At 38.4% G+C, this 72,089-nt stretch overlaps 3 protein-coding genes across 3 annotated transcripts; 1 reads left to right on the plus strand and 2 right to left on the minus strand.

Annotated features, from left to right (window-relative positions):
• Positions 1–41,268: 41,268 nt before the first annotated feature.
• On the minus strand, positions 41,269–44,336 carry LOC107832636 (SNF1-related protein kinase regulatory subunit gamma-like PV42a). The gene is made up of 3 exons (XM_016660496.2): positions 43,813–44,336; positions 42,356–42,710; positions 41,269–41,822 (listed from the first exon to the last, which is right to left on the minus strand). Exons 1-3 carry the CDS (start codon positions 44,238–44,240, stop codon positions 41,484–41,486), a joined length of 1,122 nt encoding a protein of 373 aa, XP_016515982.1. The 5' UTR covers positions 44,241–44,336; the 3' UTR covers positions 41,269–41,483.
• Positions 44,337–44,783: 447 nt separating this feature from the next.
• On the minus strand, positions 44,784–48,777 carry LOC107832638 (uncharacterized). The gene is made up of 5 exons (XM_016660499.2): positions 48,418–48,777; positions 48,223–48,319; positions 47,595–47,694; positions 46,679–46,767; positions 44,784–45,731 (listed from the first exon to the last, which is right to left on the minus strand). The coding sequence occupies exons 1-5, from the start codon at positions 48,575–48,577 to the stop codon at positions 45,557–45,559; spliced, it is 621 nt and encodes a 206-aa protein (XP_016515985.1). The 5' UTR covers positions 48,578–48,777; the 3' UTR covers positions 44,784–45,556.
• Positions 48,778–63,230: 14,453 nt separating this feature from the next.
• LOC107832637 (uncharacterized) lies at positions 63,231–66,846 on the plus strand. Its single transcript, XM_016660497.2, has 5 exons — positions 63,231–63,613; positions 64,330–64,462; positions 65,526–65,716; positions 66,050–66,223; positions 66,449–66,846. Exons 1-5 carry the CDS (start codon positions 63,413–63,415, stop codon positions 66,533–66,535), a joined length of 786 nt encoding a protein of 261 aa, XP_016515983.1. The 5' UTR covers positions 63,231–63,412; the 3' UTR covers positions 66,536–66,846.
• The last annotated feature ends 5,243 nt before the right edge of the window (positions 66,847–72,089 follow it).

Raw genomic sequence — 72,089 nt, forward strand, 5'->3', positions numbered from 1 at the left:
GGACAATCGAAATGGGATTTATTTATTTATTTTAGAGTCGCCACTTGGGAGATTTATGGTGTCCCAAGTCACCGATTGAATCCCGAATCGAGGAAAATATTCGACTTTCCAAATGAAGTCTGCGAACAAGAAATTCTAAGTAAGGAATTCTGTTGACCCGAGGGAAGGTGTTAGGCACCCCCGAATCCCGTGGTTCTAGCACGGTCGCTTAAACTATTGTAATGGCTAGATATCTGATTCTAATACATATTATAATTTATGTGCTTTTATCAACTTTAAACCGCTTTTATTATTATTTTTAATAGAATTGCAACGTTATGAAAATGCGTTCCGAACCACGTCGCAATCAATGCACCCGTGGTTGTTGACACATTTTGACTCCGTTGAGATTTGGATTTGGGTCGCATAAATGCGCACCCGAGTTTAGGGATGTAATATTATTAAAATCGTGTCTAAAGAGTCTAACGCTTTATTACTTTGGGGAAGGCCGTGAAATTTGCTAAAATGGCCCATCCCGAAGTCTAAGTATTCAATTAAACATTTATCGAGGGCCCCGCAATTTGTGCGTTTTATTGGGCGAGGCTCATCTCATTTATTTTAAAAGGATAACCCTAAAGTGCCTACATTTTTTTTTCCTATTAAATTTGTCTCTAAAAAATAAAAGAGAAAAAATCCTAATTAATTACATACTTAAAAAATAACATATTAAATGCTAGGTTAAGACAAATGTTAACGAAAAGGAATATTACTAAAATTGTAATTATAAATACAATATGGAATTGTCAAATAATATATATTTAAAAGAAGCTAATTATTCCATAACCAGATTAAACTCGCATTGATAGATGACTTGAACTGTTGAAATTAATTATTTACAACTACTGAAAATTAGAATCAATCTTAATTACTAATGCATATTTCTAAAATTTATTAAATTTAACATTAACTCGCCTTGTTTGAACTCAAATCATGTCATAATGCCTAATTCGCGAAATTAATTTAAATTCATGCTTTAACTAAATTTAGCTACATGTTTTCGATTAACTTAATGTTGACAATATTAAAACCTTCATAACTAGTGAACTTAATCAGTTTTGCCAAGCCGATTTAGTAAAGACCGACTTATGTTATTTTGCTCTTATTCCAATTATTAAATAGTTTGACAGTAATGAGCATGCTTAAATATATACTACCTAATAATCAAGTTAAAGCAAAGTATTATTTAATACATCACTACCAGATGCCTAGTTATGCAGAGCGACAGAAATTTACAGAATAATAATACATGAAATAGCCTAAATACAATTAGTAAAAGAAACAAAGAAAAAGCTAAATTAAAACTTTAAAATTCCATTCTTCATATGTATTCATACTTTCACATTTCAGCTTACAAAATGCCAAAATTACAGTTGTGTACCTGGTATTGCCAATACAAGAAGAAGAAAGTCAGCAAAGTAGTATGTAACACAGCAACAACAACAAATAACCAGCAATATCCAACAAACGGAACACCCAGTGACAGATTTGAAAACCGAATAAAATTCAGCAATAACCAGTGAAGTAGTAGCAAATAACCAATTAAACTCGAGAAACAAACCACATGAAAATCCAGAAACACCAATAATAATCAACGGGCAATAACAAAGTGAACTTTTTATTTATTTATTGAAAGACCAGTTAATGTTTAACCCTTAATTCTCTCTTAATGTTCAGAAAATTCTTTCTTTTAAACTCTCTTCAAATTCGAATCCCTAAAAATCTTTTAATATTTTTCGAATTTTTTCTCTCTATTTTCAGCTCATTCTCCTCCTCCCTTAATTCTGTCCAAGTCTGCTCTATTTATATCTCATAACAGACCCCTTAATCAATTAATCAAATAATAAAACCCTCCACTTTCTCTTACCAAACTCACTACTACATAAAAAATGCAATTATTACTTATTTAATCAACTTTTCTTAAGCCCCGTAATCCTACTATGTCTTGTTCCCCATGATTGATTAAATAAATGCATTATTCCCCACCATTATGTCTTGTCCCCCATTATTGATTAAACAAATGCATTATTCCCCACCATTATATCTTGTCCCCCACTACATATTATTTTATACATTATTTTAATATTATTAGTTTATTGGACAAAGCACTCAAAATAAATAATTGTTCAGATTTTCAATTCCAAAAATACCCCTATGAAATTACTGAAATTACCAGTCTACCCCTGAAAATACTGCAATTTACCATTCTACCCCATCAGGTATAACCAATTCAACTAATCAATTCTAACCAAAATACAGCAGCTATAACCAATTCCTAATCAAATTCAATCAACAAATTCAAACTAAATGTTGAATAACAAAGAAACAACTCGAATTATTTTGACTGAACAATATCCTTAAACAACAAACCTACTTCCAGATTCAACAACAATAACAAACAAGCATGTTCAAATTACTGAGTTTAAATTCAAATTAAGCTTAAACAGAACAAATAAACAGATTCAAATCACTAAACTAAATAACCAATTGAACCTCAAACTAAATATAACAATATTACAGTCAAGACGAAGGATTCAAGTTATCAAACTAACATACTTCTATATTAAAACTAAATCCTTTTAAATGAATAAAAACAAACTGAAGAAATAATTAATTGAACTTCAACTTAAATCTAACAACATTATAATTAAATTAACAATTTCTATATTAAAAATAAACAAGAACAAATGAAACAAACTGAAAAAATAATCAAGAAACGATAAACACGAACAAAAACAAGAATCAAACATTTACTGATTTTAGATCCGAGAATATCAAAATAAAATACGGACATAAATAAAACTTAAACCCACTAACCGGATCAGAACGACGATGAACTCGACCGAAAACAAATCTGCCCGGAAACAATTATCGCACCAAAATAACTTGATGCCGAAGACGACCACGAACGGACGATCGAAGAAGATGGTCATTTGGTGTCGTTTGAAGACGAAGTAGCAGAAGGCAGCAGCAACGACGGGAGGGCGGTTACTGCATCGCCGAGCTGGAGCTCAATGGAGGAGGGCAGCTATGGAGGCGGTGAAGCAGCATCAGCTGCTACTGCTGAACATGGAGCTATACGGGAGGGCAGCAGCAGGGCTGGAGTGACAGTGGAGCTGGAGGTCGACTGGGCAGTGTCGACGATAGATGCTGGTGGTCGTTGAAGAAGATGGTCGTTTGGTGTCGTTCATGGTTGGAGTCGAAGAGGTGGGAGGCGGGGTCACTGATTGGTTGTTTGAGAAGGTGAAGCAGCATCGATGGCTGCTTGTCGTGACAGTGGAGTTGGACTATTGGTCAACGGGATCGGAGAAGACAACGATGGAGATGAAACTGGTTGTTTGGACGAGTTGCTGGACGTGACAGTGGAGCTGGTGGACTTGTTGGTCGATGGTCAAGTGGTCGTGGTCGACGAGGGTGGTGAAGGGGTGGTTGTGATGGTCGTCGATGGTCTAGTTCACGTCGTTACTGGTGGAGATGAGGAGGTGGGAGGCGGGCAGCCATGGAAGGGCAGCCATGAGAGCTTGGTTGGAGAGGAGAAGAAGAGGGGGGATGGTTAGGGTTTTTAGGTTAGGGAAATGAAAAAAATGAAAAAATGAAGAAAGGGGTTGGGTCTTTGGGGTTATGGACTGGGTCGACCTGGTTTGAAATGGACCGGGTCATAGGGGAAGGTTGGGTATCTTTGGGCTTGTGGTTTAAAATTGAAGAAAAGGCTCAATCCGGTCTTCTTATATTTTTGTTCTTTTCTTTTTATTCAATTTCCTAAATAATAAAGCTAAAATGCTAAGATTAAATTATAAAACCCAAAATTATCTGGAAATACTAACTAACTCTTAATAACAATTAACACACAATTAAATAGCGATTAACGATAAAATCACACAATTTGGACATTAAATGCTAAAAATACAACATACATTATTTTTATGATTTTTCATTTTGTAAAACAAACTTAATTAAATATCAAATGCAAATACGACATATTTTTATATTTTTGTTATTAATTTAACACACTAACATGCACAGGCAAAAATACAAATAATTAAAAAAAAATATCACGAAAATTCAAAAATTGCACATAAAAGAAAAATTGTTTTATTTTGAATTTTTGGGAGTAATTCTCATATAGGGAAAAAATCACGTGCTCACAGCTGCCCCTCTTTGTCCGAAAACACGAAGAGTTTTCGTGCAAAGATAAAGTGAGCGGATACAAGCGATTTTTTGCCCGTTTGAGTACTCCGTGTGAAGCATCTTTTGAAAGGATTTGACCGAACCTTTGCTTCGAAGGTTTCCTACATATCCCCGGCTAAAAGCTAATCAGGCCAATGTAGTTCGGGAAGTTTTGGTAGCTGGGACTACCATGGGACTGTAATTTTGCTGCTACTGTTGTTACATGTTGCTGCTACTGCTTACCGACCTCCTTATTACACCATGCTGAAAGAAAACAAGAAGCTAGACTAAACTATAGTCTATGAATTACAAAATCTTATCTATCTTCCACGCGCTCTGGTTGTTTTGCTTTCTTGTCGGCTTGTGTTTCCTCTGGTGCCTTTCTTTCGAAAATTGCCAGGGAAGACACTGGCCTTTTGCTTTTCTGAACACAAGTTTTATTATTCCGCTCTGTCTGCTGGGGATACTGCTTTCTACATTAAAGCTTGTTATGCTGGGGATTTTTTGTTGTAATCCTTCTCATTGATGACTTCTGTTTGATCTTGAAATGTATCCCTCTGTTCTGCAGGCGGGTGCCTGACTCCAACTTGACTTTTGAAAGATGACACAACCTCCATTTTCCAGGCGGGCTCCTCACTTCTTCAATTTATAATTTTAACAACCTCCATTCTACAGGCGGGCTCCTGACTTCTTCAATTTATAATTTAAACAACCTTCATTCTACAGGCGGGCTCCTGACTTCAACCACTTAAAAATATAACAACCTCTGTTTTACAGGCGGGCTCCTGACTTCTCCAACTTTCTCAAGATAATTCAGCCTCCATTCTCCAGGCGAGCTCCTGACTTCAACAACTTTCACAAAATAATTCAGCCTTCATTCTCCAGGCGGGCTCCTGACTTCAACAATTTAAAATAAACAACCTCCATTCTACAGGCGGGCTCCTGACTTCAACAATTTTGAAAAATATAACAACCTCCGTTCTACAGGCGGGCTCCTGACTTCAACAATTTAACATTTGACAACCTCCATTCTACAAGCGAGCTCCTGACTTCAACCACTTAAAAATATAACAACCTCCGTTTTACAGGCGGGCTCCTGACTTCTCCAACTTTCTCAAAATAATGCGAGCTCCTGACTTCAACCACTTAAAAATATAACAACCTCCGTTTTACAGGCGGGCTCCTGACTTCTCCAACTTTCTCAAAATAATTCAGCCTCCATTCTCCAGGCGGGCTCCTGATTTTAACAACTTTCTCAAAATAATTCAGCCTCCATTCTCCAGGCGGGCTCCTGACTTCAACAATTTAAAATAAACAACCTCCGTTCTACAGGCGGGCTCCTGACTTCAACAATTTAAAATAAACAACCTATGTTCTACAGGCGGGCTCCTGACTTCAATAATTTAAAATAAACAACCTCCGTTCTATAGGCGGGCTCCTGACTTCAACAATTTTGAAAAATATAACAACCTCCGTTCTACAGGCGAGCTCCTGACTTCTCCAACTTTGAAAAAGAAATCAGCCTCCATTCTCCAGGCGGGCTCCTGACTTTAACAAACTTCTTCCTTCAAAACTGGTGTTTTATTCCTCTGAAAACTGCTGGGGATAACACCGATATTTTATTTCACCAATATGTCATTTTCCTTCTTCAAAGACTATTTCCTTTAAAGCTGGTGCTTTCACTTCCCTGAAACCTGCCGGGAATAAAACTGCTAGGGAATTATCTTCCTCCTTTTAACAATGGTGGGGATGATATGGATTCAAAGGTTATTGCTTTTACAATTTTGGGTTATCTTGCTTCTTCCAAGATTACTTTCTTTAAAGACTTGTATCTCCCTTCTTTTATACTGCTGGGGATTTTATTTCCTTCAAAACTTGTTTTTATCTTCTCTCTTTCCAAATGGCTATCTGACTTTAAGAAAATTTTCGAGGCAAGAGAAAATTTTCTGCCCCAATTTGATAATCTTCTTTGTGGCCATGTCTTCCCGCTGTCAATAATATTTCATTTCCCTGCTTTAAAAAGAGAAATTTGTTAGTATAAAACATGGTGAGTGGTCGTGACACTTCTGCTGCGGATGGTTTTCCCTTTTCCTTTCCCTGCTTTGCTATAAAACTTGTTGGGGGATGATATTATTTGCTGAGGATGATACTCCTGCTGGGGATGGTTTTTCTTTTCTCTTCCTTCCCCGCTCTGTGTTGTTCGACCTTTGCGAAACTTGGTCGAGAATCTGTCGGAGTTGTTCCTGTATCTCGCAAATCTGCTGGGATTCTCATAACCTTTTAACTGTTGCTTTTCCGTTTTTCTCCAACTTCCCCTGGAAATTTGGTCCTTTTGGGATCTAGACCCATTCATCATTTGGTCTTGCGACCAACTTCTTTTGGCTTTGTCGCCTTATCTTTGGCCTGTCCTATTCGCATTTTACTTTGCACCATTTTGGCAACTAGTAGTAAGCTCTGAAAATCCTTTTTCAAAAACAAACTACTGGGGAAGTAAAGTCTTTAAACCAAGAAATGAGAAAATGATGATTTCAAAAAATAGAAAAAGAAAAAGCCTTTCTGAGCAAATGCTGGGGAAAAGAAAGAAAAGAACTTATCTGAGATATAACCGATCCCATAGATCATGTCGTGCATTCTGGATTGGTCAACCCAGTCTATTCGTATCAATCAATCTTTCGGATGGCCCCATTTTGCTGGGGATAAACAGGCATTCAACTCTTCGCCAAATGCGGATCCTTTCCGCCAATCTTGTCTTGTCGCCTCATAGTGCCCTTCGAGGGGTTTTCACTGATAAGACTCTCTCGTTTCTCTCAACTCCCGTCGCCTTATGGTGTCTGTGAAGGTTTTCACCGATAAGACTCTCTCATTTTATTTCTCTCAACTTCTGTCGCCTTATGGTGCATGTGAAGGTTTTCACCGATAAGACTCTCTCATTTTATTTTATTTTTTCAGCTGGGGATTGGAGTGCTGCTGATATGACTCTCTCTGTCGGGGATTCTTTCGGCTATCAATTTATTTCCAACTTATGATCTTCTTCTTTGCTGGGGATCGGGGGGGTTATCCTCGACTTCCGTTTGCATGACTTTGCACTTCTCGGATACTGATCGGGAGGTTTTTTTTTGGACATCAATATGGGTTTTCGTGTCTGGCTAAAAGAAAAGGCTATCAAAAATTCAAAAATAATTTTGATGGGTGAAACATTACAACTCTTGGAATCAAACCTCTTTTGAAACTTTAAAACATAACTTCTGCCCCAGTTTTCTTGCTTTGTGGATTTTTATTTTTTTGTTACACTATGACCGAGCCGTGAGGCGCCTACGTATCCTTCTTTGAGGAATCAGGTCAAACGTAGTTCCCACTTCCTTTGTTTTTCTTGTGACTTTTCTTTTGTCTTTATTATCATCATTTTTCTCTTTTTCTTTTTCTTTTATTTTAATTACTGATTCCAAATGAGGGATATGAAAGAATGAATAAGGCTCAAAAAGGAAAGCAAATGATAAAGTGTTTGGATATAAGAAAGAATTGCCTCCGTCATTTCATTCTCCGATAAATGCCAACCACAAACAACAACAATTACAATCAAAAGAAATCACACATAATATCTCTTAACTGCGTCGGAATTGATGGCCATGTCGACGCATTTCCCGTCGATATCTGTTAAATATAAAGCGCCATTGGACAATACTCTGATTATAATGAACGGTCCAAGCCAATTCGGGGCGAACTTGCCTTTTGCTTCGGCCTGATGTGGCAGGATTCGTTTCAACACCTGCTGCCCCACCTCAAATTTTCTGGGGCGTACCTTCTTGTTGTAGGCTCTCGCCATACTCTTTTGATATAACTGGCCATGACACACAACTGCCAATCTTTTTTCATCAATCAAGTTTAACGGTTCCAAACGGGTTTTGACCCACTCGTCATCATCAATCTCAGCCTCAGCGACAATCCAAAGGGATGGAATTTCAACTTCTGCCGGTATTACTGCTTCAGTTCCATATACCAACAAATAAGGGGTTGCCCCTACTGAAGTCCGGACAGTGGTGCGATAACCCAACAATGCAAATAGTAATTTTTCATGCCATTGTCTGGACCCTTCTACCATCTTCCTCAGTATCTTCTTGATGTTCTTGTTGGCTGCTTCAACTGCTCCATTCGCCTTGGGACGATATGGTGTGGAATTACGGTGTGTAATCTTAAACTGTTGACATACCTCTTTCATCAAATTGTTGTTAAGATTAGCACCATTATCCGTGATGATCACTTTTGGGACCCCAAATCTACAGATGATATGGGAGTGAACAAAATCCACCACTGCCTTCTTGGTTACCGACTTGAAAGTTTTAGCTTCAACCCACTTAGTGAAATAGTCGATGGTCACCAGAATGAACCTATGACCGTTGGTAGCTGCCGGCTCAATAGGTCCAATGACATCCATGCCCCATGCAACAAATGGCCATGACGCTGACATTGTATGCAATTCTGTCGGCGGAGAATGAATCAAATCTCCGTGTATCTGACATTGATGGCATTTCCGCACGAAACTAATACAATCACGCTCCATAGTGAGCCAATAATACCCTGCTCGAAGAATCTTCTTCGCCAATACATATCCACTCATATGTGGCCCACAAACTCCAGCATGTATCTCCGTCATAACTGTCGTGGCTTGATTGGCATCTATACATCTCAGCAATCCCAAATCTGGAGTTCTTTGTTACAACACTCCTCCACTAAGGAAGAATCCATTTGACAATCGCCGAATGACTCTTTTTTGATCTCTAGTGGCCTGCTCCGGGTATATCCCCATCCTGAGGTACTCCTTGACGTCATGAAACCATGGCTCGCCATCCACTTCTTCTTTTATCATGTTGCAATAGGCATGCTAATCACGAACCTGGATGTGCAACGGGTCAACATAAATTTTGTTTGGGTGGTGCAACATCGATGCTAAAGTGGCCAATGCATCGGCAACCTCATTGTGAACTCTAGGGATGAGTCTGAACTCCATTGACCGAAATCGCTTGCTCAGATCATGCAAACATTGTCGATATGGTATGAGTTTCAAATCCCGTGTTTCCCATTCACCCTGAATCTGATGCACCAGGAGGTCCGAGTCTCCCAAGACCAAAACGTCCTGGACATCCATGTCTGCAGCTAATCGCAGACCCAAAATGCATGCCTCATACTCAGCCATGTTGTTGGTACAATAGAAATGCAGTTGGGCTGTAACAGGATAATGACGTCCTGTTTCGGAAATAAGTACCGCTCCTATTCCAACACCCTTCGCATTTGCGGCTCCATCAAAGAAAAGCTTCCAACCTGGTTCCTCAGGTAATTCCAACTCATTTATATTCATTACTTCCTCATCAGGAAAATACGTCCTCAATGGCTCGTATTCTTCATCAACAGGATTCTCAGCCATGTGATCTGCCAGTGCTTGGGCCTTTATGGATGTCCTCGTCACATAGACGATGTCAAACTCCGTTAGTAATATTTTCCATTTCGCTAACCTCCCTGTGGGCATAGGCTTCTGAAAAATATACTTTAACGGATCCAAGCGGGAAATGAGATAAGTAGTATATGAAGACAAATAATGTTTTAATTTCTGGGCCACCCAAGTTAGGGCGCAACATGTCTTCTCGAGTTGAGTGTACTTAACCTCATATACCGTAAACTTCTTGCTGAGATAATAGATGGCTTGCTCCTTCCTTCCTATAATGTCGTGTTGCCCCAACACACAACCAAACGAATTCTCCAGGACCGTTAGATAAAGAATTAACGGTCTCCCTAGCTCAGGTGGAACCAATACAGGTGGATTTGATAAATATCCTTTGATCTGGTCAAATGTCTCCTGGTATTCCACCGTCCATTTTACCGCGGCATCCTTCTTCAATAGCCGAAAGATGGGTTCACAGGTTGCTGTGAGTTGTGCAATAAATCTGCTGATGTAATTCAACCTTCCCAACAGACTCATTACTTCTGTCTTGTTCTTCGGCGGTGACATATCTTGGATAGGGTGCGTGTACATGTCGATGCTTTATGCTGAGGGCGGCACAAAATTGGGTAGGGGAGAGTGTCATGACCCGCCACATCATCATGCCACATAGGTGTCACTTGGCATATATTTTTGCCATATAGAAAGCTTACATATGAAATAGACTAGCACATGTGGGAAGATTCTAGAGAAATATGGAGATTTTTTGTGGAACACCTTAGAACCCTATGGAATTGCTAGGAAAGTCCTTAGAAGATTCTAACTATATAAAAAATTCTAGAGAATGTACTTACTTGTAAATAATATGGGCCTTGTGTCATAATTATTATTTACTAACTAGTCCCTAGGAGACTATCTCACTTGCTTCTGAACAGTTCTTTTTCTTTTCTTTCTTTCTTTTTCTGGGGTGGGGGTTGGCTTGCAGAAAGCATTAGCTGATGCGGTATTCCCTTTTCGAATAAGACAAAGAAGATTTACAATCTCGGATGAGCCTGTAATTTTCTCTCTGAATTCTTATCTGTTTTCTTGTACGTGGAAAGACAAGGCATTAGTGTAAGTTTACGAATTTTTGTGCATTAGCAGTGCTGTTATCCCTGCAAAAGGATCTATAGATATGTTTGCGTTGGTTTTATTTTCTGAACTTGTCTTCAGTGCTTGTGTCTCAGGGGGCTAAATGTACTTCCCTTTTGGCTTAAAATTTTTTCATCATGTTCATTTGTTGCTCATAACTCCTGGATGGTGAGAATACAAGTCGAAAAAGCTTAGTACGTAGTTTAGTTTTCTGTTCCCATTGAAATCCATGTTAGAAAACTCATAGAGTTGTGGACAAGTAAATTGGATCTTATTTAGCTCGTCTTTTATTGAGTTCAGTCATCAGTGGTCGGGTCAAAAATAAAATGCAAGTGAGGTTTGAAACACTTGCAAATGTTGGAGTTAAACACCACATCATGATGAGATTATAACATTGATATTACAAATATTCTGCTTGTAGCATGTGATTTATTGGTAATTATTTATAGCCTGGTTGGCCAAGCTAGAGAAATCAACTTATTTTGAGAAGTGCATTTTTCAAAAGTGCTTTTGGAAAAAGTACTTTTGGAGAAAAACGGTTTGTGTTTGGCTAATCTGTCTGAAAAGCACTTTTGAACAATAATTTGTGTTTGGCCAAGCTTTTTAGAAAGTGCTTTTAAGTATCAAATTAGACATGAATATATTTACTTAATAGTTAATATTATAAGTAAATAAATAATCTCAAAAATTTGTTATTACATGCAATAATTAAATCTTTTCATTTTATTTTAGTAAACTATAAAAAATAAATTTAAAAGTACTTAATTCTTGTAATATAAGTTAAATATATTAAAAATTATTCAACAAAATATAAAAATATTCACCCCTAAAGTCACAATATATTAGAAAGCTATCCTAAAAATAATAAGAAATATTTATACATTAATATCCTAAGTATTGGGTTTAACGGTTATTTTGGTATATACTATATTTTGTTAAGGGTATTCTTGGTAAGAAGAAAAGTCAAAACTGCTTCTGCTTTTGCTTTTGGGAAGAAGTAGGGGTGACAAACATACGGATCAGATATGAGCGGGTCAAAACGGTTAAATATTTCACCCGGCCCATATTTGAGACGGATAAAAATTGATTTATCCGGCGGATAGTATGGATATTCATATTATCCATGGCTTCTTAAATATGACTACTTATGAAAGAATTTCTTGTCTTCCAAACTTGAGGAACTCCAATTTGAAGCTTTACAAATGTAAAAGTTAAACACATTAGTTATCCATTGGTTATACATTTGGTTAACTATTTACTAAGTGAATAATATGGTTCTTTATCCATGTTTGACCCGTTTTTAAATAGTTCATTATCCAACCCATTTTTTGATGGATAATATGGGTGGATAACTGTTTTTTTTAATCATTTTGCCTCCTCTAGGAAGAAGCTACTTTTTTCTGTTTCTGCTTCTTCTCAAAAGCACCTTCCCCCAAAAAGCTTGGCCAAACAACTCAAGTTAGGAAAGCCAAACAGGCTATTATTCTTTTCAACTCTTGCTTCTTATCTCTATGTGTTTCTAATTCTAATTTCTAATTATGCTTTCTGGTTATTATCAGTTTTGCAGGGGTTACTATAACCTCGACTTGATCAGAGCATGCTCCTTAGCCGATATAGGGTTATTGGTAAAATTCTTCCCTCTATCTTAACTCGTTCACCACTATTGCGTGAATCATATCCAGATTTTGAATCTCTCTCTCTTGTCCTTACTGCTCTATGGTGAAGGTCATATCCGCTTTACTGGATGAGTTTGAAGCTGGATATCGACAAACACGTGAACATTTCATACTCGCAAAGGCTCTTGGAGTTTCAAGGTTTGTTGTTCTTATAAACAAAATGGATGCTCTTGGGTGGCCGGAAGAAAGGTGTTCTTCTCTTTGCTGCATTTTATTATGCATTTACAGATCCTTTTTGTTCTAGCAATTAATCTTGATCCATTTTCATGCAGGTATGCTGAGATCAAGTTGCAAATGAGCTCATTTTTGGTGTCGACTTTACACAAACTAGCGATGGAAGGTGATAAAGCATCTCTTGTTGGTTTATGTTTGTGATTTTAATGGTTAAGTCTATTATCTGAAGCTGATTTCATACCCTCTCATTAAGAGCTTACTCTTGATCCTGGATAGGTAAAAATGTCTCGATGTATATACTGCTTTTCATACATTATACACACGTTACTTATTTCTCAAACCATAAATCATTTATTGTGGTGAATTACAATTTCAACTTTTCCTGCATATAATATTTCAAGCTAGTTATCTAAGTGGAAATAAAACAAAATCACTTTTCAAAATGTTTTAAATATCTATGAAATATAGGCAGTTGAAGGTAGTCTCCGCTGATTTTCTTTGGCAAGTTCTATTATAGATGCAAATTTTCCTTGTAATTATTGGCTTAATAAGTTCTAGATATATCCCTTTTCTACCAAGAACGAAGTGGAATATGGAACTGCCAATCACAAGAAAAAAGAAATGGAATGTTTGATCTTATGTATCATCATTATCGTGAGTGTCAATCTGTTATTCTCTACTTCGTTTGAGGATTCCACATATTAGCTAAGCTGCAAGTGTGCTTCCTGCTCTTTGTGCTGGGATATCAGATGTCGTGTTCCTTCCGATTTCTGGGCGGTTGGCTTTAAATCTGGAAACTCCAGTTGCAAAAGCATGTCCATGGTGGGATGGTCCATGCCTATTGGATGTCCTTGATACGGTCAAAGTTCCACCTCGAGATCCTAGGGGTCCACTGAGGTATGTTCTGAACCCTCTCTTTGCTAATGCTATGAAGTCTTCCTATTTACTATCTTTTATCCTCTTTTCCTAAAACCCTAATTTCAATACTCACCCTCTTGTTAAATTTGCTGAATCTTTCTCTTTTGGCTAACCAAGAATTTTTCGAGGATCAATGGTGAACAGCTCGAAAATTAGGATAATGGCCTCGCTCCTCTTCACTTCTCCACTTAAGTACCATGATTTTGTCTGTGTTATACCCACATATTACTTGTCGCGCTTTTACCACTAGATCAAAGCTCTGAGGCTAAATTTGTTGAGTCTATGTGAAAGTTTGTTATTAAATGTTCTCATTACCTGCTCTACTCCTTGTCCACTTCTTTTTTTCCGAAAAGAAACCTGTTCGGCTTTAGATGGAATGCCATGGTGTTGTTTGTGTGCTGCATGCACCATTGTCATTTGCAACACTTTATATTTTGGGACAAGCATTAAGGGGAAAATATGATGTGTGGAAAGAGAAGAGCTTAGATTTGGAGAAGAAAATTGCAACGAATAGACTAAAGAGCAAGTCTTACCATGGGTCACCATAAACTTAGTTTTTTTTATTGCCTAAATTTTGTTGGATAAAGTTACCAGATACATGTATTGATGGGAGATAGTAGGTACCAGTACAATAGTAGAGGTGCAAGCAGGGCTGCCCAGACACCACCATTAATTAAATAACAAAAACAGAAAAGAAAGTAAATACTAAGGAGCACACTTATAGATTGAGAAAAGAAAATGTGAAGAGAAATTAGTTATAGAAAAACATTTGCGAGAGAGATTGGAGTCTAGGTCTTGAGAAGAAGATGGTGAAGAATGGACTGAGGAGTAAAACTTGCATCAATTATATTTTCATTGTATTTGACTTAGTTTTATTGTGTAGTATTTCTATAAAAGACTTAGTTTTATGTCAAACATTTTTCTTATTTCCCTCACCTGTTTATAAACAATTCCCTCCGCCCCCTTTTTGTTTCCTCCTAATTCTCTTGTTAGTATTTGTCAAGTATTTGACATGTTTTCTAAATTTTTCTTTCTTTCTTTTTTGTGTGTGCAGAATTTCTATAATTGATGTATATACCCCTGATGGAACCCCAGAGGGGACTCCATTTGTCGAGGTTACCGGGAAGGTTTTGTCTGGAACCATACGTGAAGGTGATGAGTTAGTTGTGTTGCCAAACCAGGTGATGTTTTAGATGAAAATTTAGACCCTTCTTCCTGAATAAACTCTGTAATTGATAGAATTCTTTGGTTCTTCCTAAATAAACTCTGTAATTGATAGAATTCTTTGGTATTCACCTTGCAAATTGATTTTTAGGTGGATGTTAGAGTTGAATACATCATTTTCTTTGGAGATGAGCCCAATACAAGATGTGCAGGCCCTGGTGCAACAATACATGTCGGGTTACGTGGAGTTGTGGAAGCTCAAATCTCCCCCGGCTTCGTCTTATCTGATATAGGTATATAACAATGACATATTGCTGATGAATAGGTTGGAGGTTTTTGTGATCAAATGAAAACCTAGGGACTGAATTTCTCCTATTCGTTATCTGGCAAACCAACATTAACCCTTAGCTGTTTTTGAGGTAGCATACATTATGGTCAATCAGTGTACTGACAAGTAAAGATAAAGGAGGAAGATAAATACTTCATTTTGTTAGTGAAAAGTTTCTTTACATTTTCTTTTTGTAACCAAAGCGAATAATGAATTTCCATATTGGTCTAAGCTTTTGTATGTTTTTAACAAGTTTCACATTTGCAGCAAGTCCAGTACATGCAGCTACAGAGTTTAATGTAGAATTAGAGTTTCTGGAAGGGCGGCCACACATTGTATGCGTCAAACCCTGATTTAGCATTTCATTCCCTCTTGGTTTCAAATTATACATTTGTAAATGATCCCTTCTTGTCTCAGGTTCGTATGCAAGACTACTTCAGTGGTGTACTGTATATTCATGCTATTGAGGTGGAATGTCATGTTTGGCTGTCGTATCAGCTTGATCACCCCCTTCAATACTCTCCGGTTGGCCATATGTGTTCAACTGATAGGTTACATGATTGGGATCTGGAGGAGTACAATATCTCTTATTGTTGTCGTCCGTTTCTTCAGAGGCAGAGGGAGGACGGTGTTAAGTTCCTTGGCCATATTGAGGTTAGGTCTCTTGTTGACTTGTTATTTATAGATCATTATGTTGTATTATGTTTGATCCCTCCAAAATAATCATGCCAGGTGGATAATGCTATATGTATAGATCTCAAACAAGGACCTGCTGGATTTGTCTTGATTCGTAATGGTAAGTTTATAGTAGTACTTGTGAGCACGTGATTTTTGTTTCACACGACAATCACTCCAAAAAGAAATAAAAAAACAAATATAATTGGCCCTGCTGTACAATTTCGGATTTTTGTGCGACACTTTGTTGATTTATTTATGACTTTGGCCCATTTTTATTTATTTACTTTATTAAAATAAAATTCAAAAAAAAATATGTGTCCTGCATAATTCAAACCGTAATCCGGTCGTTAAATAGAAAATCGTGATTAGGCATTTTCGTCCGTGATTTTATTTGGTTTGACCTTACCTGTTTTGAAATATTTTAGTATGTGTGCAAATAATTGTATTTGAGTGTGTATTTAATTTTAATTTGATTTTTGGCTTAGTTTTGTTTTAAAATAAATAAGAAAAGAAATAAAAAAAAAAAAAAGACCCCTTCCGGACTTGGGCCAATTTGTTAAAATTGGCCCAACAAACTCAGCCCAAACGGACAGCCCAAGCCACCAGTCCAAACAGCCCACCCCCAGGCCATGAAACGACGTAGCTTAACACCAAAACTACGTCGTTTCGATGCCAACCCATCACAACCGTTTAAACCAAGCCGATCCAACGGTCAAGATCAATCCCCCGTAACCCACCAACAAACCCGACCCGTTTACACCCGGACCAAACCCAAACCCTCAACACTTGAAACGACACCGTTTCACTTAAGACCATCAGATCCAAACCGTAGATCTAGATTGATCTAACGGTTGAGATCAACCCACCCACTAACTATATAAGCCCAGATCCTTACCCTACCCCCCCTATCCAACACCCCAGCCTCGTCGTCTTCACCCAAACAGCCCTAAAACCCTAGCCGCCCCTGCGTACTTCCGCCATGAAAGCCGGCGGCATGGATGCCGGTGACCTTCCCCTGAACACCATAGAACCCCCATGCCATCCTGAACCCAAATCTACCAACCCCATGATTCGAATAACCCCCCAGGTCCTCGAATCTTCATTCGAAGATTCGAGTCAAAACTCGATCTAACCCAACCAACCCCAGTTTCATACCAGACACTCCCCAGACCCCCCTCGTGACCAAACCATACTTGGTTTGGTCCGAATCTGATCAGGGAAGCGTGAATCCCAGATCTGAGTTTTGGAATTTGTGGGTTCTTCGTCACTGGTCCATATCCGTTCGAACCGAAGAGGTTAAGGTCTAATGGACTTTAATCCAAGTGTTTCTCGTCTGAGAAACACTTCGTTTAAAGTCCGTTCAGCCTTAAGAAAAGTTTGACCAAGTCCGAGTTAAGGTTTTGATCTTTTTGCGGTTTAAGGTGAGTTTTCTTTCTTTTTTTAGTTGTTTGATTGTTGTAAGGGTCTGTTCGTTTGCTGTTTATGTCCTTGACCTCTATCAACTGTGCTTCAACCACTTCGCCTGAACCTCTGTTTGTTTGTCTAAATTCCCCCTCCTATTCTGATAAGGCATTATGTATTTGTTTGTGCAAGTAGCTGATTTTCGAGTTTGGACTGACTAGTTGACTCCTCGAGTGTATTTCTGCTTAGTCAGTATAATGCGAACCATGTATCAATACTGTTTAAATGTCTTATTTTTGGTTACGATTGTGTATGTTAATACTAATATAGTCGAGTCGACATGTGTCGTCAATTAATTTCAACTGTCTGAGCATAGTAAATCGATTTGCTTCTGTTGAACATTTGTTGAAATCAATTCAGAACCAGTTTTGTTTACTTATAGCTGTTTGATTTGGATCAGTCAATGTGAAAAGGATTGTTTATGTTTAAATTCTGAATTGGAAGGCATGTGCACTCGTGCACAGCATGTGCATTGGTGCACCTCATGTGCTTTGTGCACAGCCTGTTTTTTGCATTAAGAAGCTTTTAAGTATTAAACAATCTGACAGTATATGCTGTCAGATATATTCTACTGCCCATACTTGCTTTTAGATAATAAAATGAAAAGTTAAAGCCTGCCAAGGGGATGTCATGGGATTAATACTTAAATAGCTGAGTGGAAACTGAAAAGAGATGGGCACATGGGAGGGGTATCTGATTAATTTAACAGGCTGTAAAAGGTTTGATGTTGAGGCTTATAAAAGAGAGGACATCTGATAGGGGCACACGGAGAGAGATACACATACAGAGAGGAGAGGAAAAGAATACCACCTGATGTTAGGAAAGGAGATAGAGGGAACTGGAAAAGGTTTCTTTTGATAATTCAAGCATAAGTTCAAAACTGAAAAATTGATTTTGGGTTTTGGAAAGAAAGGAGATAGAGAGTGGCTATACAGAAAGCATAAACTGTCTTTTCTTCCTGCTAATTGTTCGATTCCCAGTTTGTTTGACCTGTTTCAAATAAGTGTTGATTTCCTCTCAAGTATCAGTCAGGTTTCTGCTGTTTGGTTCTTATTGGTTTGTTTTCTTTTGGAGTTAGACCATTTGAGTTCTGAGCCTATTCCCCTGCTTGTTGCTCTCATTTTGTTATCTCTTCCCATTGGCTATAACTGCATCTTGCATTGGGATTTTGTACCTGCTATTACTGCTGTTGTTTGGTGTTGCTTCTATTGTCCTGCTGACCCCTTGCTTCTGCTGTTGTATCCGACATCCAGGTACATACTAAGATTTCGCATCTGATGTAACAATGAAAGCATGAAATCAAAGATATGCAGGAGTTTAATCATTCGTTTGCTGCAGTTACAGTTTTACAAATGTTTAAGATCTGTGTAACTTGTTTAGTTTGTAATTCAATAAAGAAACACGTTAGATAGCCTTGTACTTAACCGTAGCTTAGTTCGTCCTAAATTGTGATTTCATGTGTTTAAGGGGTTGTCTAACGAGGAATGCGTGAGTGTTCTTTAACACATAGATAATTAGGTAATTTTAAACTGACATTCCGCATGTATAGAAAAGATTGCTTTAAGCCTGCCAAATATGATGCTTAGTTTTATTGAATCTTTGTAAATAGTTCACAGGATCCTATTCAAACTCTATTAGTAGTAGTTTCCGATAAGTTAATTCCACTGATTTGGTTTAAATAAGCAAGTTTCAAACTTAGATCTGAAGAATATTTACCATAAGCTTTTTAACGGCTTTATTAATCTTGTATGTTAATTTTCCCTTGACAATTTAGCAACATGCTCATCTATGAAATAAGGCACTAAACAATTCACGCCTCATAAAAATCAGATAATCAAGTAAGGATCCGAAGCTGGTCAAGCATGTAATTAGCACGTAACCCTTTCTTTTTTAGAGACAAATGCATTAGAAATGTAGCCACTTTAGGATACCTTTTCTAAAATAAAGATGAGCCTCGCCAAATAAAAATGCAAGATTGCGGGGCCCTCAATAAATAACCATAATAATTATTTAGAATTCAGGATAGGCCGTTTAGTGAATTTCATGGCCTTCTACAAAATAATAACGCGTTAGACCCTTTAGGCACGGCTTAATTAAATTACATTCTTAAAACTCGGGTGCACATTGATGTGACCCAAATCCAAATCTCAACGGAATCAAAATGTGTTGACGATCACGGGTGCATTGATTGTGACGTGGTTCGAGATGCATTTTCACGACGTTGCAATTCTATAAAAATAAATGATAATAATAAAAGCGGTTTTTTTAAACTTAATAAAAGCACGTAAGTCATAACATGTATTTGAATCAGATATTTAGCCATTATAACAATTTAAGCGACCGTGCTAGAACCACGGGATTCGAGGGTGCCTAACACCTTCCCTCGGGTCAACAGAATTCCTTACTTAGAATTTCTGGTTCGCAGACTTCATTTGGAAAAGTCGAAAATTTCCTCGATTTGGGATTCAAGATAAACCGGTGACTTGGGACACCAAAAACCAAACCTTTCCCAGGTGGCGACTCTGAATTAAATAAATAATCCCATTTCGAATATTGTCACTTAAATTGGAAAAACTCCACCCGCGCATCTAACCCTTCGGGGCAGGGCGCGCAAAAAGGAGGTGTGACAGCTCTGGCGACTCCGCTGGGGAAACGGACCCAGAACCACTGGTTCAGGGTTCAAGAATTCGAGCTTAGAATAATTATTATATTTGGCTTTATTATCTGATCTTTATTACATGTTTTTGCATAATGTGCCAAATGCTGTCTTTTACCGCTTTGATATTATCTGAACTGTATATAAACTGTGCCGAAACCCTTCTCTTCTTACCTCCGGGGAGAAGCTCGCTGGTCGAGACTCCCTATTCTGTTAATGTCAATACCTAAAATAAGAAAGAGGACGGACAAGTTACAAAGCCGGACGATCTCGCGGGTCCCCGGTACGTAGCCCCCTCCTCGACTCGAGTTGTCCGCTCGGGTACACAGTCTAGAACAAATACCAAGGTTTAAACCTAGTATAACGAAACTTCATGCCGGATCCCTAATAGGAACGCTTATTTGCATCACATTGCATTTGACTTAGGGGACTCAACACAGGGGTTGGGTCCGTCTAGGACAGGCAACCTGAAATGGAAAGACCATCATGCTGCATTCCTATCTGTGTTATGCATTTATTTGCTTCGATTCCGCATGTCGACCGGTTCATAAAAAAAAAAAAGGGAAAGTAACAGCGTAGGGGAGATAATTACTTAATTTTGGAAAAATAAAACCAATGTCCAAGTAGTGTCAAAACCTTGCCGAAATTTTCTTAAAAAAAAAAGAAAAAAAAAACTGTCTTGTTTATTGAGAGTCATTAAAAAAAAAATTTATAAAAATCTTCTTTTATCACTTTCAAAATCAAAAAAAAGGGGTATTTATTTTTAAAGTAAAAAAAAAAAAAAAAAAAAAAAAAAAAAATTCATAATTCAAAAAAAAAATGTGTTGTTTCTTTCGTAGTGCCCCTTTTATGAATTCAGACTAAAGGTCCAAATTTTTCCTAAAAAGAAATACAATATAATCTTTATCTTTTTTCAAAAATGTAAAAAATACGCATTCTTGATTTCTAGGTTTATTCGATTTTTTTCCCTATTTTACGATATCCCCGAACTACGCCGGTTTGATTCTCACCGGATGTGAGATACGTAGGCAACCCTCGTCGGGTTCAACCCCCATTTTGCTAAAATAGCCAAAATCAAAAAAATATATGTTTCAAATTTTTAAAGAGTCATAAATAAGTCAGGTGATGCTGTTTTGACATGAATAGCCGAATGGTCCCGAAAGGGGACGCCGGAAGGCTGACTTTGCATAAATAGCCACTTTTGGGTTTTGCTTAGCATTTTTAGACCCACACAGCCTTAAAATCTTCGTCCCCGAAGTGCTTAAAGGCCGTGTTCAAAGCTTGGTCCCCTCTGTAAAATATTTTGAGTCAGTCATTTTTGTTAAAATCACCTTAATAAATGTGCAGGATGAGCACGATGCAAAATGAACATTTTTCAATAATGACCAAAATCCCTATCAAGTTACGGCTATGGTGGAATGATCTAGGTGTTGAAGGGCAAAATGAGGTTAAGAAAAATCTGAAAGGTCTTGTGGGTCTGTTGGAAATCCAGCCTCGGGGAGATATCATAAGAGCTTTGGTTACCTATTGGGACCCGGCGCACAATGTTTTCCATTTCCCTGATTTTGAGCTCACCCCAACTTTGGAAGAAATGGCCGGATACATCGGGAATACTGAACTTCCGTTGAGGGAAAAATACTTGGTCGCCCCAAGAGTCGTCACGGTACATCGGTTCCTGGATTCATTGAAAATACCTAGAACAGTCCACAACCCGGATCTAGCAGCCGGATTCTGTACTCCAGACTTCATATATGATAGATACGGTCACGAGGGGGGATTCAATAATCCAATCAACAAACTGTGCAGCAAAGGAGTTCGTCAGAAGTGGGACGAGCACAGACGGGTGGCGTTCATGATAACGTTTCTGGGTCTTCTGGTATTTCCCAGGAAAGATGGAAACGTTGATTTGAAGATATCTGGGGTCGTCGGCACTTTACTCACGCAAAGCAACAGTACTCTCGCGCCTATGGTGGTATCCGACATCTTTCGAGCTCTCACAGCTTGTAAAGCTGGGGGAAATTTCTTCGAAGGTTGTAACTTGCTTTTGCAGATATGGATGACCGAGCACCTTTGCCATCATTCCGAGATTTTGAGCCATGGTTCCCCGGGTAAGACCCGCATAGAAGAATCTTACGCAAGAGCCAAAGAGATCAGTTTGCCCGAAGGAGTCCTGGCTTGGACCTCGTTCTTTCAAGCTCTTACTGCCAGCCAAATACAATGGAAGTTGGGATGGTTGCCCGTTGATGAGGTCTTATATATGTCAGCGACTAAAACTCATTTCTTGCTGATGGGGCTTAAGAGCATTCAACCTTACGCACCCGGCCGAGTTTTAAGACAGTTCGGAAAATGCCAGACAGTACCTCATGAGGAAGATCTAAGCACTCAAGCAATCGAGATAAGTCCTAACGGACAGTTCCCAGAAGCAAAGATTCGCCAAATCTGGAATGAGGGTCAATATTTGAAATCAGATACTTGCGTGCGGGATCAAGCCAAAGGAGAAACGGCGCCAGGTTACCTTGCATGGTACAGAAGGGAACTCGAGCATGAAAGGCCAGCTAAGAGACCCCACCTCCGGAATTTTACCGAATCATCACAAAAGCAGTGGGATTGGTTAACAAAAGAAAGAGGCTATTGCACCGAAATCAGCAGGTTAAAGCAACAAGTGGAAAACTTGAAATATGAACACAACGTGCAGGTTGCTACCGATCTGGGAGAGCGGAACAGGTTGATCCAAGAAAATGAAATGCTCAGAGCCCAGATCAAACAGATAAGGTTGGATGCAGATAGACAACCAAGGCGTCGATCGGACGAGCAGCTGATAAAAGGGCTAAAAGGGGAAATCAGGGAGTGGCGAGATGGTTTGGAGAAATCTGAAAACATCATAGCAGAGCTCAAAGCACAGTGGGATACAAGAACGGATAAGCATCGCAGGTACCTGAATCGATTGGAAAGCGACCATGAGAAGACTGTTGCTGAAATAAAGAGAGAGATGGCTGCACTTGAGAGCAAAGCAGTTAATCAGGCCAAGGATTTCCAAATTGAGAGCAGATACTGGTACGACTCAATAGCCCGGATGAAGTTGGAAGTACGACGACTGAAACATCAGCATGTACAAGATGCTCAAGTTTTCAAGATATGCAGCGATCAGACAAAACGCCTGCTCGTAGAAAAGAAGCAAACCAGAGATAGGATCAAGGCCATTGCCCATGCCATCACTAGACGATGCCTACGATGTGAGAACATGTCCAGCGCTACCGTCCTCTCGGCAGTAATGGGTTATGTCAAGCAGACTATGCACGAGCTAGATCAACTTGAGAGGGATCTCACGCCTAGGACCGCGGCGAGGCCGAACGACGCCCCGCGGAAACCAATTTTTAAAACCATAATGCATTCATAGGTCAAATCTGTATCTTAGCATCTTCTGCCTGTCCTTCATCAGGGTGATTTTTAGTCTATTTTTGAGTCTAGGTTTATTTTCAAAGTTTGCTTTTTCTTTTGCAAAATGTAGTTTGTAACAGACTGCTTCAATAATAAAGAGTTTGCTTCTTTCACGCTCATTCGTGTTTTCGAACTACGTAATGATCTGATTCACGTGAGTATCGTGATACGTAGGCAATCCTCATCGGATCCGATCGCATTTTATTTTGCTACAAAAAAAAATATAAAAGAAAAATAAATGAAAAAAAAAAGGGGGGAAATGAGAGGAAAATACCGGAATGACGCATGCTCTCGTAGCAGACATATAGTAATCCACTTAACTGTATAGGTGCATCATGCCCAACGTGAGATTAACTATCTGTTATTTGCTGCAAATTAACCGTGCGCTTGTCATTGAGCATGTTTCCAGGGTTTTTGAAAAGACGGATGGTTTGGTGAAAGCCTGGCCTCGCACTCATACTTCACGAGGTCAAGGAGAGGTGTTCAACTACCTATTGTTAGGACCAGAAACAGTACTCACACCTACTTCACCAGGTCAAAAGGAAGTGTGGAAATGTCTTCGGAAATTCCATTGCAAACAGTCCCCGTCTCTGAGGAGAGCTCGATCTCAGCTGTCCTCACGCCTGAATCCGCAACTGCGGAAGAAAATAGAATCCTACGGCTCCGCATGTTGGAAATGCTGGATGATTGGAACAATGGGAAAGAGCCGCCAAGTGTCGTCCCCGGATTCCCTGAATTATTCTCCAGATCAGGTGGGACTTCTAATGTCCCCATAAATTACCCTGCTACCCCATTCGGGTATCCAGCCAACTCCGTTTTCTCCGCCGGATCACCTTCTGAGCTTCATCCCCGAATGTCGGCCACCGATGCAAGCATGAATATCTTTACTGCATCGCCTTGCCCAGCTACGGCACAGCCTGCCACATACAAGCCAAGCTTTGACTCATCCTCTTTTACATTCCAAGCACCATCGTTCTCAATGGAACCAACCAGGTTCGCTACCAACAATAATCCTCTACCGCCTCAGTGCAAACTCGCACCGGGACAGGAACAGAACCCCAGGATTGCAGAACAAAATGAGATTGCTAAGAGAATGAGAAGCCTTGAACAAAGTTTGAAGAATATGCAAGGTTTGAGCGGGCAAAAGAGCGTCTCTTACGCCGACCTGTGCATGTTCCCTCACGTGCACCTGCCAACGGGTTTCAAGACCCCCAAATTCGAGAAATACGATGGGCACGGTGACCCCATGGCACATCTTAAAAAATACTGCAACCAATTGCGGGGAGCCGGCGGAAAGGAAGAACTGCTAATGGCGTATTTTGGGGAAAGCTTAGTAGGGATAGCTTCGGAATGGTATATGGATCAGGAAATGTCCCGATGGCATATATGGGATGATCTCGCCAGAGATTTTGTAAAGCAATTCCAGTATAACATCGACATTGCGCCAGACCGAAACTCTCTGTCGAATTTGAAGAAGAAGCCTTCAGAAAGTTTTAGAGAGTATGCTATCAAGTGGCGTGAACAGGCGTCGAGAGTAAAGCCTCCCATGGATGAAGTGGAAATGGTCACTACCTTTCTCCAGGCTCAAGAGTCTGACTATTTCCAAAACATGATGTCGGCCATGGGTAAGCCATTCGCGGAAGCAATCAAGATAGGAGAAATGGTAGAGAATGGGCTGAAAACGGGTCGGATTCTGAGTCAAGCAGCCCTAAGGGCAACCTCTCAGGCCATCCAAAGCGGGTCTGGAGGGACGACAAGGGGGAAGAAGAAGGAAGAAACGGCTATGGCAGCCTCTGAAGCAAGGGAGTATCGTCATCACAGGCCCCATTTTCCGGAAAGGGCCTCACAACACTACTACCCCCACTCAAATGCGGCATATGCTCATCAACCTTATATGGTCATGAATGCCCAACCTTATAACCATTCACCACAACAAGCTAACCGAGGCCCAGCTCCACCTCCCAGAAATCAGCCTCCTTACCGCAACCACTATAACCCACAACCCCCGCAAAATAACTACCGCCCCCAAGAGCCACCTCGACGGCGGACTTTCACGCCCATCGGTGAGCCATACTCGACTTTGTTCCCAAAGTTGGTTCAGTTAGGTTTCCTACAACCCATCCCTCAAACAAGGCAAAACCCGACATCTCCTTCTTACAAAGCCGGAGTCAGATGCGCCTATCATTCAGGGGCCGAGGGGCATGATACAAACGACTGCTGGTCATTGAAAAGAGTGGTCGAAAATTTGATAGAGCAGGGGAAAATAGTGCTAAGGGACGAAGAGATCCCAAATGTAACTAACAATCCATTGCCCGCTCACAATAATGGGCCGCTGATCGGCATGATTTGTGAAGACAAAGAGTTCGACCCTGCCTTGAAAGCCATAATTGCCATTGTCGACACAGCGAGGAGGCCTGAAACAGACCAGAAATCAGAAAGGGGGGAGGAGGCCAAAGCTGCAGAAAGCAAGCCCGAAAAGAAGGTGGAGAAGAAAGTAGTACCAGCAAAGGGTGGAGTTCTTTACATACCACGAGGTCAAGCCAAGAAGACGCAGAACCTCGGGATCAAAAAAGCAAAACCTATGTACGTGCCAAAAGGGGCCTATGTGGTCCGGGGGACGATTCAACCACCTCGGCTGAATGAGCCAGTGGTTATCGGACGCGTGCCACAAAAGCCAATGACCAACCCGTCCACAGTGCCGTGGAATTATCAAAAGACTTTGGTAACGTATAAAGGTAAGGAGGTCAGGGAAGAACTTCCAGAAAATACTTTCGTTGGAGGGTACTCAAAAACCCAAGAACTGAACAACGCCACACAAAGGCGCTTCCCTCCAAAGGAGCCTGTGAGTGTTGAAGAAGCGGAAGTATTCTTCAAACAGATGAAGATGCCGGATTACGAAGTGATAGACCAGCTGCGCAAGCACCCTGAGCAAGTGTCCATGCTGTCACTATTAATGAGGTCAACCGAGCATCAAAAGATCCTGTTGAAAACCCTGAATGAAGCATACGTACCGGTCGAAACCTCGGTGGAGCAACTAGAGCGGATGACAGAAAGATTCTTCGCCATCAACCAAATCTCCTTCAGCAAGAACGATCTACCCCCGGAAGGAGCCGCACACAACAAGGCATTGCATTTAACAGTCAAATGTGAGGACTACTATGTCAAGCGGGTGATGCTGGATGGGGGATCAGGTGTTGACATCTGCCCGCTCTCCACGCTGCAAAGAATGGAAATTGAGACCGGAAGAATCCGACCCAACAACGTCTGCGTGAGAGCTTTCGATGGTATCAAGAGAGACACCATGGGAGAAATAGACCTGTTGCTGGTCATAGGACCAGTCGAATCTCGAGTCACTTTCCAAGTGATCGACATGGATACATCTTACAATTTCCTCCTTGGCAGGCCTTGGATCCATGCGGCAGGAGCCGTGCCTTCTACTCTTCACCAGATGGTGAAGTTCGAGTATGAAGACCAAGAGATCGTGGTCCATGGAGAAGATGAACATGCCATTTATCGGGACCCATCTATCCCGTATCTTGAACCAAGAGAAGGGAGTGAGCATACGGTCTATCAAGCTTTCGAGGTGGTATTGGCAGAGCAGCACGAAGAGGGAGTACCTTGCCCCCAGCCTTTCTTGTCTAACGCTTCGGTTATGGTGGCCAAAGAAATGATCCGACACGGATTTAGGCCAGGGAAGGGGCTTGGACGAAATCTTCAGGGAACGACGGAACCCATTACTTTACCAGTCGTCAAGAAACCTTTTGGACTAGGTTTCAAACCTACTCCAGCAGACGAAAAATGGGCAAAGAAAAGGAGAAATGAGGGCTGGAAGTTGCCTCAACCACTGCCGGATTTACATGCGACTTTTGTCAGGCCAGGGTACACTGAAGAAGAAGAAGATGAGGTCTGCACAGTTGAGGAAATCGAGGAAATATGTGGGGCAATGAGGGAAATGCTCTACGAGGTCCACATGGTTCAACCAGGCGAAGGCACGAGCACTGCTGAGATGATATACATGGGGCCAAACGCCGAGCTCCAAAACTGGGAGATCACGCCAGTCCCAACTAGACGGAAGTCCGGGTAGACCTGTCCTGCCACCTTTCCTGTATCACAAGTTATCTCCGGGACATAACTTGAACGTTTTCTTCTTTTCGTTTGTTATTCCGAATTCCTAGTTGTAAACGTTGTTGTCTTCCAATTTTCAAAAGAAAATAATAAAAAAAATCATCATTGCTTTCCTATTCTTTCTTTCGTTCTGATTTTATTACTTTTCCTCTTATCTTCCTTTTCAGTCCTAATAATGCGGCTTTAAATATGACATGCTTGCGGACTTCACGCCCGGATCACAATGAGCTATTTAACTGCGAATTAATGGATCCAGAACCAGAATATGATGCGGAAGAGGCTTTTAGGGAGATAAACCGAGAGTTGGAATATTTCGAGAATAAACCTAAGCCAAATCTGAATGACACTGAACCGGTAAATTTAGGAACCCCGGAAGAAATCCGGGAGACCAAGATAAGCATTCACACGGACAAGAAAACGCGAGAGGCGATAATTCAACTTCTTCTTGAATTTAAAGACGTGTTTGCTTGGTCATATGATGACATGCCGGGACTAGGTGTCGATCTAGTGGTTCACAAATTGCCGATTCATCCTGATTGTCCTCCGGTTCAACAAAAGCAACGAAAGTTCAAAACCGAGGTCAGTGACAAAATTAAAGAGGAGATCACCAAGCAACTGAAAACAGGAGTGATCCGAGTAGTCCAATATACAACATGGTTGGCGAATGTGGTTCCAGTACCGAAAAAGGACGGGAAAACTCGAGTATGTGTAGATTACCGAGATCTGAACAGAGCAAGTCCTAAAGATAATTTCCCGCTGCCCAACATCCACATCCTCGTTGATAATTGCGCCAAGCACGAGATACAGTCTTTCGTAGATTGTTACGCTGGGTATCATCAGGTATTGATGGATGAAGAGGATGCCGAGAAAACTGCCTTCACCACGCCTTGGGGCACCTACTGTTATCGGGTCATGCCGTTTGGTTTAAAGAATGCTGGGGCTACTTACATGAGGGCCATGACCGCCATTTTCCATGACATGATGCATCAGGAAATAGAGGTGTACGTGGACGATGTAATAGTCAAGTCCAGGACACAGGATAATCACATCCAAGACTTGAGGAAATTCTTCGAGAGACTAAGGAAGTATGACTTGAAGCTAAATCCAGCAAAATGCGCTTTCGGAGTTCCGTCAGGTAAACTTTTGGGTTTCATCGTAAGCAGGAGAGGTATCGAGCTAGATCCGACTAAGATAAAATCTATCAAAGATCTACCTCCCCCAAGAACGAAGAAAGACGTGATGAGTCTTTTAGGCAGGCTGAACTACATCAGTCGGTTTATTGCCCAGCTGACAAGCACGTGTGAGCCCATATTCAAGTTGTTAAGAAAGGATGCGGCGATTAAGTGGACAACGGAGTGTCAAGAAGCCTTTGATAAAGTCAAAAAGTACCTTTCGAATCCCCCAGTCTTGGTCCCTCCCGAACCAGGGAGGCCACTTTTCTTGTATCTGACAGTCTTGGAGAACTCCTTTGGCTGCGTCCTGGGGCAACACGATGTGACCGGGAAAAGGGAACAGGCGATCTACTACCTGAGCAAGAAATTCACCAGCTACGAGGCCAAATACACTCTGTTGGAGAAGACATGCTGCGCTCTCACATGGGTTGCTCAAAAGCTGAGGCATTATCTCCAAGCCCACACTACATTCCTCATAAGCAGGTTGGATCCCTTGAAATATATATTTCAGAAACCAATGCCTACTGGGAGACTGGCTAAATGGCAAATCTTGCTTACGGAGTTCGACATAGTTTATATCACTCGCACGGCAATGAAAGCCCAGGCGTTAGCAGATCATTTGGCCGAAAACCCGGTCGATGAGGAATACCAGCCATTGGATACCTATTTTCCAGATGAAGAGGTAAACACCGTAGAAGCGATCTCGGAGGAAGCTCATGTTTGGAAGATGTTCTTTGACGGAGCCGTGAATACCAAGGGTATAGGGATCGGGGCAATTTTGATCTCACCTGCCGGTCAGCATTATCCCGCCACGGCTAGACTTCGTTTCTTCTGCACAAATAATACAGCTGAATATGAAGCCTGCATTATGGGCATACATATGGCAATCGATCAGGATGTCAAAGACTTACTGATTATGGGAGATTCTGACCTGATCATCCGGCAAGTTCAAGGCGAATGGGAAACTCGGGATGTCAAACTTATCCCATACCGACAACATGTGGAGGACCTCAGCAAGCGCTTTAACTCAATAGAATTCAGGTATATTCCGAGGTTTCACAATGAACTGGCAGATGCACTTGCTACTCTGGCTTCTATGCTACCCTACCCGGGCAACGCCCACGTCGATCCTTTGGAAATCCAAATCAAGGAAAGACACGGTTACTGCAGTGTAATCGAGGCGGGATCAAATACGCAGCCTTGGTACCATGACATCAAGAAATTCTTGAAGACGCAAGAATACCCCGAGCATGCAACTGGAGATCAAAAGAGGACCATTAGGCGACATGCAAGTGGTTTCTTTTTGAGCAGTGAATTGTTATATAAGAGGACTCCGGACCTCAATCTCTTAAGATGTGTCGATATCGAGGAAGCAAGAAAGATCATGCACGAAGTACACGCAGGTGTATGTGGACCTCACATGAACGGGTATGTCTTAGCGAAGAAGATCCTTAGAGCAGGTTATTACTGGATGACCATGGAAAAGGATTGCTTTAGCTTTGTCCGGAAGTGTCATCAGTGTCAGGTGCACGGTAATTTGATTCATGCACCTCCCACAGAACTGCATCCCATGTCCGCACCTTGGCCATTTGTCGCTTGGGGCATGGACGTCATTGGACCAATTGAACCAAAGGCTTCGAATGGACACAGGTTTATACTGGTTGCCATCGATTACTTCACAAAGTGGGTAGAGGCTGTCACTCTCAAGTCGGTCACCAAGAAAGCTGTAGTGGATTTTGTACACTCAAATCTTATCTGTCGCTTCGGCATTCCTGCGACTATCATTACAGATAATGCAGCAAACTTGAACAGTCACTTGATGGGAGATGTGTGCGAGCAATTCAAGATAACACACAGGAATTCCACTCCTTATCGGCCAAAAGCCAATGGTGCTGTAGAAGCTGCAAATAAAAACATCAAGAAGATTTTGAGGAAAACAATACAAAGTTCCCGACAGTGGCATGAGCAGTTACCTTTTGCGTTATTGGGGTATCGCACTACGGTGCGCACATCGGTGGGAGCGACTCCTTATCTTTTGGTTTATGGAACCGAGGCCGTAATACCGGCAGAGATAGAGATTCCTTCACTTCGAATCATTGTCGAAGCAGAAATCGAGGACAGCGAGTGGGTTAAGACTCGACTGGAGCAATTGACGTTGATTGATGAAAAGCGGATGGCTGCAGTTTGTCACGGACAGTTATACCAACGAAGGATGGCCCGTGCTTACAACAAGAAAGTCCGACCTCGGAATTTCGAAGTAGGACAATTGGTACTGAGGCGTATTCTGCCGCATCATGAAGAAGCAAAAGGAAAGTTTGCCCCAAATTGGAAAGGCCCATACATTGTGAGGAAGATACTGCCGCGGGGAGCATTGTATTTAGGTGATATCGAAGGAAATGACCCCGACACAACAGTAAATGCAGATGCAGTCAAGAGGTACTACGTCTAAATCATACTCCGGTGGTCCTGACACATTCGAAAATGGCAAAGGTGTTTATTCCCCACTACTCCCTAAACACTACCCAATTCTCGCTACCACCTTTTGAGCCGTTATATAAAAAAAAAAAAAAAAAAAAAAAAACATTGATTGAGGCCTGAACTACGTTTGACTTGATTCCGAAAGGATACGTAGGCAGCCTCTCCCTGAGGTTCAGTCACACCAACAACAAAATCCCATTCACCCTGAAATGGAAAACCGGGGCATGTCAGACATTTGAGAAGTTTAGTATCAGCTACCTCTCTTCACCAGGTACAAGCCTTCAAATCAATTACCAAAGATGGTGGGAAACCAATAAGCATCACAAAAGGAAACCAGCACACCCTGAGTTGAGAGAAATAAAATGAGAGAGTCTCGGCGGTGAAAACCTTCGGGCACCACGAGGCGACGGGAGAAGAGAAACCAAAATGAGAGAGCTTGTTTAGTAAAAACTCGCAAAGAGTGCTATCAAGCGACGACAGGAAGAGAAATGAGAGAGGTCAGCCAGCGAAAACCCGCAAAGGGCGCTGTTGGCCGAAAAGGAATGACGCCACCCCAAGAAGGTCTCGGCAAAGTTCCACCAGTTTTGGAACCACAGATCTGTTCTGGTCTAGGAAAACGCAAGTTCATGGAAGGTCAGACGTCCAGTCCAAAAGGCATGTCATGTCATTTAAAGCCAGCATTATCTTCCTCAGATAAGTCTTTCTCTCCCCGAAAAGGGTATTTCTTTTCTGATTTGTTTTCCCCTTTTGTTTCTTTTCGAATCCCTTTCGCATTTTAACCCCGAGTTCAGGACACACCGGAAAGGGTAGGTGGCATGGTTTGTTTACACGGAATCCCGTCTCATGAAGGAAAGCACCTCATCTCGTTGATATGATTACCCAAGCATGATGAATCATGACGTTTGATGGTGTTCCGGAGAAAAGGAAAAGAGAGAAATCTTGAAATCTTCCCCAGCAAGTCCACCTTCGGACAAATCCCCACAGAGTCTCCCCTGTACAAATCCCAACAGAGTCTTGTACAATCTCCCACAGAATCTCCCCAAATTATAAAATTATAAGAAAAAAAAAGAAAGAAAAAAATGGAATCTCCCCAGCACATCCCAGCGGGTCCTTTGGTAGACATCCCCAACAAGCTTACCCCAACAAATTCTAGAAATCCCACTTTGAAATAAATCCCCCAGCATGCCCATTGTACAAAATCCACACAAAGAATCCACTTTGTAAATATTCCCCACAAAGCTTCCCTTTTGTACAAATCCCCACAAAATACCTCCAATAAAACCCCCGTTGAGAACCTCCAAGCAAAACGGGACACAAAAAAAAAAAGAGCCTTACGAGGCAAATCATCACAGAATCTGGAAATACAAGCCTGAGCGGTCCAAAGGGTTTCGGCATATGAATCAAATCAATGGCGGGACTTCACAACAGAAATGAAGACGCAACAAAGCAACTGGGAACGATCGAGGTCACCGAACCGACCGTCATTTCCGAACTAACAATTGTTCTTTATCTGAAAAGTTGAAACAGGTATAATCCAAGACAACCGTGCAAGAAGCAGGTGTCGCCCAAAGAGGAAGGTACAAGAAACATTTTGACAATAAGGAATTCACTCGAAAGGTAAGCTTCCACGAAACTCCCTTTTATCTAAAACAAGAAAACTCAAAAATAGATCGTGTAGTATTCTCGAGCTTTATCCCCAGCCAGTCAGCATTAGGGTTTTAAACCCTAAACTGAACTTTTCCCTTTCAGCCAGCATTAGAGTTTTAAACTCTAAACTGAGCTTTTCCATGCAATCAGCATTAGGGTTTTAAACCCTAAACTGAATTTTCCTTTAGTCAGCATTAGGGTTTTAAACTCTAAACTGAACTTTTCCTTCTAGCCAGCATTAGAGTTTTAAACTCTAAACTGAGCTCTTCCATGCGATCAGCATTAGGGTTTTAAACCCTAAACTGAATTTTCCTTTAGTCAGCATTAGGGTTTTAAACCCTAAACTGAACTTTTTCCTTTTAGCCAGCATTAGAGTTTTAAACTCTAAACTGAGCTTTTCCATGCAATCAGCATTAGGGTTTTAAACCCTAAACTGAATTTTCCTTTAGTCAGCATTAGGGTTTTAAACCCTAAACTGAATTTTCCTTTAGTCAGCATTAGGGTTTTAAACCCTAAACTGAATTTTCCTTTAGTCAGCATTAGGGTTTTAAACCCTAAACTGAACTTTTTCCTTTTAGCCAGCATTAGAGTTTTAAACTCTAAACTGAGCTTTTCCATGCAATCAGCATTAGGGTTTTAAACCCTAAACTGAATTTTCCTTTAGTCAGCATTAGGGTTTTAAACCCTAAACTGAACTTTTTCCTTTTAGCCAGCATTAGAGTTTTAAACTCTAAACTGAGCTTTTCCATGCAATCAGCATTAGGGTTTTAAACCCTAAACTGAATTTTCCATGCAATCAGCATTAGGGTTTTAAACCCTAAACTGAATTTTCCTTTAGTCAGCATTAGGGTTTTAAACCCTAAACTGAACTTTTCCTTTTAGCCAGCATTAGAGGTTTTAAACCCTAAACTGAACTTTTCCTTCTAGCCAGCATTAGAGTTTTAAACTCTAAACTGAGCTCTTCCATGCGATCAGCATTAGGGTTTTAAACCCTAAACTGAATTTTCCTTTAGTCAGCATTAGGGTTTTAAACCCTAAACTGAACTTTTTCCTTTTAGCCAGCATTAGAGTTTTAAACTCTAAACTGAGCTTTTCCATGCAATCAGCATTAGGGTTTTAAACCCTAAACTGAATTTTCCTTTAGTCAGCATTAGGGTTTTAAACCCTAAACTGAATTTTCCTTTAGTCAGCATTAGGGTTTTAAACCCTAAACTGAATTTTCCTTTAGTCAGCATTAGGGTTTTAAACCCTAAACTGAACTTTTTCCTTTTAGCCAGCATTAGAGTTTTAAACTCTAAACTGAGCTTTTCCATGCAATCAGCATTAGGGTTTTAAACCCTAAACTGAATTTTCCTTTAATCAGCATTAGGGTTTTAAACCCTAAACTGAATTTTCCTTTAGTCAGCATTAGGGTTTTAAACCCTAAACTGAATTTTCCTTTAGTCAGCATTAGGGTTTTAAACCCTAAACTGAATTTTCCTTTAGTCAGCATTAGGGTTTTAAACCCTAAACTGAACTTTTTCCTTTTAGCCAGCATTAGAGTTTTAAACTCTAAACTGAGCTTTTCCATGCAATCAGCATTAGGGTTTTAAACCCTAAACTGAATTTTCCTTTAGTCAGCATTAGGGTTTTAAACCCTAAACTGAACTTTTTCCTTTTAGCCAGCATTAGAGTTTTAAACTCTAAACTGAGCTTTTCCATGCAATCAGCATTAGGGTTTTAAACCCTAAACTGAATTTTCCTTTAGTCAGCATTAGGGTTTTAAACTCTAAACTGAATTCTCTTTAGTCAGCATTAGGGTTTTAAACCCTAAACTGAACTTTTTCCTTTTAGCCAGCATTAGAGTTTTAAACTCTAAACTGAGCTTTTTCCAATGCAATCAGCATTAGGGTTTTAAACCCTAAACTGAATTTTCCTTTTAGTCAGCATTAGGGTTTTAAACCCTAAACTGAACTTTTTCCTTTTAGCCAGCATTAGAGTTTTAAACTCTAAACTGAGCTTTTCCATGCAATCAACATTAGGGTTTTAAACCCTAAACTGAATTTTCCTTTAGTCAGCATTAGGGTTTTAAACCCTAAACTGAACTTTTTCCTTTTAGCCAGCATTAGAGTTTTAAACTCTAAACTGAGCTTTTCCATGCAATCAGCATTAGGGTTTTAAACCCTAAACTGAGTTTTCCTTTAGTCAGCATTAGGGTTTTAAACCCTAAACTGAACTTTTTCCTTTTAGCCAGCATTAGAGTTTTAAACTCTAAACTGAGCTTTTCCATGCAATCAGCATTAGGGTTTTAAACCCTAAACTGAATTCTCTTTTAGTCAGCATCAGGGTTTTAAACCCTAAACTGAACTTTTTTCCTTTTAGGCAGCATTAGGGTTTTAAACCCTAAACTGAATTCTTCCTTTGTTTGGCGTAAGGGTTTTAAAACCCTACACTGAACCTTTCCCCAGCTAGTCGATATTAGGGCTCCAACCCTGAACTGAGCACGCATATCCTCTTTCATCAATTTTATGAACTTCCTGGTGAATAAGTAACGAAATTTTCCTAGTGGAACTGGGGCAGAAAATTTCGTTTGTTTGTTTCTTTTCTCCCACAGGTCTGACCTCGAGCCACATGGATCGAAATGACCCACGAGATAAATCCCAGTTCGGAATCAAAGAAGAAAAAGACAAACAAAAAAAAAAAAAGAGATATCCCGAGATATCAGAGTAAAGGGAAAGCAAATCGACTCCAACATTTGACTAAGGTCCTGACCTCTGCCAGTCACATTTTATTCGGTATCCCGGAGATTAAAAACAAGTCGCCGCAACTCGCAAGCATCAAGATTCGGATCAGAGTCTACAAGCAGAATCAGCTAAGACCCAAGATCAAGTCGTAAAAGAATCATAGATAGGAATCTTGTAACTAGCAGTTGACATGCATATAAGTAGTTAGTTCAGTTTCCAATTTTCGTTTGGTTGTAATAAGGCGGTCAGTGACGTAGCAGTGACAACAGCAGCAGCAGTAGCAGCAAGCATTGCAGTCCCATGGTAGCCCCAGCTACCAAAACTTCTCGAACTACATTGACCTGATTCCTGTTTAGCCCAGGATATGTAGGAAATCTTTGAAGCAAGATTCGGTCAGATCTTTCAAAAAAAACATGCTTCATACGGAGTGGTCCATAGGCAAAAATCGTTCATACACGCTCACTTTATCTTTGCGCGAAAACTCTTCGTGTTTCCGAACAAAGAGGGGCAGCTGTGAGCACGTGATTTTTGTTTCACACGACAATCACTCCAAAAAGAAATAAAAAAACAAATATAATTGGCCCTGCTGTACAATTTCGGATTTTTGTGCGACACTTTGTTGATTTATTTATGACTTTGGCCCATTTTTATTTATTTACTTTATTAAAATAAAATTCAAAAAAAATATGTGTCCTGCATAATTCAAACCGTAATCCGGTCGTTAAATAGAAAATCGTGATTAGGCATTTTCGTCCGTGATTTTATTTGGTTTGACCTTACCTGTTTTGAAATATTTTAGTATGTGTGCAAATAATTGTATTTGAGTGTGTATTTAATTTTAATTTGATTTTTGGCTTAGTTTTGTTTTAAAATAAATAAGAAAAGAAATAAAAAAAAAAAAGAAAAGACCCCTTCCGGACTTGGGCCAATTTGTTAAAATTGGCCCAACAAACTCAGCCCAAACGGACAGCCCAAGCCACCAGTCCAAACAGCCCACCCCCCAGGCCATGAAACGACGTAGCTTAACACCAAAACTACGTCGTTTCGATGCCAACCCATCACAACCGTTTAAACCAAGCCGATCCAACGGTCAAGATCAATCCCCCGTAACCCACCAACAAACCCGACCCGTTTACACCCGGACCAAACCCAAACCCTCAACACTTGAAACGACACCGTTTCACTTAAGACCATCAGATCCAAACCGTAGATCTAGATTGATCTAACGGTTGAGATCAACCCACCCACTAACTATATAAGCCCAGATCCTTACCCTACCCCCCCTATCCAACACCCCAGCCTCGTCGTCTTCACCCAAACAGCCCTAAAACCCTAGCCGCCCCTGCGTACTTCCGCCATGAAAGCCGGCGGCATGGATGCCGGTGACCTTCCCCTGAACACCATAGAACCCCCATGCCATCCTGAACCCAAATCTACCAACCCCATGATTCGAATAACCCCCCAGGTCCTCGAATCTTCATTCGAAGATTCGAGTCAAAACTCGATCTAACCCAACCAACCCCAGTTTCATACCAGACACTCCCCAGACCCCCCTCGTGACCAAACCATACTTGGTTTGGTCCGAATCTGATCAGGGAAGCGTGAATCCCAGATCTGAGTTTTGGAATTTGTGGGTTCTTCGTCACTGGTCCATATCCGTTCGAACCGAAGAGGTTAAGGTCTAATGGACTTTAATCCAAGTGTTTCTCGTCTGAGAAACACTTCGTTTAAAGTCCGTTCAGCCTTAAGAAAAGTTTGACCAAGTCCGAGTTAAGGTTTTGATCTTTTTGCGGTTTAAGGTGAGTTTTCTTTCTTTTTTTAGTTGTTTGATTGTTGTAAGGGTCTGTTCGTTTGCTGTTTATGTCCTTGACCTCTATCAACTGTGCTTCAACCACTTCGCCTGAACCTCTGTTTGTTTGTCTAAATTCCCCCTCCTATTCTGATAAGGCATTATGTATTTGTTTGTGCAAGTAGCTGATTTTCGAGTTTGGACTGACTAGTTGACTCCTCGAGTGTATTTCTGCTTAGTCAGTATAATGCGAACCATGTATCAATACTGTTTAAATGTCTTATTTTTGGTTACGATTGTGTATGTTAATACTAATATAGTCGAGTCGACATGTGTCGTCAATTAATTTCAACTGTCTGAGCATAGTAAATCGATTTGCTTCTGTTGAACATTTGTTGAAATCAATTCAGAACCAGTTTTGTTTACTTATAGCTGTTTGATTTGGATCAGTCAATGTGAAAAGGATTGTTTATGTTTAAATTCTGAATTGGAAGGCATGTGCACTCGTGCACAGCATGTGCATTGGTGCACCTCATGTGCTTTGTGCACAGCCTGTTTTTTGCATTAAGAAGCTTTTAAGTATTAAACAATCTGACAGTATATGCTGTCAGATATATTCTACTGCCCATACTTGCTTTTAGATAATAAAATGAAAAGTTAAAGCCTGCCAAGGGGATGTCATGGGATTAATACTTAAATAGCTGAGTGGAAACTGAAAAGAGATGGGCACATGGGAGGGGTATCTGATTAATTTAACAGGCTGTAAAAGGTTTGATGTTGAGGCTTATAAAAGAGAGGACATCTGATAGGGGCACACGGAGAGAGATACACATACAGAGAGGAGAGGAAAAGAATACCACCTGATGTTAGGAAAGGAGATAGAGGGAACTGGAAAAGGTTTCTTTTGATAATTCAAGCATAAGTTCAAAACTGAAAAATTGATTTTGGGTTTTGGAAAGAAAGGAGATAGAGAGTGGCTATACAGAAAGCATAAACTGTCTTTTCTTCCTGCTAATTGTTCGATTCCCAGTTTGTTTGACCTGTTTCAAATAAGTGTTGATTTCCTCTCAAGTATCAGTCAGGTTTCTGCTGTTTGGTTCTTATTGGTTTGTTTTCTTTTGGAGTTAGACCATTTGAGTTCTGAGCCTATTCCCCTGCTTGTTGCTCTCATTTTGTTATCTCTTCCCATTGGCTATAACTGCATCTTGCATTGGGATTTTGTACCTGCTATTACTGCTGTTGTTTGGTGTTGCTTCTATTGTCCTGCTGACCCCTTGCTTCTGCTGTTGTATCCGACATCCAGGTACATACTAAGATTTCGCATCTGATGTAACAATGAAAGCATGAAATCAAAGATATGCAGGAGTTTAATCATTCGTTTGCTGCAGTTACAGTTTTACAAATGTTTAAGATCTGTGTAACTTGTTTAGTTTGTAATTCAATAAAGAAACACGTTAGATAGCCTTGTACTTAACCGTAGCTTAGTTCGTCCTAAATTGTGATTTCATGTGTTTAAGGGGTTGTCTAACGAGGAATGCGTGAGTGTTCTTTAACACATAGATAATTAGGTAATTTTAAACTGACATTCCGCATGTATAGAAAAGATTGCTTTAAGCCTGCCAAATATGATGCTTAGTTTTATTGAATCTTTGTAAATAGTTCACAGGATCCTATTCAAACTCTATTAGTAGTAGTTTCCGATAAGTTAATTCCACTGATTTGGTTTAAATAAGCAAGTTTCAAACTTAGATCTGAAGAATATTTACCATAAGCTTTTTAACGGCTTTATTAATCTTGTATGTTAATTTTCCCTTGACAATTTAGCAACATGCTCATCTATGAAATAAGGCACTAAACAATTCACGCCTCATAAAAATCAGATAATCAAGTAAGGATCCGAAGCTGGTCAAGCATGTAATTAGCACGTAACCCTTTCTTTTTAGAGACAAATGCATTAGAAATGTAGCCACTTTAGGATACCTTTTCTAAAATAAAGATGAGCCTCGCCAAATAAAAATGCAAGATTGCGGGGCCCTCAATAAATAACCATAATAATTATTTAGAATTCAGGATAGGCCGTTTAGTGAATTTCATGGCCTTCTACAAAATAATAACGCGTTAGACCCTTTAGGCACGGCTTAATTAAATTACATTCTTAAAACTCGGGTGCACATTGATGTGACCCAAATCCAAATCTCAACGGAATCAAAATGTGTTGACGATCACGGGTGCATTGATTGTGACGTGGTTCGAGATGCATTTTCACGACGTTGCAATTCTATAAAAATAAATGATAATAATAAAAGCGGTTTTTTTTAAACTTAATAAAAGCACGTAAGTCATAACATGTATTTGAATCAGATATTTAGCCATTATAACAATTTAAGCGACCGTGCTAGAACCACGGGATTCGAGGGTGCCTAACACCTTCCCTCGGGTCAACAGAATTCCTTACTTAGAATTTCTGGTTCGCAGACTTCATTTGGAAAAGTCGAAAATTTCCTCGATTTGGGATTCAAGATAAACCGGTGACTTGGGACACCAAAAACCAAACCTTTCCCAGGTGGCGACTCTGAATTAAATAAATAATCTCATTTCGAATATTGTCACTTAAATTGGAAAAACTCCACCCGCGCATCTAACCCTTCGGGGCAGGGCGCGCAAAAAGGAGGTGTGACAGTACTTATCTTTTTGCACCACGAAATGGATTTAAGAGAAATATATATTTCTAGCCGCCTCCAAAAATAATAACCAATAAAATGTATTATTTTTTTGCATATTTATATATTGTATGCATATAATATACATATTTTGTACACTTTTTAGTTAGCGAATGCAATTAGTTTATGTTGTAATTTGCCCAATCATAATAGCTGCTAGTTGTGCAGGGATATTTGCGGCCAAGGGGACTATAATGGGCGTTGCTGGGTAACTAAATTGCGACAATGGCTCATGTTTGCCCACTCTGATATCTTGTTCGTCCCGAATTAAATATAAAATGTTTTCTTTCTTTTCGATAGTCAATTATACTGCAATACTAGCTTCCTTGTGGCTTCACACATCAAATTGTCTTAACTGGTGCTTCTATGTCCTGTCGTTAATTATCTCGATTTTCAAGCTTTTAACCTCTATTTTTCTTAAGTTGCATATATTTCTCTTTTGCCCTTCTTGTCCTTTCTTCATGGTTAGGTTTGGTTTTACCAAAAACCTAGCAAATCAAACCGTGAATACGCGTAGGTAGGGGTGGGCATAGTTTGGGCAAATCCGAAATTCGAATTTTTAAAATTTTTGGTTTGAATTTTCGGATTACGGATTGGATTTTGAATTTAATTTTTAAATTTTTTGAATTTCGGATTGGATGTTGGATATGGTACTTTGGATTTTTGGATATCCGAAAATTTCGTACTTTATATTTCGTACGTTATCTATATGTCAATAATAATAAGTTAAATACCCTATCCATTAGATATTATTTCATATATGTAATATTAATTACTAAGATACTGTTAGAATATATTCTATTTGGGCATGATTTACTATTACTGCTTCTTATCAGCCGTATTAATGTCTCTGTTGCATTTTCTTGATTGTAATTTCATTACTTGAATACTTTATTTGGATGATTGCGGTGAGAATGAGTAACTTTTCAGGTAATTTAATATGAATACTTCATTAGGATATTAATTTTTGTAAAAAGAAGAAACATGTCAACTTATAAGCTCAAAATCGAAAATCCAAAATATCCAACCCCATTAATCCGAAACCGAATTTAAAAAATCCGGTCCAATCCGAACTTATTTGGATTGTTATTTCTTCAATCCAAAAACCGAAACCGAAAATCCAAACCGAAATTCTATATTTAATCCGAACTGCCGGAAGACCAAAAGACGAACATTATCTCATAAAAATGCATTCCCCCTAACCTGTACGTATCTTCTTAAAAAAAAGTGCCTCCACCATGTTCGATCGCATAATTCAATGATCTTTGGCAAACGAAATGGAAAAACATAATGTTGCAATACATAAAGCATCTCTCTTAGCATTCCTAATAAAACTCCATGATACATGCTTAGTTGAACATAAAAAATGTAGGCACATTTCAGCATAAACCCATATTACATCACGCTCATGAATTGTGCATATCTCGCCAAAAAGATTAACGTGACAAGATCTTTCCGATAGCAAATTCTTTAGTAAAAGAGACAGATAAAGGAAACCCCACTCGCTAACCAGACAAAGAAATTGCAGATACAAAACCGCCCGCAAAACATCTCCCTGACACTAGAACACATTATTGCAAAATCTCAGTAAGATACCAGAGCCGAATGACTCTTATCATATCAGTGAGGGACGCTACTCCCTCTAGCAAGCCTTGTTCATCCACCACCCAAACACGATGCACATGATTCGAAACCGCTTTCTCTACCGCTTCCCTTAGGGATGATTCTGGTTGGCAAGTAACGAGTTCCCTCGACGAAGATCTCAGCCCTGTAGATTCATAGAATTGTGCTGCCGATAACATCTTCAAGAAATCAACAACCCCTTGATTTAATAAAGGCTGCAGTTGCCATACAGGACATCCTCTCAAGTCTGTTGCCGAAAATGTTCCTATGATCTTCCTCTGTTTCCCCTGTAAATATCAACATGAAACTTGACAGTGTAGTAACTACAAATAACAATTCAGAAAGTATGACTCTCGACGTGAAAAAAAATAACTACAGATAACAATTCTGAACAAGTATGTCTAGCGACGTGAAAAAATAGGGCAGGTAACTGAGGACAAGGACATGCCTTGATAGGAAGGTGCGGAGGTCGAGAAGTAATGTTGTGGCTACGTCTAGTCTTACCAGTAGTATTAGTACTCTTCTTATTTTTTCCTATTCCTAGTTCCCTGTTATTACAGGGTCAGGGTGCGTCATTATTTCCGGTAGGATTGGTTCTATCCTACATTCCGTGTCTTATTGGCTCTATCCTACCGCTTCCGTGTCTTATTACCTTATTATTGCTACTGTTTGTTTATTGTTTCATTTTCACTGTTCTTGAGCCGAGGGTCTTTCGGAAAGAGCCTCCCTACTCTTTACTGGGTTCGTTGTTGTTGTAACAAACTGCTACACCATGTTAACTAAATTCACAAGGAGCGAACAAACCAAAGTTTTAACTTACATTTACAAGCTGAGTATGATCTTCTACTATGTCATCAGACGACTCCACGATTGGTACAGCATTGAGCGAACCTGCTCTCATACATTTGATGACGTCGATAACTTTTGCTTTATTAGTAACTCCGAATACAGAAGCTGTGACTGCTTGTAATTGTTTGTCCGAGACCTTATGCGACATGATAACTTTAAGCTCTTGGAAGTCATTCAAAAACCGTAGCAGATCCATTTGTGTTAGCATTCGATAACATGATGCAGACTCCGTGAGCTCAACTCCAGCTACATTTTCTGATTGTCCATCGATTGGCACCATAGCACGGTGTATACCTTTGCTAAACACTTCCATACAATCCACAATGCTTCAGATATAATCCAACAAATGCAACCAATTAGTACAACAAATTTGTAAAATTAGAACCTCAAAGTACAACATGATACATTGATTATACATAATTATACACATATACTACATAAATTATGCATATACTGTAAGTAGTTGGGTGAACTTCTATTTGGGTTAATTCTGGTAGGACCGAAAAAGCAGGTGTCATGCAGAAGCTAGCAAAACAAACCTTTAGCGACGATAAATCATATAACAAAGGAAAAATATGAGAAGCATAAAGTGAAATTATTTCTAAAAATAGAAATATAACCTTCCTTTGGATAGACTAAAAAGCAAAGTCTGCCACATAAGTTGAGCTAGGTTGAGTACCCCAATATCGCTGGTTAACCTCAATATCTTCGTGATGAACAAAATTTTGGTCTTTTACCCCAATATCGCAATCGGTAGTTATATCATAAAATTTATTTAAATGGAGATAATTAGGAACAACTTAGCCCCTTTTAATTTTTATTCTAGCTCTAAGCACCTCAGATTAGACCATTTTAACTTTTCATTGTTGGTTTAAACTTCACGACTAACAACAAACCCAGTGACGGACCCAGGATTTTGGTCGTAAAATAGTAATTGTCTAGTGGGTTCAAATAAAATGATTATACAAAATTATGCGGCTTTTATCGTAATTTATAAATATAAATAGTATTATTTTTTGGTGAAGCGAGTTGAACCCGTTGCCACTGGACAACGATAGTTGAACCCGCTGCCACTGGACACAAATGCGATCTGGGGAGGATTTTGTGGACGCGGGTTCAATCCTAGAATGCACGTAGTAAAATAGTAATTGTCTAGTGGGTTCAAATAAAATGATTATACAAAATTATGCGGCTTTTATCGTAATTTATAAATATACATAGTATTATTTTTTGGTGAAGCGGGTTCAACTGAACCCCGTGCCACTGCCACTGGACACAGATGGGATCTGGGGAGGATAATGCGTTCCCGAACCACAAGGTAGAGAGGTTTATAGACACTCGGCTCAAGGAATAATGAAAATAAAGTAACAAACGGTACCAACAACAACATAATAGCAACAATTTAAAAAATAATTACCAACAACATACCTAGTATTAGGATTGAGGGTCCACAAACTAAGACTTTCAATACAATGTCCTATAATAGAGGAAACAGGGACCATCATCTTTTTAGCAAGATCAGCATCATCAGCACTACCATTTGCAGCAATATGAGCCAAAACATCAAGCATGGTAACCATCCCTATGTAATGTTTCCTTACAACACCAGTTTGTTTATCAGACTCCAAAATCATAGAACCACCAGCTCCTATCCAATGTCCCGGCGGCGCAGCCACCGGAACAGCCACCACCTTGTTAGCCATCAGAGTATTTATTGTGTCTGCTAATGTGGCTGTATATGGAACCTCCACTAGCCTTCTTTTGTCTACCATTAAATCCTTCACTTGCTTGTCTTTCAGCATTTGGTGCTGCTTAGATTTTTTGGGGCTTTCTTGTACATCCATAGTTGCCTGCATAGTTTGTAAATACTCTGTTTCTTGATTTTGAGACTTGGTTTTCTTTTCTTCCTTTTGGTTGATTCAGAGATGGGTTAAAAACAAGAGAGAAGTAACTTTGGCAGACTCGAGAAATGGCCTAATATAGGGTCTATCCAGAAGACAGGAATGATCTGGCTTAATACGTGTCAGCATTAGGGAATGGTAGAATGACATGTGTTGTTTTTGTTTGCTACGTGGTACTTGTGTCTTGAGCAATACCCTGTTTTGAGATTCTCTCTTCCTATCCGTCTTAAAGGGGAATTAGTATAATTATAATTAGTAATAGAGATGTTTAGAGCGTTTTATCATTACTATAGTGGATAATCTTTCAATTTAGCGGAATAATTAGTTTTTAACTTATATGCACTGTAAGTTTTTGTTACACCAATTGGTTATAGCAGGTTATCTTTGTTTAATTATCGAGCAATTTGGAGAAGCTATGAAATATATGAGATGATTCAAAATATACTGATATACTATCCAATTTTTTTTTGGTTTTCACCCGATGTTTAATACCGCATTGGAGCCCGACTATAAACTATCCACTTTGTTGGACTCAATATTTCTCAAAATTATATAAAATTCGAGTGGACAGTGAGTCACTTTAGCACAGTACTTTCCAACCTCGAGTGGACTAGGCTACAAACAGCCTTGCTAAAATTTTCTTTGCAACTTGTCTCCCCTGAGTGGTATTTCCTGATTGTGTGTCATTTTTGCTTTATCCAGCTTCTGCTATTGAACCTGTACCATTTAGTTCCACCACTTATAGTACCGTTTCGAGCCATGAAATCAGCTACTGATGCTTGTATTAAGGTAAGCTGACACCTACGTCACGCCCCTCGGGATGCGGCCCTTTCCGGGATCGTGAACGCGGGATACCCTTTTTATATCACTTTGCCTGGAAGACAGAAAATTAGAAAACGGAAGGATGGAGCTATGATCTATATATAACATAGAACTGAGAAATCTAAGCAGATCGTATTAACTGATCCTATCATATAGCACAATCTTTCTAAGAGCACGCTAGCTACTATCTACTGCATTGAGGAGATTGGAGTAACTAAGATGAGCATTGAGCGCTTTGCTAATAACAATTGAACCAGCACTCACAAATTACAGATTGAACAACCTATTCACAATAAACAAAAAAGATAATGATCTTCACATTCAACAACATATACAGCACCACAAGCAGTTTGGCACCCCTTTCACTCTACCTGGTCAGTTTTTCAGCTCTAGTTAGTATTCAAACTTCTAAAGACCCATCGGTAGCATAGTGAAGGTGAATACAAGTCCTAGAACTTTCTTGTGGCCCAAAATTTTGATCGAGATAACCATCCTTTTAAAAAATGAGACCGCTTGAATTTTGGTGCAGGAATTGCGTCCTCGTCTAAATCACCAATCATTTTGCTTTTCTCTTGGGCATCAATGTTGGCATGATCTTCAACATTCTCTTCATGGGCATTTGAACTGGCAAAGGAACTGTTAGAGAATGCCACTAAAATTCTGTTCACAGATGATCAAATTATATAAATACAAACATGCAGTGCTACGTTGTATAAGCCAAAATATGTGTTCTCAGCAATTGAAGCCACTGTTAGAAATCAGTTATTTGCTGGTTACCTAGTTGCAACTTAACTCTTTGACTGCCGATGCTCTCTGTTTAGTTTTGCACCAAAGACAAATCTCATCTCTTTTTACAGATGAGTCTGCCCCAAAATTCAGGGATTGTCTGTTACTAACGCTCGTGTAACCATTTTAGAGGATAGGATGTTGGCAGACAAGTAGAAGAAGATGGTCCACAAGCATAACACTTTCCAATTATGGAGTCTCCACATTATATCAGTTAAGAAGTATTGACAACTTGTGAACTATGAAATGAGGTCCACAAGCATAACACTTTCCAGTTATGAAGTCTCCACATTATATCAGGTCAGAAGTACTGACAGGTACTTGTGAACTATGAAATGAGGTCCACAAGCATAACACTTTCCAGTCATAGAGTCTCCATATTATATGAGGTAAGAAGTATTGACAGTACTTGTGAACTTGAGGTGGAGGTTCAAAACTCATGATCACACAATCCTCAATGTAAGAATGGTGAACCAACCTAAATATTCATACCCAGGCAATAATGAACTTCTAGGGGACTATAGGCCTAGACTTAAGCTAATCGGTTCTTGAAAATAACATCTTACACAACCAAAAGAAAGCATTCAGGCAAAAGAAAGCAACCAGGTTCCTTATCTTAATTACGGAGTAATATTCAGCTTTATCTTAAAATGTCTAATGGGGAAATATTGGAGTATCAAAATGACATACAAATGAAGTGGTATACTGGTATCAACTATATCTTTGGTCAGTCAAATTTGCTCTCTTCAGAAAAGAAAGGTCACACATCTTAGAAATGCCCTTACATAGAGCATTCTTTGGACTGGTTACTCTGGCTTCCCCATTTTTGTTTAGCTGGCCTGTACTCCAATGTCGCATGCTGTGCAAACTGAAGCTGCAGACTCCACACAATAAAGAAAAAGAGTGTAAGACCACGATTGTAAGAAGCACAAAATGAGTGTATTGGGAGACCACTCTTGAAGTTCATAAGAGCATTTCGACTAATGAGAGCTTGATTATGAAGTATTCAGAAAAAGTGTATGTTTGACTGCTTGTGTGTGTCTACATACATTTATGTGTATGTTTGTGTTTGTACTACAGAGGCAGAAACTGGATATAGAATGTTCACTGCTTGTTCTATAAGCCACATAGGTTTTCCAATTACTAGCTATATTTATCAATTCAGTGCACATCCAAAGCAGATTCATATTCAAAAGCAGAATCATATCCAATAAGTAGATACATTTATCAATTCACTGCACATCCAAAGCAGATTCATATTCAATAAACTGGGATGAATTTCCAATACCTCGAATCCACATATTATCTCTCCTAGGTTCCAGTCTTAGTTAGGATACAGGTACTAGCTTATCTTTGTCATAGGAACCAGCAAGAGATAGGCACAAAATTTTCAGCCGAGGCAGATATATTACTTGATCAAGAATTTATTCTAGCTGGAAGATTCAAACATATCATGAGGCTGAAAGCAAGAAAATTGTATGCTTAAGAACAAATTCTTTGCTTTGGTCCCGAAAATGTGGAGCTATGCTAACTTAAGTAATATGTGATGCCTGAGCTAGTATGTACGTACGGTTCTTCAAGCACTGACTGCATCATAAGCCCACATGGCTATCCATCGACAGAACTCATCACATCTCATAGTTCCTTTAGCTTTTTTTTAAAAAAAAAATTCCAAATCAGTAAGAAAAATAGGCTACTGACCTGATCTCCATCTTTGATTCCCAAACAGCTAACCAAAGCTTTGTCATTAACAAGTTTCTGACTTCCATAGCACAAACAGAAGTGGCTCCATACGAGCGACCTGCATCAATAGGCAATACAACTTTTAAGACCTACCATATTTACATCAAGATGGAAGTTCAAAATTTCTTCCCATCTTAATTTACTCCATTTATTTCAGTCAATTTGCATTCAACAAGATTGCTGTCACTGACATTACACAGTGAAAATTTCAAACACCAATTACTAGCAAGCAGTTGAATTAATGACAAATTCTATTATAACAACCAATTCTAGAACTTTCTGAACCATTGCACCAAAAAATTATAATATTTGACTCCATTTCCATTATCATATTATCACAGCACATCTAATACAGTGCAACAAAAGCATGTCTCCAATATGGTGATGCCTTCTCGTAAATGCGGATCCAATATTTAAAAACTCACAATTTATGAGTCCATTATATATGAATTTAATTATACTTCCCCTTTTTATGCATAAGTAACCGAATTAAAAGCAAGCTCAATTGAACCCATTGCAAAGGCTAGATTCGCCTTTGTTTCTCGTGTAGTGTCATCAACTGTACAAAATAACCTTTAATTCATACCACAAAATTTTTCCTTCATCCTCCCGCGAGAAATTGAAAGCTTCCTCAACTGCTTGCTTAAGGTCTGCTACTGTAGCATTCCTCGCTATATGAATTACTATTCAAAATTCCATTCAAACAACCGGTATTAGCCATAATACAACAATGAAATGCAATGAAAACTTAACTACTACTCCAATATTCATCCAATTTTACCGAATGAAGAGCCATCTAATTTGAGGACGGAGAGATTGAGTAGCTGTTCAGGAAGTTTGCGGTAACCAAAACTCCGAACGAGTCCATTGTTTAGCAGAAATGGAGTCCAAACCCTAGAACTCCGATTTGGAAGCTGAAAGCACGCTATGATCTTCACCATTATTAGCTCACACTCAAAAATTCCTAGTTTTTTTTCTATTATACACGGGAAACGAGAGAGTGGAGAGACATTGAAACAGAAACTCAGAGACGTTCGGTTTTTTAAAGAGATGACCGTTAGCTTGGTCACGCTTTTAAGTAGGGAAACGAATTTATACTCAGCAATTTCAAGTTGCACGCGCTGTCAGTCAGTTAATTGACTTATCAGCTTTTTCATATGCCGCGCGAGTGGAGACAAAAAGAGTTACTGAAGGGGGATTGGGCATTTGTCAATTGGTTCATGAGAATATTTTGAGTTTATCAATAGTTCGTGCATTCGATATTACTTTGGATACTACATTGGATGCTATATTGGATGTCCATATTGTGAATAATTTAAAGATTAAATTTTCTACTTTATGTCCATCATCTTTACTTTTTATGCATATAAAATGTCATGTAATTACAATGGAAAAATACACCATAGTGAAAGAAGAAAACACTTCTCTCTTCTTTCTATCTCTTCTTATTTACATTTTACTGCATTACTTTTATTTTATTACACGTTATCAACACGAAGCTCTAATTTTATTCTTAACTCCCGCTAAGTTGAGCCATATTTTATTAAGGTATGTATCATTATAATCATCTTATTTATAGCAGTACATATCATATGCTCACTGTTTGCAGATTACTTGTGCGCTTGGGCATCTTAAATAGTTTAAGTACATTGCAGTGATTAAATAACTATTTCCTTCCGTGCTTAACTCTTAGAGGACCTCAAAGTCATCAAACTAGCTATGTACTAATGTCATGGACTCTCTGGATCAAAACATATTTTTAAGGCATTTTGAAGAACTGTGAGAAATGAATTGACAAGCAATAATTTTTTAATTACTTTATATTTATTGGAACATATTAATAATGTTAGTCACGTTCAATTCTATTAACACATATATATCAATAGTATAAAGTGAAATGAAACAAGTATGTAATTTCTACTTTATGGCAAGAATAAAATGAAATAGTAGATTGTTAAAATGATATAGCTCTATTTTCATTTCTTTTACCTTAATCGTTTTGTTTTCATTAATTGTTTGTTATTATAATTATTTCTCTAACTTATTCATCTTTTATGATAGTTTTCACTATGTTAAATTTAACAAAACTTGAATTTGTGGCACTTGACATCACCGGAAGGAACTATTTATCATGGGTTCTTGATGCTGAAATTCACCTTGACGCTAAAGGTCTTGGAAATACTATTATACAAGGAAATGAAGCATCAAATCAGGATAAAGCGAAGGCCATGATTTTCCTTCGTCATCATCTACATGAAGGGTTAAAAACTGAATATTTAACCGTAAAAGATCCACTTGAATTATGGATTAATTTGAAGGATCGATATGACCACCTAAAACTTACGGTATTACCGAAAGCTCGGTATGAGTGGATACATTTAAGGTTGCAAGACTTTAAAACCATAAGTGAGTATAATTCTGCTATCTTTAAAGTAAGTTCTCTATTAAAATTATGTGGAGACACTATCACAGATGAGGACTTATTGGAAAAAATATTTTCTACTTTTCACGCTTCAAATGTGGTGCTACAACAACAATACCGTGAAAAAGGTTTTAAAAAATATTCTGAGTTAATCACATGCCTACTTGTGGCTGAGCAGAATAATACTCTATTAATGAAAATCATGAAGCTCGTCCCACCGGGTCAGCTCCATTTCCGGAAGTGAATGTTGTAGCAACATATGATAAGTTTGAAAGAAAACAAAATAATTATCGTGGTCGTGTACATGGTCATAAACGTGGACGTGGCAGGGGGCGAAACAATTATCGTCATTATGGTGGAAATAAATTGGAGAACAATAAGAATTCTCAAATTAATCATTCAAAAGGTAAAGCTAGTATGTGTCACCGATGTGGTATGAGAGGTCATTGGGCACGCATTTGTCGTACGCCAGAACATTTTGTCAAACTTTATCAAGCCTCCCTCAAGAAAAAATAAAATAATGTGGAGGCACACTTGACCTTTCAAAATAATGATGATGAAGCAGGTCCCTCAAATAAATATGATTCTAAGGCACATCTTGCATATAAAGATGATGATTTTGAAGGCCTAATAAATATTACTCATTTAGAAGTTGGAGACTTCTGTGAGGATATTGACTGAAGAACTAATCATCTTACTGGGGAATGAAGCTATAAAGTTGTTATTTTTATGTTTGCAACTAGTTTATTTTTCTTGAGTGTATTTTCCTAATGCATCATGTGTTGCTAGTTTCTACATTCCTAATGTATTTCTTAATATTTTTTTTCCGCTTGTCTTTCATATTTCTTATGATGTATTATTTGTTTTTTTTTTATGAAGAATATGAAAATTCCGCAGTCTTCAGTTGGACTCAAGATTAATAAAGATGATATATGTCTTCTGGATAGTGCTACAACACATACTTTTTTAAAAGATAAGAGATATTTCTCTTATTTGGTAATGAAAGAAGTGAATGTTAATACAATATCCGATAGTACAAGATTAATTGAAGGTTTTAGAAGTCAATTTATTACTACCAGGAGGAACAAATTTGGATATTGATGAAGCACTATATTGTAGTAAATCTCAAAAAGAAACCTATTAAGTTTCAAAGATATTCGCCAAAATGGTTATCATATTGAGACTACAAATGATGAAAAGATTGAATATCTTTATATTACTACAATAATGTCTGGTAAGAAATATGTGATTGAAATGTTACCTGCTCTTTCCTCCGGCTTATACTACTCAAGTATTAACAGGATTGAAACACATGCCATAATAAACGAGAAGTTTACTAATCAAGATAATTTTATTATTTGGCATGATCGGTTGGGTCATCCTGGTTCTAATATGATGCGTAAAATAATTGATAATTCGCATGGACATGCAATGAAGAATCAGAATATTCTTCAATTTAAGGAATTGTCTTGTGCTGCATGTTCTCGAGGAAAATTAATTATTAGACCATCAACTATTAAAGTTAGGATGGAATCCCCTGCATTTCTGGAACGTATACGGGGTGATATATGTGGGCACATTCACCCTTCATGTGGACCATTCAAATATTATATGGTTTTGGTAGATGCATCTATAAGATGGTCACATTTGTGCTTACTATCAACTCGCAATATGGCATTTGCGAGATTGTTGGCTCAAATAATAAAGCTAAGAGCACAATTTCTAGATTATGCAATTAAGACAATTCGTCTTGATAATGCTGGTGAGTTTACATCCCAAGCCTTTAATGATTATTGTATTTCAACTGGGATAACAATTGAGCATCCGGTTGCTCGTGTTCATACACAAAATGGTCTGGCAGAATCATTGATCAAACGCCTCCAATTAATTGCTAGACCAATGCTTATGAGAACAAAACTTCTCATTTCAGTATGGGGTCATGCTATTTTGCACGCAACAACACTTGTGCGGATAAGGCCCACAAGTTATTGTGAGCACGTGATTTTTGCCCTATGTGAGAATTACTCCCAAAAATTTAAAATAAAACAATTTCCCTTTGTGTGCAATTTTGAGAATTTTCGTGGCATTTTTGGATAATTATTTGTATTTGTCCGTGCATGTTTATTTATTAGATTAATAAAAAATACAAAAATATGTCGCATTTGCATTTAAGATTTAATTCTACAATTAGGAGCAATTAAGTATGTTTTACAAGAACAAAAAAATCATAAAAAATAATGTACGCTGCATTTTTAGCATTTAATGTCCAAATTGTGTGATTTTATCGTAATTGCTATTTAATTATGTGTTAATTGTTGTTAAGAGTTAATTAGCACTTTTAATTTAGTTCTATAGGTTAATTTAGGATTTTTAGAATTTTAGTTTTATTTTAAGAAGAAAAAAGAAAAAGCAGAAGAAGCAATAAAAGAGGAAGAAAATCGGATTGGGCCTTTTCTTCAATTTTAAACCACAGGCCCAAAGAACCAAACCCCCACCGGGTCGACCCGACCCGATCCGCCCCATAACCCAAACAAACACCCCCCTTTCTTCCATTTTCCATTTCCATTTTTACCCCAAAACCCTAAAACACCCGCCACCCTCTCTTTCTCCTTCTCCAAGCAGCCCCTCAAGCTCCCATGGCTGCCCTCCTTCCCCCTCACCACCATCTGCCCCAAGCGACCCCTCCAGCTCCAAGCCCTCACCTCCATGGTAGATGCTGCTTCACTCATCTTCGTCCAAACAACCACCCTCCCATGGCTGCCCTTCTGCATCTTCTTCGTCCCTATCACGTCAAGCAGCAACACCTCCAAACCAAACGTTGTTGCTTTTTCTTCTTCGTCATGCTGCTGCTTCACCCATCGTTGTCGAGCTCCATCCATCTACGACCAACACCCCAGCCAGCCCCATCGTCATCGAGCTCCAGTCATCTTCAACACCTTCTCGACCTCCAGCTCCCATGCCCATGACTTCCCTCCTCCTCTCACCATGACGACCAACAACTCACCCATAACACACACAATCGTCTTTAACAGCCTCATGTCTTCATCTTCTTCATCGTCGTTCACCTCCAAACCAGCGGCACAACCAGCTCCACTGTCATGCCACTGCTTCTTCTTCGTCAGCCACTGTTGCTGCTTCACCGATGCTGCCTCACCCATCGTCCTAAACGACCCCTCCATCTCCAAGCCACAGCTGCTCACCCCAACCCCATCTCCAATCAGTCGCAACACCAACCAACACCCACGCAAAACAGTTTTAAGTTGAGGTTGGTTCGAGGTCATGCTTAGTCATACGTCGAGGCAGTACGCCGAGGTTCCGTTCGAGTTCGTGTCTGTTAGTCAAGCATCGAAACAGTGTTACGAACAAAGTTGTGTTTCATCGGAAGTTCAACATTGTTCGACGTCGGATCGTTAGCATAAAGGTCAGTCGTAGTTCATTCACGAATTTTTGTTGTTTTGTCTTTGGTTTTGTTTGGCCTGGAAACAGCCTCCTTACCCTTCGGGGTAGGGGTAAGGTCTGCGTACATATTACCCTCCCCAGACCCCACTTGTGGGATTATACTGGGTCGTTGTTCTTGTTGTTGTTGTTGTCTTTGGTTTCGTTTTAATATGTGGTTTCATTTTGAACATTTTCGCATGATATTCCTACTGCATATTCACTGAAATTGTGTGTGTGTGCGTTTTGATGACTTTCCTACTGTTTTGAGTTCGATTGATGCTCAAGTTAGTGATTGAAATCTACTCGTTTGTTCCGTGAAGTTTGTTCGGATATGAATCTGACTCTGTTGTTAATTCATGAACATTGTCGATTAGGAGTTTGTTTGGCAAGTTTGTCTATTCAGATTTGATTATTAATTGGAAATTGATTAGATGAATTGGTTATAGCTGTTAAAGTTTGGTTAATTGATTGGATATAGTTGATGGGGGTAGAGTGGTAATTTCAGTAGTTTCAGGGGCATTTTCGGGATTTTAAGTTTTAAAAAATGATTAATTTGAGTGCTCTGTCCACTAAGTACTAATAATATTAAAATAATACATTGTTTAATACATGGTGGGGGACAAGACATGTGGTAGTGGGAATTAATACATTGTTTAATATAGTGGGGGACAAAACATGCGGTAGTGGGGAATAAAGGAATTAAATAAACAAAAGACATGTGGTAGTGAGAATTAATACATTTGTTTAATATAGTGGGGGACAAGACATGCAAGTGTGGGAAACAAAACATAATGGCATGAAAAGTTTAAAAAAAGATTGATTAAAATATGTTGCCCATACCTGTTTTGGGTTATAAATATGGTCATTTCAAGACAGAAAAAGGGGGGATTTTGGAGAGAGTCTAGGCCGGATTTTTAACATTTAAAAGTTCAGTAATCTGAGAGTAAAAAAGAGGTTGGTTATTTCTGAGTTTTCACTGAGGTTTTAAGTGGATTTTTTGAGTTTGTTATTTCTGGTCTGCGTTGGTTTGTGTTGGTGTTGTTTCATTGAGTGTGCTAGAACCCTGTGATTTTCAAATCTATCACTGGGTGTACTGTTTACTGGTCGTTGTTGGTTATTGCTGCTGCTGATTTCTTCTTCTTCTTTTGCTTCTTATATTTCAAACATCCAGGTACATATCTTGTAACCTTCGAGCTTGTGGACATGAAATGAAATGCTGCTTGAGATGATTTCTGACTTCTCATATTTTGTTTTAGTTCAAAAGTGTAGTGCAATTATGTTTATTCGAATTTAATACCATGTGTATAATGAGACTATTTGAGGTAGTGTAGGATTCTTAACTCATTTAATTTGTGTGAAGAATTGGAACACCATTTTTAATCTGGCTTACTCCTTAATTCGTGTTGTAGTTAAATCTGATATTTGGCCTATGATAGTTTAGCATGAGAGGTTTGTGATAGTTAGTAGTAAAAATTTGATTCTCGAATTGTTAATGATACGGCTTGTAGTTAGTTTTGAAATAAGGGTCAACATGTAAGATTTGAACATTCTAGGCCATTTCAGTATATTAATCATGAGGACTGCATGAAAGTAATACCATTTGCCATGGTTATATGGAGTTGAACTGCTTACTCTGTAAAAAATCAATTAATTGTTGATAGTTGCTATTAGGTTGGTGAATAGTCATGCCCGTCTGCGTACTTAGGTTTCAATTTTAAACGGGTGGTGTTCATGACCCAATTATAATAGCTCTTAAATCATATAATTAACTAGGACTCCTCCTTTTATTCTAGAAACGAACTAAGTAGAACACTATAGATTACTTTAGGTTTGCCCTTTAAAGATAGTAAAAATGAGATGAGCCTAGCTGGATAAACACATAAATGGCGGGGCCTTCGTTAAATGTATGTATTAAATACTTAGATTCTGGGACGGGCCGTTTAGCAAATTTTACGGTCCTACCCAAAATAATGATACGCTAGTCACTTTAGGCGCATATTTAATAATGTTATCTTCTTAAACTCGAGTGCACATTTATGTGACCCAAATCCAAATCTCAACAGAGTCGAAATGTGTCGTTAATCACGGGTACATTGATTGTGACATGGTTCGAGATGCATTTCCATGACGTTGCAAATTCCTTTAAAAAATAATGAATAAGACGAGCCTCGACAAACAAGAATACACAAACTGTGGGGCCCTCAACGGACAGTTATTTCCAATGCTTAGATTTCGAGACAGGCCGTATAACAAACTTTAAGGCTTTTCTCAAAATAACAATGCGTTAGTATCTTTAGGCACGTATTTAATAATGTTATCTTCCTAAACTCGGGTGCACATTTATGTGACCCAAATCCAAATCTCAATGAAAATGGAACGTATCAAAAATTGCGGGTACATTTATGTGGTGCAATTCGGGATGCATTCTCACGATGTTGCAATTCTTTGAATAAATAATAACAAAAGCGGTAAACCGTTAAAATTTGCACATAGGTTCATAATTGTATAAAATCAGATAATCAAGCCGAATATGACAGTTGAGCGACCGTGCTAGAACCACGGAACTCGGGAATGCCTAACACCTTCTCCCAGGTTAACAAAATTCCTTATCCGGATTTCTGGTGCACAGACTGTTAAACAGAGTCATTCTTTTCCTCGATTCGGGATTCAACCGATGACTTGGGACACCACAAATCTCCCAAGTGGTGACTCTGAATCTTTAAATAAAATCCCGTTTCGACTGTCCTTTAATTGGAAAAACTCCTTTTGCGTCCCTTAGTGGGGGTGTAGGTGAAAAAGGAGGTGTGACAGTTATCATAAAGTCTCCCCATTGCAATTGGGTTTTGGCCAGGAGCCAAATATTTCCCATCTTAGGATCTTTGGTTGTGCGATATATGTTCCAATTGCTCCACCACAACGCACAAAGATGGGTCCTCAAAGAAGGTTGGGGATATATGTTGGATATGAATCTCCTTCTATTATAAAATATCTAGAGTCGATGACTGGAGATTTATTTACGGCAAGATTTTCTGATTGCCATTTTGATGAATCAGTATATCCAACATTAAGGGGAGAAAATAAGCAACTGAAAAAGAAGATAGATTGGAATGCATTATCCCGACAGGACAATTAATTAAAGCAAATGAGTCTAAGTCATGCTTGAAACGTGGTAGACCAATCGGTTCTAAAAGTAAAAATCCTCGAAGAAGAAAAAGAGCAAGTGATCAAAGTGAACATAACACAGAGGTAGTGGCTAAAGAAGAGCCCCAAGACGTAACAAATGATAAGACCTTAGGAGAGGTCCAAGTACCTGAAAATAATGAAAATGAAGAGATATCAATAATGTATGTCTCAACCGGAAAAAGATGGAACCGAAATAATATTGTTATCGATAACATTTTTGCTTATAATGCTGCTGTTGAAATAATGCAACAAGATGAGGATCTTGAACCAAAATCTGTCAATGAATGTAGACAGAGAAATGATAGGCCAAAATGGAAAGACACTATCCAGGCAGAGTTAACTTCACTTGGAAAACGTGAAGTCTTCGGACTCATAGTTCGAACACCTGAAGGCATAAAGCCAGTAGGGTATAAATGGGTTTTTGTGCGAAAACGAAATGATAAAAATGAAGTCGTTAGATATAAAGCGTGACTTGTGGCACAAGAGTTTTCTCAAAGGCCTGGAATTGATTATATGAAGACATATTCTCCTGTAGTGGATGCTATCACCTTCAAGTATCTCATAAATATGGCAGTGCAAGAAAAACTTGATATGCATCTAATGGATGTTGTTACAACCTATTTGTATGGATCATTAGACAACGAAATTTTTATGAAAGTACCTGAGGGTTTTAAAGTGCCAGAAGCATATAAAAGTTTTCGAGAAACTTGTTCAATAAAGCTTCAGAAATCTTTATACGGATTGAAACAATCAGGTCGTATGTAGTACAATCGCCTGAGTGAATACCTGTTGAAAGAAGGGTACAAGAATGATCCAATTTGTCCTTGTGTTTTTATAAAAAGGTCTGGATCTGAATTTGTTATAATCGCCGTGTATGTTGATGATTTAAATATCATTGGAACTCCTTGGGAGCTTCCAAAAACAGTAGACTGTTTGAAGAAAGAATTTGAAATGAAAGATCTTGGAAAGACAAAATTTTGTCTTGGTCTACAAATTGAGTATATGAAAGATGGAATATTTGTCCATCAATCAACATACACTGAAAAGATTTTAAAGCGATTCTATATGGATAAAGCACATCCATTGAGTACCCCGATGGTTGTGAGATGACTTGATATAAAGAAAGATCCATTCCGACCTCATGAAAATAATGAAGAGCTTCTTGGTACCGAAGTACCATATCTTAGTGTAATTGGGGCATTAATATATCTTGCCAATAATTCCCGACCAGATATAGTTTTCTCAGTAAACTTATTGGCAAGATTTAGTACTTCGCCAACACAAAGACACTGGAATGGTATTAAACATATATTCAGATACCTCCAAGGGACCATTGATATGGGTTTATTTTATTCAAATGAATCCAAGCCATCATTGTTTGGTTATGCAGATGCAGGATATTTGTCTGATCCACATAAAGGTCGAACTCAGACAGGCTTTTTATTTACAAGTGGAGGTACAGCCATATCATGGCGTTCGACAAAACAAACTATGGTTGCTACTTCTTCAAATCATGCAAAGATAATAGCCATTCACGAAGCAAGTCGAGAATGCGTTTGGTTAAGATCTATAACTCAACACATTCAGCAAACATGTGGTCTTTCTTCGAAAGAGAATATTCCAACAATATTGTATGAAGACAATGCTACATGCATAGCTCAATTAAAAGGAGGATATATCAAAGGAGATAGAACAAAACACATTTCATCGAAATTCTTTTTCACTCATGATCTTCAGAAGAATGGTGAAATAGATGTACAACAAGTTCGTTCAAGTGATAATTTGGTTGATCTGTTCACTAAGGCGTTACCAACCTCAATATTTGAAAAGCTGATTTATAAGATTGGAATGCGTCGTCTTCGAGACATTAAGTAATTTTTCATCAGGAGGAGTAACTACACGCTGCACTCTTTTCCTTAACCAAGGTTTTGTCCCACTGAGTTTTCCTGGTAAGGTTTTTAATGAGGCAGCAAACAATGCATATTATAAATAACTATGTACATCCCAATATTTTTTTTGTAAGTTTTTAATGAGGCACATTATCTTACATGGACATCCAAGGGGGAGTGTTATGAATAGTTTGTATATTGGATACTACATTGGATGCTATATTGGATGCCCATGGTGTGAATAACTTAAAGATTAAATTTCCTACTTTATGTCCATCATCTTTACCTTTTATGCCTATAAAAGGCCATGTAATTGCAATGGAAAAATACACAAAAGTGAAAGAAGAAAGCACTTCTCCCTTCTTTCTATATCTTCTTATTTACATTTTCTGCATTACTTTTATTTTATTATATTGAAAAATTAATACACTCTCCAATTCATAATAATTGACCAATTTTTTTTTTTATTTTGATTCAAAATTAGTGTCCATAATCAAGAAAGAATTCAATTTGTTTTTACAAAATAGCCCTTATGTACATATCCCTATAAAAAGTTTTCTTACTCCTCACATTAAATGTTTAATTAGGGGTAGTTTAATTATAGTAGGTATTTTTGTATGAAATTTAGTATATTCTTAATGGGCGTGCTAAAAGCAAATTGGACACTTATTGTGAACCGGATGGAGTATAGAAAAAGAAGGGCATTTCTGCATCAAGCATGTGGACTAATTGTTGTTGGGCTCCCCTTCGTAGTGGGTGAAATAATATGGGCTAGTCAGTTTTCAGACTGATAATTGAAAAATAGTGAGCGTTTGCAAAGTTAATTGCCACTATTTTGCTGCAACACAGAAAGTTCCACTGGAGATTGGTACACATGTGTATGAACTTATAGCATATTATGCTGGAACTCCACCCCACGGAAAGTTCCAGCATAATATACAGGAGATTGGAGCATATGTGTATGAACTTTCAGCATATTATGCTGGAACTCCAGCACACGAAAAGTTCCAGTATAATATACTAAAGATTGGAGCACATGTGTATGAACTTCCAACATATTTGCTGGACCAGTATATTATACTGAAACTCCAGTATATTATGCTGGAATATTTTTCGGATTTTAAACAGTGTTTTCGTTCAAATTTATCTTTGCATGAAAAGTTGCTAAATTTCGATTACTTTTGAAACTGTGTCTATTTTTGAATTATCACTTGTAAATCTAGTTATTTTTGAATTTTACCCCATAAATTGAATTATCTTCATACTAATTGCTCTTGGGCTCCCCTTCTTTTGATGCCCGTTTGGACATACAAAAATTTTCCTTTTTCTCAAAAAAAAAAAAAATTAAAATAATATTTGGTTATCAAACTCGTACCAATTTTTCAATTTCACTTGAAAATGGCAATTTACTAGTTTTTAGTTTTACAAATTTGCCCCATATTTTTAAAATTTATAAAATGACTCCATTAGTTATTAACCTACAACTACTCACAGAAACTCAAAACGCGCCTTCTCAACAAAGTGTGCGGCTGCCTTTGCCATCCCAATCCGGTAAGGGGTTGTTTATTTCAAGTAGGATAATTAAATTGGGGTGATTTTGATATTTTTTACAAGTTGTGGGATATAAATCATGTTTCATGGTTTTGAAAAAAAGACATCCAAATATGTTACAAAAATTATAACCAAACACAACTTCATCTTCAATTCAAATTTTAGTGAAACTCCAAATTTTTTTTAAAAAAAATTAAAATTCATGTCCAAACACCTACGATCGGTGAATAATGAGTCCGCTTCTTCTAATTTTCGGCCAAAATACTATAGCTTTCATCTATTGCAAAGTTGGAATTGTGACTAACGTTCTCATATATTATCACTGCATCAAAGCCCTGATACATAAAAACAAGTCTTTTTAAAATTTTGCTTCGGGAGAACACAACAAATTTCATCTCCTAAAGAATTTTCCGGGAAACTTTGGCTAAAGTCATTCGTGTAAAGTGTATTCTGGTCACAAAAACCTTATTACAAAAGATTCACTATATCTTTTATTAAGATCCAAACCATAAGGCTAAAGGAAATTGAAGTGCGGTTGAGCCTAACATCTTGTTTGGATGGTTGTTACATATCGTTTCATAATGTATCATATCGTACTGTATTGTATTGTACTGTATCGCTTGATGAATACAATGTTTGGATGGATTGTGTCGTTTTGCCGTTGTTTCATGATATCACGTACCAGTAATATGATGAATAAACTTACAATATTGTAAAAAAAGATTATGATATAGTATATAAAAAGGTAGGGTAAATAATAAAATAAAATTATTTAATAATAATGAAGGGTGAGATTGAGAGAAAAAGACAAGATAACGATGCGACCACACCAAATCGGTCGTTACATAAAGTGGCACATTTCATCGTTACGTAACAACAGATTTAACGATACAATACAATAAAATTTAAGTAACAATCAAAACAAACATTGTATTTAAAATAACAATACAATACGATACAATAGGTAACAACCATCCAAACAAGCCATAAGTGAATCACTGATGTACCATAATTTAAATCAGTGTGCGTGAAATATTATTGCACCACTATTTCTAACTAACAAATTATTGTGTATGATGGTTTAAACTTTTCGTAATTGGTTCTAACTTTTGGAATCTCATATCTTTTTCTAATGTTTATCCTCTCTCATGAAAGGCGCGACTATTAAAACGTAACTACTCATTAATGTGTGATCTTTAGAGATTATTATGCATTGATTAATAATAAAAATTATTATGTGATAATTAATCAAATGATTGTTATATAAATTTTACGGGTATTTTCATTTGAATTACTTATTTTACGGGTAATCTTGTTTTTAAATATTCTAATTTTCATATTAATTGTATACGTAAATTTATTTAATAATACATAAATTTTCACATAACTTTATACGATTATTATGTAATACCAAACATTACATTAAGAATTGTCATCTATTTTCTCATTCTTTGATATGATTCTTGTACGACTCCTGTTTTCCACCGTCAAAGTAGATGATGTTGTCACTAGAATATTGTAATTCAAAATCGAAAATAATCAAGATAAAAAATGACAAGGACCTCACTACAATCAAATCCAAAGTTTCCTCCCTTCAGCCATACAACATTTAATTAATTTGTACCTCAAAGCGAAAGGGACATGAACTTAATTGTCAAAGAGAACCAGATTGATCAAATCTGACTATATAATATTCAAATTCTTGGTTAAAATTAAGGGTGTTAAACTGGTGGGCCGTGAAACCGGCCGGTTTCCCAACCAGGCCGGTTACGGGTTAATCTTAATCGGGCTTAACGAGTTCGGGTCTATCCGGATAAAAAATGAACCGTAAGGGTTACAGGTTCAAGGAGCCGGGCCGGGCAGGGTTAGTTTTTTTTTTTTTTTTTTGTATTTTGTATAACTATTGTAATTTATATTAATATAAAGTAAAAATATAAAGAATACAATGAAGATGGAAAAAATTACACTTATAATTTGCAAGTGCTTTTTTTATTTCAAACTTACAAATTGAAGTTTGCATTTAACAACAAGTAAATTAACGAAAAAAGAGTAAAACTAAATTTTCATTGCATAATAATACTTCACATTAATCTAACAAACTAAAACATTAAGCATAAATACGTCTAAATTTTAAAATAACACAAATTGTCTCAAATCAACTTAAATACGAATTTTTGGAGGACGTTCAAGACAACTCTTCATATGCCACCTTAAACAACATGTGCCCACCCACTTTAGACGAAGATTTAAAACTAGACCATAGTTATTGCACTTTACTTTGTGAACTTCTTCATTTTCTTCTACCACCTCAAAGTGTTCCCAAACATATGAGCGCACTCTAGAAGTACGGGGCATGATTTAACTTGAATTGAGAATATGAGTTTGAGAAATGAGAGATGAGTGAAGAAATGAAGAAGAGGAGGGAGTGTATTTATAATTTTTCAAAGGGCAAAACTAGTAATTACAAATGTGTTATTTTATAATAAAAAATTGCCCAAAAGGGCTATATGTGCGATAATAACGTTGGGCAACGGCCATAAGGCAACTAACGGTTACCAAAGTTCATCAACCTTAAAAAAAAGAAAAAAAAATTGAAATCTAGCCGATAAATTGGTCCGGGACGGTCCGATCCGAGCCGATTAATCGGTTCTACATGGATTTTGATTGACCGGGTTTGACCAGTCCGGTTAACTGGATGAATGAAAGTGAACGAACCAATCCCCCTAACTCCAGTAACTCAGCCCACCCGACCCTCTAAGTACCGGTCCGGACTGTCCGGGTTTCAACCGGTCTAGGCCGGTCCGATCCCGAGTCAACCCGATCCGTTTGACACCTCTAGTTAAAACTTATATCTAATTGAAGGTTAAAAGTGTTTAATGAATATTGCAGAAACTAAAATCGAAATAAAAGAATAACTGAGGGACTAAAATTACAGTTTCCCCTTTCCTTTATTTCTGCACTTTCTAATAGAAAAAGTTTAAAACAGAAGAGATTCCAACAAAACCTTCCCCATGAATGCATTCGATCACATTCAGAAGCGCAACAATTGGCGCGTGATTGCTAACCTCTTCTTTACCCTATCAACATCCTACCATAAAGAAAGGGACCTACAAAGCAAAGCAAACAAGAAAAAGGGTACAGAAGCTTTGAATCTCAGATACCTCTCCCCCTTATCTATTCTCATGTCGTATGCAACTTCAAAACCCTACTTAACTATCGCTAAATCGTTAACCGCCGACCACAGAATCAGCTGAATTGTTATTTGATTGAACATTTGAAGGTGTGACTGTAAAATGTCTGCTATTGTTTGCGGCAAGAGATCGTTCTTCGAAGATTTACAATCGCCGTCGCCGACTTCAGCATCGCCGCCTATTTCTAAGAAGCTCCGATGTTCCTCCACCTCTCCGATTCGATTATCGTCTTCGTCGCCGCCGCCTCTGCAGGCGGCTGTCATCGATCAGCTGAGAGCTTTGTTTCCTGATATGAACAGTCAGGTATCCGCCCCTCCTAGAAATTTGTTGTTGTAAATGTTCGTTAATCGGAGAAATGTTGTAGAACGTGCTAATATTCTTCTTTCTTCCCTTTTTTTTTGGTTATTATAAGTAAATTATTTGGTATCGTTATGAAATGGTCCGAATGTAGGAGGATGAATATTATAGATGACTTGTTATTTTTATTTGGTTATTGTAAGTATTTCTCTGCGATAGTAAAGAATAAACCATTTTAAGTTACTTTTTGGGCCGGGTGGGGGGTGGGGTGGGGGGGGGGACTGGTTTGCAGCTCTTTAAGCTCAAATGTCCAAGCCTGTCAATGAACGACTTTGGAGATGAACCAAAAACGTATCGTTATTTCATCATCTCACGTTATCTACACGAAATTCATTTCAGTTTGGGACATTTTGAAGTGTTTGATACTATTTAAATTCTAAACAACTTTTAAAGTACATTCAAATGTATGAAACTGTTCAACTTTTAATCTCAATGTAATGCTTGCTAGGCTACCTACATGTGAACAATGCTCTGTGCACCGGGTTGTCTTTATCCTGGGTGGTCTTCTACTATAAGAATCTCGAATGCTGTAATCAATTACTTACTTACACGGTGCAAAGATTCTAAATTTTAATGTGTTCTGTATTTCTGTGGAAATACATTGCTGTTGCTTTTGTTTGACAAGTTTCTGGGTACTTAGTGTTTTATTATCTACTGTTCAGCTTCTTGAGAAAGCCTTGGAGGAATGTGGCAATGATTTGGATGCCGCCATTACGAGACTGCATGGACTTCATGTTAGATATGCAGAAGGAAATTTAGTTACTGCTTCAGAAGCTGATGGAGAGATGGACGGTGGTATGTATAAACATTATGTTTCGATATCATGAGTTTGCTGATTAAGGAAATACTAAGTTTTTCCTCATGTTTATTACTCCATACATCTCAAAATGATTCCTAATTTTGTGACGTTGGAGTGAATACATATGCACACGAATGTATTAGCTACATTATTAATTGCATATCGTTGCAAAATTGTGTGGAAAAAGCTCAACTACATCCCTTCCATCAGCCAAAGGGAGATTGTGGGATCAACTTAAGTACTCCTAAATAGGGTTTAGTTCTCAGTGACATGACAGTGGATTCTATGGTGTTTGCTGGTCATTGAAATGGACATTTTCTCCGGAATTTTCTGGCCCTGTCTGTTCCCACAATTGCTACTCATTTTAGTTACCTACTTCTCCAGCATGCTATTTTAGGGTATAGAACCTCGTTGACATAAAAAAGAGTTGTATAAAAATTAACTAAATAACACAAATTGGAGTTATAATTAGGATACAAATTAGACTGTTACTATTTATTGCTTACCGTGGATAAATAAAAACTTTGTAATGGCTTGTGCATGAGGTTCAAAAAGGAAAAGCCTACTAAGTAACTATATGTATTGCTGATACTTCGCAGTTAAAGCCATATGTCTGATGTTATAAGATAAGCATCCGACGGTGCAAAGAAATTTCAAGATATGTTCATGTGACTAGTTCTTTTGGAGGAACTCATACATGTGTCCACTTAGCAGTTCATTAGAATCTTGTGACCCACGTATATTTATCTGATCTGTAGGAATTAGTGTAGAATGGAATGAAACTATTTAGTATTCAGGTGCACACAACTCAGGTGATATCAGGTGCACCTTCTACGTTGAAAACTTTGGCATCAGTCCTCTCTGATGAATTACAGGTTCTTGTTGATATACAAATGTCATGCCATTTCTCTTTTTTCTAGTGAATCTTCATTGGATCAACTGAATGGTTGTTATATTCTAGAAGTAGATTAATCAAAAACCTCATTAGCCAAGTCCAGATTTTCATAAATTGTAGAGGACCAGGGGTAAGGAATCTAATTTGCATGCAAAAATTTGCAGGTACAGTGCCCACTACTTCTGTCCTAAATGATCTTCCGGCTGATGGTGCAGAATGGGTGGAGTTGTTTGTGAGGGAAATGATGAGTGCTACAAGCATAGATGATGCTAGGACTCGCTCAACAAGAGTGTTGGAGAGCTTAGAGAAATCTATTTGTGCAGGTAGTGCAGAAGCAGCCCAAAATTTTCAGAAGGTTGGTGTTGTATTTATGTATATTGTAGTTCGTTGATTTTACCAGACAACAAATTTCCTGGCAAAGAATTGTGGGATGATATTTCACTTCTAGAAACTCCGTCGGCGATATTCACATACTTTTCTGGTGCATTTACTGATTGTGCTCAGAAGAGTTATGCTAGAAAACTGTTTTGGGAATGCCCATATTGTTGGCTCTCCAATGCATTCTAAGATTTCTTTGCTTTGTTTCATGAGCTTGCAGATACTCATGTTTGCAACTTACCTTTTCAACATCCTAGTTTATTGACTTTTGCCTATCATTTCTGATGTTCACCATGCCTTATACTTCCAGGAAAATATGATGCTGAAGGAGCAAATAGAAATGATTCTTCGAGACAATGCCATTCTCAAACGTGCAGTGGCAATCCAACATGAACGTCAAAAGGAGTACGATGATAGGAACGAGGAAGTACAGCATCTGAAGCAGTTGATTGTTCAATATCAAGAGGAATTGAGAAATCTTGAGGTAAAAGCTGGATCTTCATATATTAATTTTCTTGCTTTAACTCACTATACATGGATATGTGTTTTACTTTTATTTACTCCTGTATTTGCACCGTTGATGCAAGTTTGCTCGCAGTGCATGCATATGGCCTAGTGTAATACATAGTAACTATCATCCTACTTCATATATAGACGTATTCAGGTTTCTCCAGTCTTAGACTTCCTGATTTCATAGTCATCATTGCAGGTCAACAATTATGCTTTGAAAATGCATTTGCAGCACGCTCAGCAATGCAACTCTATCCCTGGACGCTTCCATCCAGACGTCTTCTAATATTGAGATGTTTTCAAACAAAGAAGATGGAACCTAGAAAGAGAGCAATCCGGTTGACATCTTGTTAGCTGTGATATAGGATGTCTGAATAAATTTCTATTATATCTGATAGTAGTCTCTCGAGTTATAAGGTTATGTTGAGTTGAGCCGGCTGCTGTTGATGATCTCACACAGTAGCATGTATGGGGCATCATACGGGTAGTAAGGCCTAAAAAGGAGTTTCTTCGAATTATGTAACAAAGCTGTTTTACTGTCCAAATGAGTCACTTTCTTCTTGTGCAAATTCAATCATCTCATAGCCTCTTCATTCATTATGAATAGCATCAGTCCTCTGTACGATTTTATGCAATGATATGAATTATAAGTATATTACAACGTCTGTAAGTGTTTTAACCCCGTCTGGAGAGACTGCATTCTTGGTGACACTGAGTGCGTGCAAAGTAGTAGTGCTATTTCACCTGCCAAGCTTTGGATCGCGCTGAGTTTTTAGTCATCCAAAGCTTGAAGTCAGATTGTCAAAAGGGTACAAGTTTTACCTCTTCATGGTACTCTTGAATTTCCCTCTTTCAGTTCCAGGTTGATAAAATGTGCATTCAAGATTACTTTTTAAACAATAGTCTTAATACACTTGTAATTGGTGCATTTAACCCAATAATCTATGGGGTGTATTTAGAGGGTGAAATTCAAAAATAGTTAGATTTACAACTGGTTGTTCAAAAATAGCTCAGTTTCAAAAGTAATCGAAATTTAGCTACTTTATGTAAAGATAAATCTGAGTGAAAACACTGTTCAAAACCCGGAAAATATGCCAGTATATTATGCTGGGGTTCCAGCATAAGTATACTTGAACTCCAACATATTATACTTGAGTTCCAAGATAAGTATGCTGGAACTCCAGCATAATGTGATGGAGTTCCAGCATAATATGACACTAGAACTCCAGTATAATATACTGGAGTTCCAGCAAGTATACCGGTCCAGTATAATATACTGGAGTTTGGAGCACTGGTGCTCCAGTTTCCAGTATATTATACTGGAGCCAGCAAAGTATATCGTCCAACATAATATGCTGGAGTTCATATACAGGTGCATCGAACTCCAGTATATTTTGCTGGACCGGTCTCTGCTACAGCAAAATAGTGGCTATTTTCATTGACTTGGTAAACGCTGGCTATTTTTGAATGACCAGTCCTAAAACTGTCTATACCATGCTATTTTTACGTATTTAGAGGGTGTCAAATGGGCGGGTAGGGTTGATTTTGGGCGGGTTAAAAATGTTGAGCAATATTGACCCGTCCAAAAGTTATTTGGGCAGAGATATGCTAGGTCAAAATATGCTAAAATTTGGGTTATAGTCCAATCTGCTCAACTCTTACCAGGCTTTAATTAATATATGTTGTTTTTTATGAATTGTTTAATTACCAAATAAGACTTTCTTTTCTTTTGTTATGGTCATATGTACCATATGAAACAAAAAGGAATTATTTTTAGATATTTAAGCAAAGTTGCTCATGGATCAGGGTAAGGCTGCGTATATAATGAAAGATGAGGAAGAGTATACTCTGTAGTGAGATAGTTGTTCTCCTAATCGACTACTTATTATGATAATGAACATTCCACTTAAAAACTAAAAAACGACTCTCCGGGCGGTTACCTTTTTTTTTCATATTCATATTTATATCCTCTGCAACCATTGTTGGGACGGACTTTCGTGGAAAAGAAAAAAGATCTTTATCGGATTGGAAGCGATGACTTAAGCCTCTTTCTTCTTCTTTTCTTATAGGGCGTTTAAAGAGCGTGACTCTTTAGTTTAATTAAGTTCAAATTAGTTAAATTAAAAGGCCCCATTTGATTCAATTCATGAATTAGCCCACTATGAGTCTACTACATTTTATTTTAATAATTATTATAATTAATTAGATAATAATAATAATTAAGTATATCATTCGTGTCTCTGTTACAACACAGCGAAACTAAATGGTTCGAATCTAAATTGATTTTAGGCTGTACACCTAACCCTTGTGGTCCGGCCCTTCCCTGGACCTAACACATAGCGGGCGCTTAGCGTACTGGGTTGTCCTTTGCTCATGGATCAATTTGAGCGACAAATCAGCTCAACATTAGATGAGCTGGATCAAGATGCTCTGACTCAACAATGAGCAGCCCAACCTTGGGCGAATTGGGCGCGTTGATTGATTTGGGCTCAAATTACCATCCAACGTGCCGGGACAAGTGCACAAATAACCATACTATTTAGAGATTAGTCAGTACTTATTTTGTCATGAAATTTTAAATTAAAAATCCTAATTTCAGGACAAATCATAACATTTTTATCCTGAAAAATTGAACTAAAATTCAGACACACTAAAAATTAAACTGAAACTCAGAACATACTAGCTAATTTCTAAACAGTTGCCTGAGGTCATTTCTAGCAATGTGCCACGATATAAATGAGAATGGAACGGGTTCAATTTCCTAGGACTCGAACCCAGTAACAAAGGGATTTACTTTATACACACTATTGTCTAAAAATAATTTACGTTATACACGCTATAGGGTAAAAAGATATTTTATTTATTTGAATATACTGTTCTCCCCAAAGACGACATTTAAATTTTATTGGATTTAAATCCATAAAATAATTTGAATTATATTTTAAATTCAAGATATATTGGATCAAATAAATATTATGGGTTAATATAATTGAATTAATTATATAAGTTCAATATATATGGATTAAATAAATAAGTCTTAATCCATTGGGATAGCCCATTTAATTGGGCTAAAGTGATGGGTCCACTTCATAAAGTCCAAGATGGCATCTTCCTAGAGGTCCAGTTTGGTGCCACGTGTCAAATGACGTGGCGTGCCAAGTCAAACAGAAGAGCCAATAGGATCATGCCACGTGTCAAAATGACAAGGCATGCCAGGTCACACTAAAAGGCCAATGAAATCGTGCTACATGGTGCAAGTGACATGTTCTGGCCAATCAAATGCAGTCATGTCACACTTCAATTTGATTGGTTGGAAAGAGTTTGTTCTTATCACAACTCTTCCCTCCCACAACTATAAATAGAGGTCTTCATAACTCAGAAAAGACACCAGAAGTTATAATAAGAAGCAAGAAAGAGCTCGTGGATCAAACGCTGCAAATTCCTCCACAAGTTTCAAGCTTCAAATTCAAGTTCAAGAAATCAAGTGCAAGTTCAAGAACGAAGAACAAATCAAGTTCAAGTTCAAGCAATCAAGCTCAAGCTCAAGAACAAGATCATCGTTCGAGGCAACAAATACATATTCAAGATCAAGCTCAAAGGCCCTTGAATTTATTTACTATTGGAAGGAAGAATCAGAGGATTCATAGAGATTGTAACACTCAAATATTCGAAATAAAATACTATGATTGTTGCAATATTTTTTGGTCTTGGTCTTATTTTTCCGATCAAATTTATTGTCTACAAATTCTGGCACGCCCAGTGGGACAATCTCTACCTCTCATCTCAACCTTTCAATCACCAAAGTTCAAGAACATTGAAATGGCTTCAAAGAAAATCAACTCCGGTTCAACTTCCACCAAGGCTGCTAACTCCAGGTTCTATGCTGATGTGGAAAGCATCCTTGATGTTACCTTTGGAAGCTTTGGACCAGTTACAAGGAGCAAAGCAAGCTCTTTAGGACAACAAGCACCCCAAGAGCCGTCCGCATCAACCCCTATTTTCGGATCTTTATCCTCAAAAGGAGCAAGATCTTCCACAAACGCATCTGAAGGAGGAAACGATGTTGCTGAAAAAATCGAGAAAACTTTTGCTCTGCTTGACCTCTCCGAATCCAAGCACTCTGCTGTGTAGGAAGATGATGATGCTTCAAGCGATGGATCTTCCCCACTTACACCACATAGTGTGAGCCAATCAAGGATCAATCTGTGTGAAAATCCATGCTACTCTCTGTCATCCACGACAATCATGCAAGTCATGGTGACAAACACTTCATCTATGGAGGAGCAGTTGGCAAACTTGGCGGAAGCAATTGATGGCTTGACCAAATGCATGCAAAATCAAGAGGCTAGAATTGACAAGCTAACAGACAGAGTGAGAATCTTGATGGAAGAAGAATCTACCCATGCACCCGGCAAGCTCCCAGAAGTTCTAGAGAGTGACTCTCCCCTAAGACAAGCAGCATCCACTAAGGCTATCTCTGTCTCATCTGAAGGGATGATTCCAATCGATCAACTGAAGGAGTTCATCGAAGGAACCATTAAGAACAAATATGAAGTTGCTGCCAAATCCTCCCTTACATATGTAGAGCTGTACACTGCAAGGGTCGATATGTTGAAAATGCCTGCTGGCTATCAACCTCCGAAGTTTCAACAGTTTGATGGTAAAGGTAACCCAAAGCAACATATTGCGCACTTCGTGGAGACATGCAACAATGCTGTGACTTATGGAGATTACCTCATCAAGCAGTTAGTCCGCTCGCTAAAAGGAAATGATTTTGACTGGTACACGGACCTCGAGGCTGGATCTATCGATAAGGCTGTATTGTGGTCCGGGCCAGGGCCAAACGGGCCTAAACAGGCCGGGCTGAGGCGGTCCCGGGCCAAACTGTCCGGGATTCACGGTCCCAATGTGTGGAACCGGCCCACGGTGGTCCTAAGCTCACATGGTCCCGGGCTAAATGGGTCGGGCCCGCGGGCCTAAACTGGCCTAACGAGGTTTTTTTCGTTCCGGGCTATTTTTTTATTTTTTTTATCTAAGGCACTTTCTTATTTATCTAAGGCATTTTCTTGTAAACTATATATGTATATACTAGTATAAATTGCTTATATATAGCTATATAAATATATATAGTATATATAGTATGTATATATAAGGGTGTATTATGTGTATATATAATTATATATTGCCTTATGCCTATATATATGTGTGTGTATGTATATATATATATATATATATATATATATATATATATATATAGTTTATATGTATTAGATATATATATAGTTTATATGTATTATAGATATATATGTAGTTTATATGTATTAGATATATATATATAGTTTATATGTATTAGATATATAATATATATACTATATCAAATTTAAACACAAAATAAATTGCAAAGAAATATTCAAGGGAATGTCTTATATATTTTACTATTATGACATTAACAAAGAATGACAATATCTTTCTTAGTCTTCCTCCCCCCAATGGAATGAGCACAACAAGGTACTAATACCACCATTAAAAGGAAAACAAACTAAGGAAGATGTGCCAAAATACAAGTTACATGTTAGTCTATGTATTATCTCTAACAAATCTCATAAATCCTTCAACGTCCGGAGGAATTTCCGTTGGTGGTGGTGGAAAAGAAGCTTGTTCATTACCGCTTCCGGGCGAAGTAGCATCCTGCGCAAGTTCCGCTAGCATTTCTTCATAAGCTTCATCTATCTCCGGTTGTGATTCTGCAAGTCCAAAATTTCTTCTTTCCGAACGGATCCAATCTCGGAAGAGTACTGATTTTTCCAAGCTCTCCCTCATAGACGCTCTATGATCACCGA

This window comes from Nicotiana tabacum, chromosome 8 (genome assembly GCF_000715075.1).
Source record: "Nicotiana tabacum cultivar K326 chromosome 8, ASM71507v2, whole genome shotgun sequence".
Taxonomy (NCBI): Eukaryota; Viridiplantae; Streptophyta; class Magnoliopsida; order Solanales; family Solanaceae; genus Nicotiana; species Nicotiana tabacum.

Excerpts from the sequence above, each read along its gene's own strand:
- LOC107832636 (XM_016660496.2), bottom strand. The coding sequence starts at position 44,240 with ATGCAGGCAACTATGGATGTACAAGAAAGCCCCAAAAAATCTAAGCAG. Across the intron at positions 42,711-43,812 it reads ACCCTCAATCCTAATACTAG|CATTGTGGATTGTATGGAAG; the intron begins GTATGTTGTTGG and ends TTATATCTGAAG. Across the intron at positions 41,823-42,355 it reads ATCATACTCAGCTTGTAAAT|GGGAAACAGAGGAAGATCAT; the intron begins GTAAGTTAAAAC and ends TGATATTTACAG.
- LOC107832638 (XM_016660499.2), bottom strand. The coding sequence starts at position 48,577 with ATGGTGAAGATCATAGCGTGCTTTCAGCTTCCAAATCGGAGTTCTAGG. Across the intron at positions 47,695-48,222 it reads GATGAAGGAAAAATTTTGTG|GTCGCTCGTATGGAGCCACT; the intron begins GTATGAATTAAA and ends CTATTGATGCAG. Across the intron at positions 46,768-47,594 it reads GAATCAAAGATGGAGATCAG|CTTCAGTTTGCACAGCATGC; the intron begins GTCAGTAGCCTA and ends TGGAGTCTGCAG.
- LOC107832637 (XM_016660497.2), top strand. The coding sequence starts at position 63,413 with ATGTCTGCTATTGTTTGCGGCAAGAGATCGTTCTTCGAAGATTTACAA. Across the intron at positions 63,614-64,329 it reads TTCCTGATATGAACAGTCAG|CTTCTTGAGAAAGCCTTGGA; the intron begins GTATCCGCCCCT and ends TCTACTGTTCAG. Across the intron at positions 65,717-66,049 it reads CAGCCCAAAATTTTCAGAAG|GAAAATATGATGCTGAAGGA; the intron begins GTTGGTGTTGTA and ends TTATACTTCCAG.